At 39.2% G+C, this 72,089-nt stretch overlaps 1 protein-coding gene across 1 annotated transcript; it reads left to right on the top strand.

Moving 5' to 3' along the window:
- The first annotated feature begins 30,633 nt into the window (after positions 1-30,633).
- CDX4 (caudal type homeobox 4) lies at positions 30,634-38,516 on the top strand. Its single transcript, XM_036923939.2, has 3 exons — positions 30,634-31,132; positions 36,993-37,138; positions 38,310-38,516. The coding sequence occupies exons 1-3, from the start codon at positions 30,634-30,636 to the stop codon at positions 38,514-38,516; spliced, it is 852 nt and encodes a 283-aa protein (XP_036779834.2).
- The last annotated feature ends 33,573 nt before the right edge of the window (positions 38,517-72,089 follow it).

Here is a 72,089-nt window from a genome sequence, read left to right on the forward strand (position 1 = left end):
ATATGGTCAAATAATATACAATAAAGAAGCCATGGACATACAATGGGGAAATGACAGCCTCTTCAACAACTGGTGTTGGCAACATTGGACAGCTACATGCAAGAGAATGAAACTGAATTATTGTCTATCCCCATACACAAAAGTAAACTTGAAATGTATCAAAGACCTGAGTGTAAGTCATGAAACCATAAAAATCTTAGAAGACAACATAGGCAAAAATCTCCTGAATATAAACATGAGCAACTTCTTCCTAAACACATCTCCTCGAGCAAGGGAAACAAAAGCAAAACTGAACACATGGGACTACAGCAAACTTAAAATCTTCTGTACGGCAAAGGACACCATCAACAGAACAAAAAGGCTTCCTACAGTATGGAAGAATATATTTGTAAACGATATATCTGACAAGGGGTTAACATCCAAAATATATAAAGAATTCACACACCTCAACAACCAAAAAGCAAATAACTCAATTTAAAAATGGGCAGAGGATATGAACAGGCAATTCTCCAAAGAAGAAATTCAGATGGCCAATGGGTGTATGAAAAGATGCTCCACATCACTAATTATCAGGGAAATGCAAACTGAAACCACCTCACAACAGTTAGGATGGATGGTCAGCATCAAAAAGACTAAGAATAACAAATGCTGGTGAGGATGCAGAGAAAGAGGAACTCTCCTACACTGCTGACGGTAATGTAAACTAGTTCAACCATTGTGGAAAGTAATATGGAGGTTACTCCAAACACTAAAATAGAAGTATCCTTTGACCCAGGAATTTCATCCACTCCAAGAATTTACCCGAAGAAAGCAAGGTCTCAGATTCAAAGAGACATATACACCCTTATGTTTATTGCAGTTCTATTTGCAATAAACAAGATACGGAAGCAACCTAAGTGTCCATCAGTAGATGAGTGGATAAAGAAGAAGTGATACATATACACAATGGAATACTATTCAGCCACAGGAAATAAACAAATCCTAGCATTTGCAACAACAGGGATGGAGGTGGAGGGTATTATGCCCAGTGAAATAAGTCAGGCAGAGAAACACAAATACCAAATGATTTCCCTCATTTATGGAGTATAACAATTAAGCAAAACTGAAGGAACAAAATAGAAGCAGACTCACAGACTCTAAGAAGGGACTAGAGGTTACCAAAGGGGAGGGATGGGGAAGGATGGATGGGGAGGGAGGGGAAGGGGATTGAGGGGTATTATTAGTTCACACAGTGTTGGGGGTTCATGGGGAAGACAGTATACACAGAGAAGGCAAGTAGTGTCTCTATGCCAACTTACTACACTGATGGACAGTGAATGCAATGGGGTATGTTGGAAGACTCGACAATGTGGGTGAATGTAGCAACCAAGTTATGTTTCTTGTGAAACTGTCACAGGAATGTATATCTATGATACCTTAAGTATGAAAAAAAAAGATCATCCTCTATAATCAAGTAGGATTTACTCCAGAGACACAAGGATGGTACAATATTCAAAAATCCATCAACATCATACACCACATCAGCAAAAAGGACAAAAATTACATGATCATCTCAATAGATGCTGAAAAAGCATTCACCAAAATTCATCATCCACTCATGATAAAAACTCAACAAAATAGGTTTAGAGGGCAAGTTCCTAAACGTAATAAAGGCCATATACAACAAACCCATAGCCAACATCATACTTAACAGCAAAAAGCTGAAAGCTTCTCCTCTAAGATTGGAAATAAGATAAGGATGCTCACTCTCACCACTTGTATTCAACACAGTACTGGAGGTCCCAGCCATGGCAATAAGACAGAACAAAGGAATAAAAGGCATACAGATTTGTAAGGATGAGGTTAAACTGTCACTGTTTGCAGATGATATAATGCTGTACATAAAAAACCCTAAAGAATCCACTCCAAAACTACTAGAACTAATAACTTAATTCAGCAAAGTCACAAGATAAAAAATTAATAACAGAAATCTTTGGCATTCCTATATATTCATGGTGAACTAGGAGACAGAGAAATCAGGAAACCAATTCCATTTAGAATTGAATCAAAAAGAATAAAATACCTAGGAATAAACCTAAGCAAGGAGATGAAAGACCTATACCCTGAAAACTAAAAGACATTCATGAGAGAAATTAAAGACACCAATAAAAGAAATGCATCCTGTGCTCATGGATAGGAAGGATTAATATTGTCAAAATGGCCATCCTGCCTAAAGCAATCTACAGATTCAATGCAATCCCTATCAGAATTCCAATAGCATTCTTCAATGAACTAGAGCAAATAGTTCTAAAATTCATATGGAACCTCAAAAGACCCTGAATAGCCAAAGCAATCCTGAGAAAGAAGAATAAAGGTGGGGGGAATACAGTTCCCAATTTCAAGTTCTACTACAAAGCCACAAATACCAAGACAATTTGGGTCTGGCACAAGAACAGACCCATAGACCAATGGAATAGAATAGAGGCCCAGATATAAGCCCACACATATATGGCCAAGTAATATATGATAAAGGAGCCATGGATATATGATGGGGAAATGACAGACTCTTCAACAACTAGTGTTGGCAAAACTGGACAGCTACATGTAAGAGAATGAAACTGGATTATTGTCTAACTCTCTATACAAAAGACAACTCAAAATGGATAAAAGACCTGAATGTAAGTCATGTAACCAAAAAACTCTTAGAAGAAAACCTAGGCAATAATCTCTTGAATATAAACATGAGCAGCTTTTTCCTGAACCCATCTTCTCGAGAAAGGGAAACAAAAGCAAAAATGAACAAATGGGACTACATCAAACTATAAAGCTTCCATACAGCAAAGGACACCATCGGTAGAATAAAACGTTATCCTGCAGTGTGGTAGAGTATAGTTGTAAATGATGTATATGATAAAGATACATATATATATAAAGAATTTTCTCACCTCAACACTCAAAAAAGAAATACCTGATTAAGAAATGGGCAGAGGATTTGAACAGACACCTCACCAAAGAAGAAATTTGAATAGCCAACAGGCACAGGAAAAGATGCTCCACATCACCAATCATCAGGGAAATGTAAATTAAAACCACAGTGAGATATCACCTCACACTAGTTAGGATGGCCAACATCCAGATGACAAGGAACAACAAATGCTGACGAGGATGTAGAGAAAGGGAAACCCTCCTACACTGTTGTTCAGAATGTAAATTAGTTCAACCCTGTGGAAAGCAATATGGAGTTTTCTCCAAAAACTAAAAATAGAAATACCATTTGACCCAGAAATTCCACTCCTAGGAATTAACCCGAAGAAAACATGATCACAGATTCAAAAATACATAAGCACCCCTATGTTTATCACAGCACAGTTTACAATAGCTAAGATATGGAAGGAAAGTAAGTGTCCATCAGTAGATAGATGGATAAAGAAAGGTGGTACATATACACAATGGAATATTATTCACCCATAAGAAGAAAACAAATCTTAACATTTGCAGCTACATGGATGGAGTTAGGGGGTGTTCTGCTCAGTGAAGTAAGCCAGGTGGAGAATTCTAGACATGGACCAAATGATTTCACTTATTTGTGGAGTACAACAGTGAAACAAAACTGAAGGAACAAGAAAACAGCAAACTCACAGACTCCAAGAAGGGACTGGTGGTTACCACAGGGAAGAGGGTGGGAGGCTGTGTGGGGTGGGGGGGAGAAGAGGGTTTAGTGGCATTATGATTAGCACACATAGGGGGGTTACAGGGAAGGCAGTATAGCACAAAGACAAGTAGTGATTCTATAGCATCTTACTGCGTTGATGTACAGTGACTGCAATGGGGTGTGGGGGGACTTGATAATATGAGTGAATGTAATAACTACAATGTTGCTCATGTGAAACCCTTGTAAGATTGTTTATCAATGATACCTTAATAAAAAAATACACCTGAAATATAGCATAAGAACACACACAAAAAAAAAACTGGGCAAGGAAACTTTAGAAACATTTTTCCAAAGACATAAAAATAGCCAGCAAATACATGAAAATATGTTCAGTGTCACTGATTATTAGGGAAATGAAGATCAAAACCACAATGAGCTAACACCTCACACCTGTTAGGAAGGCTATTGTCAAAAAGACAAGAGACCAGTGTTGGAGAAGAGGGAATCCTTGTGCTGTGTTGGTGGAAATGTAAATTGATACAGCCATTATGGAAAATAACATGACAGGTACTCAAATAATTAAAAATAGAACTGCCATATGATACAGAAATTCCATTTTTGTTTTTTTATCCAAGTGAAATGAAATCATGACCTTAAACCAATAGCTGCACCCCATGTTCATTGCAGCATTATTCACAATAGTCAAGACATAGATACAAACTAACTGCCTGTTGACAGAACAATGGATAAAGAAATGTGCACAGTGGAATCTTACACAGCCATAAAAAATAAGGAAATTCTGTCACATGTGAAAACATGGATGGATCTGGTGGATATTTTCCTAAGTGAAATAATACTGTGTGGTATCACTTATGTGTGGAATCTTAATGGACGCAGCAGCAGCAGCAGCTGTCACCAATTTCATAGAAACAGAGAATAGAATGATGGTGGTGGTTGCCAAGGCCTGGGGTGAGGGGAAATGGAGTAATTAAGTCAAAAGGTACAAATTTCAGTTGTATTAAGAATAAATTCTGAGGATGTAACGTATAGCATTTTTACTAGAGTTAATAATATAGTATTGTAACTTGAAAGTTGCTAAGAGTAGATCTTAAGCATTCTCAGCACCCACACAAGAAAAGTTAACTATGTGAGGTTATAGATGTGTAATTATCTTGATCTTAGTAATCATTCTACAATGTATATGGATATGAAATCATCACATTGTACAATTTAAGTGTATGCAATTTTATTTGCCAGTTATTCACTAATAAAATTAATACAAATTAAGTAGGCAGAAGAAAAGAAATGATAAAAATCAGACCATAAATCAAGAAAATTGAAAACAGGAAAACAATAAAGAAAACCGATAAAACCAGAAGCTGGTTCTTTGAAAAGATCTATTAAATTGGTAAGCCTCTACTAAACTTAGGTTAACTAAGGAAAAAAAGAGAACACAAATTAGTAATATAAAAAAGTGAAAGCAGGAAAATAAATATAGAGCCCATGGACATTAAAGGAAAATAATGTAATATTAGGGGCAACTCTATGCCCACAAATTTAATAACCCTGAATGAATAAACCAATTCCTTAAAAAGATAATCTGCCAAAACCCGTAAAAGAAGAAATAGACAATCTGAATAGGCTTACATCTATTAAAGAAATGGAATCAATAATTAATAAGCTTCCAAAACATAAAGCACCTGGACCAGATGCATTCTGTGATGAAGTCTATCAAACACTTAAAGAAAAAATTATCAGTTCTCTACAATCTCTTCCAGAAGATAAAAGCAGATGGAATACTTCCTAACTCATTCTCTGAGGCCAGCATTACCCTAAACCAACACTAGACAAAGACATTACACGAAAACTACAGACTAATGTGTCTCATGAACATAGATGCAAGGATCTTCAACAAAATATTAGCAAATTGAATCCAACCATGTATAAAAAGAATTATAACCACGACCAAGTTGGATTTATTCCAGGTATGCAAGGCTAGTTCAACATTGGAAAATTATTTACTATAATTCATTACATCAACAGGCCAATCACATGATCACATCAATAGATGGAGAAAAAATTTGATTAAATCCAACACCCATGCATGATAAAAACTCTCAGAAAATAAGAATAAAGTGGAACATTTTAAAAATAATTTTAAAAATATACAAAAACTGACAGCTAGTATCATGCTTAATGGTAAGAAACTAAAAGCTTTCCCACAAAGATTAAGAACAAGTCATGGATAACCCCTTTTACAATTGAGTTTCAACATTGGACTGTAAAATCTAGCTAATGCAGAAAGAAATGAAAAAGAAATACAAGGATACAAAATGGGAAGGAAGAAATAATTTTTTCAGATGAAATTACTCTATGTAGGAAATCTGAAAGGATAATAATTTTCAAAAACTCAAACTAATAAATGACTGTGGCAAGACTGCAGGAGACAAGATTAATATACAAAAGTCAATCGTATAGCAACAGTAAACAAGTTGAATTTAAAATTTTTAAATATAATACCATTATCATCCAAAGACATAGATACTTAGGTATAAATCTAACATAATATGTACAAGAATGTAGAAAAAACAAATAATTTTTTTTCAGATGGAATTAACTCCATGGGAAAAAAAAGATGGAAGAGTAGGAAGGCAAGGCAAAAACCTCCCTCAAAAACACATAAAAGGAGAAAATACAGCAAAAAAAAACTAAACTTGAAAACAACCTGAAGAATGCAGAAGAGACCACCTACACGTGCGGAAGAAGAGAAGAACACACAGAAAAGGGTAAAGTGGCAGAGTCAAGCTTTCCCTGAGCCCCAGCCCACAAGTGAGAGAGAAACAGAGCAGGGAGGAGACAGGAGCCCAGGATCTCTGCACACCCAGGCCTGGAATTCTGCTTTGGACCATGAGCCCACTTTACACTGGGTTCTGGGGATTAGTGGGGCTGGACACCAGGGAGAGGTGGATCACTCTGGGAAGCTGAGACTCCACCCACATGTGGAGAAAAGGCAAATTCCACCAGTCTCCTTGAGACAAAAGCAGAGACTGCAGTTTGAAAGAATAGCCAGTAGCGGGAGGAATGCCAGAGGGACAAGGTTTGACAGAGTTTTCTCATTAGGAGAAAGGGCAAGTGGATGATACCTCCACAGCCCTTCATTAGCTGAACAGGTCAGGAACTCTTGGGAACCCCAGACACTCTATCCCCCTTGCTTGAAATACAACCCTGAGCAAAGTCTTGTGCACACTGCCAGCAAGCCAACCCACTTGGCCCAGCAGCAGCAGCTGACTTAGCTGCTTGGCAGGCAGAGGGAGACTCTCCTAGCTTTCTTGGCTCCATTTCAGCCAAACAAGAGAGATGCCCACAGGAACCAGCCTTGAGTTCCTTCCTCCCCATGGGTGTCCAAGTCCAGTGCTGTGTGTCAGGCCCAGGCAGAGCTGCACATCAGTATACTCACCTCATTAACCCTGCAATCCCACCACTGCTGCAGGGCAGGAAGAAGACAACTCTGCCCACAGCAATCCCAGCAGAGACTTCTGCTGAGATCACAAAGATACAGCCAAAGAAAACTGCTGATGTGGTCTTAGACCACTATAGAAAACAGACAGAAAGGCAACCCTGCCCACTATGTGCCAGCAGCTGGGATCCCCACAAAGTAGAACCAGGTACTTGGAAGTAAAGAATCTTGAGCTTCTGAGCACCATAGGATGCCACCTTCATAAAGCTATTACTCTATAGGCCAGGAAGCATAGCAGAGCCTCTAATACAAAGGAAGAATCACAAAAATCCTGAAATAATAAGAAGCCAGAGGATTATATTCCAAACAAAACTACAGGACAAGACACCAAAAACGGCTAAATGAAACACAGATCACAAATCTTCCTGATAAAGATTTCAAAGTAAAAGTAATAAAAATGCTCACAGATTTCCATAAAGTATCTCAGGGAGGACTTCAACAAAGAGATAGAAGATCTGAAAATGAGCCACAAGCTGATGAATACAGTACCTGAAATAAAATATACAATGGAAGGATGTAAGAGTAGGTTACTGAAAATAGAGGAGACAATGAATAAGATGGAAATTAGAAAACAGAAATACAATGAAGCTGAAGAACAGAGAGTTAAAAGGATCTCTAGGAGTGAAAGAATGATAAGGGAGCTGTAGGACCAATACAAATGAAAAAATATTTGCATAATAGGAGTAACAGAAGAGAATAGGAAGACAAAGGGGATAGAAAGTCTCTTTGAGAACCTCAACATAATAAAGGCCATAAACAACAAACCCACAGCCAACATCATACTTAACAGTGAGAAGCTGAAAGCTTTTCCTCTAAGATCAGGAACAAGACAGGGATGCCCACTCTCCCCACTTTTATTCAACATAGTACTGGAGGTCCTAGCCACAGCAATCAGACAACACAGAGAGATAAAAGGCATCCAGATTGATAAAGAAGAGGTTAAATTGTCACTATTTGCATATGACATGATACTATACATAGAAAACCCTAAAAACTACTCCAAAAAACTATTAGAACTAATAACTGAATTCATCAAAGTCACAGAACACAAAATTAATACTCAGAAATCTGTTGCACATATATATTAACAATAAACTAGCAGAAAGAGAAATCAGGAAAACAACCCCATTTACAATTTCATCAAAATTAATAAAATACCTAGGGATAAACCAAACCAAGGAGATGAAAGACTTTACTCTGAAAATTATAAGACACTGATGAGACAAATTAAAGAAGACACCAATAAATGGAAACACATCCCATGCTCATGGATAGGAAGAATTAATATTGTCAAAATGTCCATCCTACCCTAAGCAAGTTACACATTCAATATATCACCTATCAAAATACCAACAGTATTTTTCAATAAACTAGAACAAACAGTTCTAAAATTCATATAGAATCAGAAAAACCCTGAATAACCAAAGCAATTCTGAGAAAGAAGAACCAAGCTGGGGTGGTTATGGTCCCTCACTTCAAGCTCTACTACAAAGCCATATTAAACAAAACAATTTGGTAGTTGGACAAGAACAGACCCATACATCAGTAGAACAGAATAGGAAGCCCCGTAAACCCACACATATATGGTCAATTCATATACAATAAAGGAGCCTTGAACATAGACTGGGGAACAGACAGCATCTTTAACAATTGGTGTTGGGAAAACTGGACAGAAATATGGAAGACAATGAAACTGGATCATTGTATAACTCCATACACAATGGTAAATTCAAAATGGATCAAAAACCTGAATATAACTTATGAAACCGCAAAACTCTTAGAAGAAAACACAGTCAAAAATCTCTTGAACATAAGCATGAGCAATTTTTTTCCTGGAAACATCTATTTGGGCAAGGGAAACAAAAGCAAAAATGAACAAGTGGGACTACTTCAAAATGAAAACTTTTGTACAGCAAAGGACACCATCAGCAGAACAAAAAGGCATCCTATGTCATTGGAGAATATATTCACAAATGACTCATCTGATAAGGGGTTTACATCCAAAATATATAAAGAACTCACACATCTCAACACCCAAAGTAGTACATATACACAATGAAATATTATTCAGCCATAAAAAGAACAGATATTCTACCATTCACAACAACATGGATGTATTTAGAGGGTGTTTATGCTCAGTGAAATAAGCCATGCAGAGGAAGACAAATACCATATGATTTATATTCCACTTATTTGTGGAATATAAAAACAAACAAAGTAAAATAGAAGGAAAAAAGCAGTATACTTAGACACTGAGAAATGACTCTAGTGGTTACCAGGGGGGAGGGGTTGGGGTGGGTGGGGAGTGTGAGGGGGATAAAGGGGCACAATAATTCACAATCACAATATAAGTTGGTCATGGGATGGTAGTACAGGATGGAGAATATAATCAATGATTCTGTAACATCTTTCTACATTGATAGTAGCTGCACTAGAAGGATTGAGGATTTCATAATATGGATAACTCTTGAACCACTGTGTTTTACATTTGAAAATTATAAGATTGTATATCAGTGATACTTTAATTAAGAAAAAAAATAACCACTATGTAGGAAAACTGAAGGAATCATAATTTTTTAACTTCTGGAACTAATAAATGATTGCAGCAAGATTGCAGGATGCAAGATTAATATACAAAAGTCAGTCATATATCAGCAGTAAACAAGCAGAATTTGAAATTTTAAAATGTATTACTATTTACATTATCATCCAAAACACTGGATACTTAGGTATTAGACCCACATAAATATAGTCAGCTGATCTTTGACAAAAGCAAAGACAATACAAGCAGTGCAAAGATAGTCTTTTCAACAAATGGTGCTGGAGCAACTGGGCATTCACATGCACACAAAAAAAGAGAAGAAATTGACCTTAGACACTTCACAGAAATTGCCACAAAATGGATCATAGATCTGAATGTAGAATGCAAAACTCCAGAACTCCTAGAAGATATCATAGAAGGATACCTACATGACCCTGGGTATGGCAATGACTTTTAGATACAACACCAATGGCATGACCTATGAAAGAAAACTTTTGCTTTGCAAAAGACTATGTCAAGATAGTGAGCCAAACCACAAACTGACTGGGGGAAAATACTTGCAAAAAACATGTCTTATAGAGGACTTTTATCTGAAATATACAAAACTTCAACAGTAAGAAATGAAAATCTGATTTTTAAAATGGGCAAGGGATCTGAACAGTTTCCTCAACAAATAAGGTATCCAGATGGCAAGTAAGCATATGAAAAGATGCTCAGCATCATTTATCATTAGGAATTTGCAAATTAAAAAACAAATCATTTGCCACTATATACCTTTCAGAATGGCCAAAATCCAAAGCCAAATGCTGGCAAGGACTTGCAGCAAAATGTAGCAACAGGAACTCTCATTCATTGCTGGTGGGAATGAAAAATGGTACAGCCATTTTGGAAGACAGTTTGGCAGCTTTTTTTGAAACTAAATATGCTCTTATCATATGATCCAGCAGCCATGCTCCTTGGTATTTACCCAAATGAATTGAAAACTTCTATCCACACAAAACCTGTCCATGGATGTTATAGCAGCTTTATTCATAATTTCCAGAACTTGGAAGCAACCAAGATGTCCTTCTTTAGGTGAATGGATAAATAAACCATAGTATATCCAGACAATGGAATATTATTCAGTGCTAAAAAGAAATGAGCAACCAAACCATAAAGGACATGGAGGAACTCTAAATGGATATTAAATTGAAAGAAGGAAATCTAAAAAGGCTGCATACTGTGTGATTTCACTATTTGACCTTCTGGAAAAGGTGAAACTGCAGAGACAGTAAAAACATCAGTGGTTGCCAGACAGTAGCAGCAGGGAGAGATGAATGGGCACAGCACATAGGATATTTAGGGAAGTGAAAATATTCTGTGTGATACTACAATAATGGATATATGTCAGTATACACTTGTCAAAAACCCATAAAATATACAGACACTAAGAGTGATCCTTAATGTAAACTATGGACTTAAGTGATAATAATGTATCAAATTAGGTTCATTGATTGTAACAAATTTAACACTGTGGCAGTGGTTGTTAATAGTGGATGGAGAAGGTTGTGGGTATGTGGGGACAGGAGTATACAGGAATTCTCTATAATATGAATTTTTTCTGTGAACCTAAAACTCTAAAATAAATTTATTAATAAAAAATATATTTGTGTGTATATATACACAAATATATGTTTGTTAAATCATGCCATACAAAAATAATTGGAGGACTGGATTTGGCCCAAGGGCCACAGTTCATCAGTCCCTAAACTAAAGCCTCAATGATGTTGTTCTTTGCTCTTGTTTAGGTAAAAGATAATGAATTTGAGATGTTTGGGAGAGTATAAAAATTCAGTGGAGAAATTTTCCAATGAGGAAACAAACAAAAAATAGTAAGGAGAGATTATGTGAGAGGTATTTTTGAGTAGGAGAGAATAAAGAAAATGAGTTGAAGCAAAGTAAAAGTAAAAGCAAACCTTTCAGATTGAAAATGTTCACCACAAAATCAAATGTCAAACACAAAATGTTTTGGCTTCAAAATCAAACTGTTCTGAAACAATCGCTCACAGAGTTCCACCCAGACTTCTAATAAAGGTCACTCATTTCTTTCATCAACCTGTTCACTCACCCCAGTGCTTCCTGGCCCTCATAATGGGCATGTTCTTCTTCAGAACTAATGTAAATCTCTCCCTAGTTAGTTTATGCCAATTTTCCCTTTTATCTTGTGTTTAGAGAATATGAGCATAACAACTGGGCCATTATTTTCCAAGTCCTGATTCCCATAATTTATTGGTTGTTCCTTACTGGATGTTTGGCCTTGGGTCATTTACTAAACCTCACTAAGCTTCCAATTCTCCCCCCTAACCCACACCACTATAAAATGAATCTGATACCATCTATCCCTTTTGATTGTAGTGAGCTTAATGGGAGTTCACACCAGAACGGAACAAGCACTGGTTCTTCCCTGGAATACATGATCTGTGAACTGGGTTTGTGATTCTATTTCCCAAAGAAGATGGCTGGGACTTGCATTTCTCTATTTCCTTCAGAGATTCAAACTATCCTCTCCTCTCAGACTCACTCTGAGACTTCCCTTAGGCTAGGGTATTGGGTTTGCAGTAGCGACATTCTTGATTGGCTTCTCTGCCTTCTTCCACCCTCTCTCTTCTGTAAAATCCCTCCCCGACCCATCCTTCCTAAGTGTAGAATCATGGCATTAGGCCCTGGCCCCTACTTCCTTTTATTTCTCTAGCTTGCTTTATTGTAAGAATACAATATATAATACATATAAAATATGAAATATGTTTTAATTGACTTTTTGTTAGCTGTAGGACTTTGGTCCACAATAGGCTATCAGTAGTTAAGTATTTGGGGAGTCAAAAGTTATATGCAGGGATTCTGGGAAAAAGACAGTGGAGTAAGAAGGGAAGGCAGAAACCTTCTCCCAAAAACACTTAAAACAAGAAAATAAAGCAAATACAACTAAACCTGAAAAAGACCTGAAGACTGAGAACTGACCGCCTACACTTGGGGAAGAAGAGCAAACCTCACAGAAAAGGGTAAAGTGGCAAAGCTGAGAGCCAGCAGGACCCAAGCTCTCCCCCCACCCCAGCCCACTGGCAAGAAGAAGAGGAACAGAGTGGGTATGGAGTAGGAGCCCAGGACCACTGAACACTTGGCCCTAGAGATCTGCTCCAGGAACATGAACCCACATTAGATGGTGCTCTGGTAATTAGTGGGGCTGGACAACAAAGACAGGTGGAACACTTGGTGAGGCTGAGATTCCAGCTGCTTGTGGAGAATGGGTATGCTCTACTGGCCTCCTGAGACAAAAGCAAAGTGGGCAGTTTTGAAAGACTTCCCAGCAGTGGGAGGGATGCCAGAGGGCAACTGTTATATGGAGCTCTCTGCTCAAGAGACAGGGCAGGTAGACAGTACCTCCCTAGCCCACCCTCAGCCCAATAGGTTAGGAACTCTCAGGAGTCCCAGAGCTCCATCCCCCTCACTGTCAATGCAGCCCTGAGACTCCTCCCTGACAAATGTGGCTTGTGGACAGCCAGCAGTGGAGTCAGACTTTGCTGGCAGGTAGGCAGAGGAACTAGTGGTTACCAAAGGGGAAGGGGGTGAGTGGGTGAGGAAGAAGAGGATTAAGGGACACAAAATTTCTCAATCACAATATAGGTAGGTCATAGGGATGTAGTACAGCAATTAATGACTCCATAACATCTTACTACATTGATAGACAGTGACTGTAATGGAGGGGGTGAGGACTTGATAATATGGGTGAAAGTTGACCACTGTGTTGTATATTCGAAACCATGATAAGGTTGTATATCAGTGATACTTTGAAAAGTTATATGCAGAGCTTTTTGTTTTTTTAACTGAAGTATCATTGATAAACAATCTTATATTGGTTTCAAATATACAGCACAGTGGTTCAACAGTTACCCATATTATTAAATCCTCACCTCAATGAGTGTGGTTCCTATCTGTCAACATTGAAAGATGTTATGCTATCATTGGTCATATTCTCTATGCCATACTGCTATCCCCATGACCAACTTATATGACTGAGAATTTTTGTGTCCCTTTATCCCCCTCACTTTCTCCACCCACTCACCCCAAACCCTCCCTCATGGTAACCACCAGTCACTTCTCAGCATCTATGAGCCTACTGCTATTTTCTCATTTCATTCGGTATTTGTCTTTCTCTGCCTGGCTTATTTCACTGAGCATAATACCCTCTTGATCCATCCATATTGTTGCAAATGGCAGGATTTATTTTCTTTTTTTGGCTGAATAATACTCCATTTTGTATTGAACCACCTCTTCATTATTCATTCATCTACTGATGGACACCTAGATTGCTTCCATATCTTGGTTATTGCAAATAGTGCAGTGATAAATACAGGGGTGCATATGTCTTTTCAAATCATGGATTTTGTTTTCTTCAGGTAAATTCCAAGAAGTGCAGTTACTGGGTTGAATGACATTTCTCTTATTAGTTTTTTGGAAAACCTCCATACTGCTTTCCATAATGGCATCACCAATTTACACTACCACCAACAGTGCAGGAAGGTTCCCTTTTCTGCACATCCTTGCCAGCACTTGTTATTTCTTGTCTTTTGGATAGTGGCCATTCTAACTGGTGTGAGGTAATATCTCATTGTGGTTTTGATTTGCATTTCCCTGATAATTAGTGATGTGGAGCATCTTTTCATGTGCCTGTTGGCCGTCTGTATTTCTTCTCTGGAGAAATGTCTGTTCAGGTCCTCTGCCCATTTTTTAATTGGGTTTTTTTTTCTATTGAGACATATGAGTTCTTTATATATTTTATTGGAGAAATTATTTACAAATATATTCTCCTATACTGTAGGTGGCCATTTTGTTCCACTGATGGTGTCCTTTGCTGTACAGAAGCTTTTTAGTTTGATGTAGTCCCACTTGTTTGTTTTTCCTTTTGTTTCCCTTGCCTGAGGAGATGTATCCAGGAAAACCTCATGTGCTCATGCTCATGTTCAAGAGTTGTTTGCCTATTTTCTTCTAAGAGTTTTATGGTTTCATGTTTTACATTCAGGTCTTTGAGCCATTTCGATTTGACTTTTGCATATGGAGTTAGACAGTAATCCAGTTTCATTCTCTTACATGTAGCTGTCCAGTTTTGCCAACACCAGCTGTTGAAGAGGCTGTCATTTCCCCATTGTATGTCCATGGCTCCTTTATCATATATTAGTTGACCATATATGCTTGGGTTTATATCTGGATTCTCTATTCTGTTCCATTGATCTATGTGTCTGTTCTTGCAGGCACTGGTCCCAACTTCCTGTTTAAACACACTTCCTAGCTCTGTCAAAATCAAGTATGCCCTTGGATGTCCAAGAAGTCTGTTTCTTTACTATGTATTTTGGCTGCCATATCCTAGGACCTTCCTCATTCCTCTCATTCTCCTAACCCAGAAACAGTCAGCCAGTCCTGGTGGCAAGGTGGGCACAGAGGCCTGGCCCTCCACCACCCCAATGGGTACTTGCCCTAACTACTCACATTCCTAAAAAAGAACCTTAATCATTCTCCAAAATATACCTTGGTTGTGCCCCTACCACGATTCTTTGGGACAGCCCTGGAGCATAGCAGTGCTCATTCTCCAGGGTGTCTGGCCCTGGACGTACAAAGCCCATCACAATGATGAAGTTCTGGCATCACTAAGACTGTAAGGAATTCAGAGGATTATATGGGGATGAGTGGGTGGAGGAAGGCTGTTTTTGGAGCCCATGATACAAAGGTTGAGTAGAGAGGCTACAGGAAGTGATGGCCAAACTTCTCTGGGTCTTCTCAGTAATCTCTCAGTGATATCTATGCATGTATGTGGGCTAGTGGAGGCACAGTAGGCCTGACCCTTGTGGAAGTTCCAGCCACTCTGGGGATGACAATAATAATGAACATTTGTTGAGCACACCACTGGTGCACTGAATTCTCCTAAGATCTGTATAGAGTGATTTCTATTGTTAAGCCGCACTTTTCCTGTTGGAAACTGAGGCTAAGAAGGGCAGAGTACCTTGTACAGTTCCTCAGTTATGCTTGGATTTAATCCAAGTTCCACTGGTCATTTACTACTGTGTACCTTGTGTAAGTCCCTGTCTTCTCTCAGCCTCAGTTACCATGTCAGTAATAAGGACTTAATCGGCAGTCCTCATCTCCCTCCCAGTAGCAGTAAGCACCCAACCAGTGACTACCAAAAACAGGCTCCATAGCAAAAAATAATATTTCCCTTCTCATTGTCTCTCTGCAGAGGCTGAACCAAGCTAAAATCTGGGCCAGGGAGGCAGAGGGGGGGTTAGAGGGAGTGAATAGTAGCCCTGGCCTACTCTGAGAGCCCTGAGAGGCCAGACCAGGCTTAGAAAAATATTTATCAGAGAGCCTTCCAAAATAAGCCTCCTAAAGAAAAGGCTTACCCAGACCCCCATTGTCCATCACAGGTGAACTGTGTTGTTTACAAAGCAATTTCCCATTCATTATCTCCTTTAAATCTTAAAATTAACCTGGTCTATAAGGGTCAGCCTAGATCTGGGCAGTGTCAGGGAGTCTAACAGAGGCCCCATTTGACTAAAGTTTCTCTAAGTCTCAGAAAAACTAAGATGACTCCATAGGGGCACTAAGTAACCTTTGCATGTCCTGAGCCTTGATCTTCAGCCTGTGGGATTTGACTTCTGCTGCTGGCCACTCTGCTTCCTACAGTAAGGCCTCTTCTCTGGTTAATCTCCAGGTGAAGAAGGAAATCAAAATATCCACTCAAGGGGGTGGGGCGGAAGATGGCGGCGTGAGTAGAGCAGCGGAAATCTCCTCCCAAAACAGCATATATCTATGAAAATATAACAAAGACAACCCTTCCTAGAATAAAGACCAGAGGACACAGGACAATATCCAGACCACATCCACACCTGAGAGAACCCAGCGCCTCGCGAAGGGGGTAAGATACAAGCCCCGGCCCCGCGGGAGCCGAGCGCCCCTCCCCCCAGCTCCCGGCGGGAGAAGAGCAGGCAGAGCGGGAGGGAGACGGAGCCCAGGGCTGCCGAACACCCAGCCCCAGCCATCCGGGCCAGAGTGCAGGGCCCTCGATACTGGGAAAACAGGGCAGCAAGAACAGTGAGCAGGCACTGGAGGCTGGGCGACAGAGGACATAAGAAAAGCGCGCGACCATTTTTTTTTTTTTTGCTTTTTTGCTGCTTTGTTTTGGCGAGCGCTTTTTGGAAGTCTTAAAGGGACAGGGACCCCAATATTAGGGAAACAGGGCAGAAAGACCGGTGAGCAGAGGCCTGAGGCTGGCACCGGAGAATAAAGAAAAACGAACGACAACCTTTTTTTTTTTAATTAAAAAAATTTTTTTTTTTTTTTAATTAAAAAAATTTTTTTTCTTGTTTTTTTTGTGGTCGTTGTTTTGTTTTGGCGGGTGCTTTTTGGAAGTCTTAAAGGGGCAGGGCGGGCCACTTAATCCAGAGGTAGGGAATCCGGGATCTCTGGGCACCCTAACCCCTGGGCTGCAGGGAGCAGGGAGGCCCCTTACGGAGATAAATAGCCTCCCAGCAGCTCCTGCTCCAACGCGACTCCACCATTTTGGAGTAGCTGCCGGAGCCAGGCCACGCCCACAGCAACAGCGGAGATTAACTCCATAGCAGCCGGGCAGGAAGCAGAAACCCTGTCTGCGCGCAGCTGCGCAGCACAAGCCACTAGAGGCCGCTGTTCTCCCAGGAGAGGAGGGCCACAAACCAACAAGAAAGGAAGTCCTTCCAGCCGTCACTCGTCCCAGTTCTGCAGACTATTCCTATCACCATGAAAAGGCAAAGCTACAGGCAGACAAAGATCACAGAGACAACACCAGAGAAGGAGACAGACCTAACCAGTCTTCCCAAAAAAGAATTCAAAATAGAATTCAAAATAAGAATCATAAACATGCTGACAGAGATGCAGAGAAATACGGAAGAGAAATGGGATGAAGTCCGGAGGGAGATCACAGATGCCAGAAAGGAGATCGCAGAAATGAAACAAACTCTGGAAGGGTTTATAAGCAGAATGGATAGAATGCAAGAGGCCATTGATGGAATTGAAATCAGAGAACAGGAACGCATAGAAGCTGACATAGAGAGAGACAAAAGGATCTCCAGGAATGAAACAATATTAAGAGAACTGTGTGACCAATCTAAAAGGAGCAATATCCGTATTATAGGGGTCCCAGAAGAAGAAGAGAGAGGCAAAGAGATGGAAAGTATCTTAGAAGAAATAATTGCTGAAAACTTCCCCACACTGGGGGAGGAAGTAATCAAACAGACCACGGAAATACACAGAACCCCCAACAGAAAGGATCCAAGAAGGGCAACACCAAGACACATAATAATTAAAATGGCAAAGATCAAGGACAAGGAAAGAATGTTAAAGGCAGCTAGAGAGAAAAAGGTCACCTATAAAGGGAAACCCATCAGGCTAACGTCAGATTTCTCAACAGAAACCCTACAGGCCAGAAGAGAATGGCATGATATATTTAATACAATGAAACAGAAGGGCCTTGAACCAAGGATACTGTATCCAGCACGACTATCATTCAAATATGACGGTGGGATTAAACAATTCCCAGACAAACAAAAGCTGAGGGAATTTGCTTTCCACAAACCACCTCTACAGAACATCTTACAGGGACTGCTCTAGATGGGAGCACTCCTAGAAACAGCACAGCACAAAACACCCAACATATGAAGAATCGAGGAGGAGGAACAAGAAGGGAGAGAAGAAAAGAATCTCCAGACAGTGTATATAACAGCTCAATAAGCGAGCTAAGTTAGGCAGTAAGATACTAAAGAGGCTAACCTTGAACCTTTGGTAACCACGAATTTAAAGCCTGCAATGGCAATAAGTACATATCTTTCAATAGTCACCCTAAATGTTAATGGGTTGAATGCACCAATCAAAAGACACAGAGTAACAGAATGGATAAAAAAGCAAGACCCATCTATATGCTGCTTACAAGAAACTCACCTCAAACCCAAAGACATGTACAGACTAAAAGTCAAGGGATGGAAAAACATATTTCAAGCAAACAACAGTGAGAAGAAAGCAGGGGTTGCAGTACTAATATCAGACAAAATAGACTTCAAAACAAAGAAAGTAACAAGAGATAAAGAAGGACACTACATAATGATAAAGGGCTCAGTCAAACAAGAGGATATAACCATTCTAAATATATATGCACCCAACACAGGAGCACCAGCATATGTGAAACAAATACTAACAGAACTAAAGGGGGATATAGACTGCAATGCATTCATTCTAGGAGACTTCAACACACCACTCACCCCAAAGGATAGATCCACTGGGCAGAAAATAAGTAAGGACACGGAAGCACTGAACAACACAGTAGAGCAGATGGACCTAATAGACATCTATAGAACTCTACATCCAAAAGCAGCGGGATATACATTCTTCTCAAGTGCACATGGAACATTCTCCAGAATAGACCACATACTAGGCCACAAAAAGAGCCTCAGAAAATTCCAAAAGATTGAAATCCTACCAACCAACTTTTCAGACCACAAAGGCATAAAACTAGAAATAAACTGTACAAAGAAAGCAAAGAGGCTCACGAACACATGGAGGCTTAACAACACGCTCCTAAATAATCAATGGATCAATGACCAAATCAAAATGGAGATCCAGCAATATATGGAAACAAATGACAACAACAACACTAAGCCCCAACTTCTGTGGGACGCAGCAAAAGCAGTCTTAAGAGGAAAGTATATAGCAATCCAAGCATATTTAAAAAAGGAAGAGCAATCCCAAATGAATGGTCTAATGTCACAATTATCGAAATTGGAAAAAGAAGAACAGATGATGCCTAAGGTCAGCAGAAGGAGGGACATAATAAAGATTAGAGAAGAAATAAATAAAATTGAGAAGAATAAAACAATAGCAAAAATCAATGAAACCAAGAGCTGCTTCTTCGAGAAAATAAACAAAATAGATAAGCCTCTAGCCAGACTTATTAAGAAGAAAAGAGAGTCAACACAAATCAACAGTATCAGAAACGAGAAAGGAAAAATCACGACGGACCCCACGGAAATGCAAAGAATTATTGGAGAATACTATGAAAACCTATATGCTAACAAGCTGGGAAACCTAGGAGAAATGGACAACTTCCTAGAAAAATATAACCTTCCAAGATTGACCCAGGAAGAAACAGAAAATCTAAACAGACCAATTACCAGCAACGAAATTGAAGAGGTAATCAAAAAACTACCAAAGAACAAAACCCCCGGGCCAGATGGATTTACCTCGGAATTTTATCAGACATACAGGGAAGACATAATACCCATTCTCCTTAAAGTTTTCCAAGAAATAGAAGAGGAGGGGATACTCCCAAACTCATTCTATGAAGCTAACATCACCCTAATACCAAAACCAGGCAAAGACCCCACCAAAAAAGAAAACTACAGACCAATATCCCTGATGAACGTAGATGCAAAAATACTCAACAAAATATTAGCAAACCGAATTCAAAAATACATCAAAAGGATCATACACCATGACCAAGTGGGATTCATTCCAGGGATGCAAGGATGGTACAACATTCGAAAGTCCATCAACATCATCCACCACATCAACAAAAAGAAAGACAAAAACCACATGATCATCTCCATAGATGCTGAAAAAGCATTTGACAAAGTTCAACATCCATTCATGTTAAAAACTCTCAGCAAAATGGGAATAGAGGGCAAGTACCTCAACATAATAAAGGCCATCTATGATAAACCCACAGCCAACATTATATTGAACAGCGAGAGGCTGAAAGCATTTCCTCTGAGATCGGGAACTAGACAGGGATGCCCACTCTCTCCACTGTTATTTAACATAGTACTGGAGGTCCTAGCCACGGCAATCAGACAAAATAAAGAAATACAAGGAATCCAGATTGGTAAAGAAGAAGTTAAACTGTCACTATTTGCAGATGACATGATACTGTACATAAAAAACCCTAAAGACTCCACCCCAAAACTACTGGAACTGATATCGGAATACAGCAAAGTTGCAGGATACAAAATCAACACACAGAAATCTGTGGCTTTCCTATATACTAACAATGAACCAACAGAAAAAGAAATCAGGAAAACAACTCCATTCACAATTGCATCAAAAAAAATAAAATACCTAGGAATAAACCTAACCAAAGAAGTGAAAGACTTATACTCTGAAAACAACAAGTCACTCTTAAGAGAAATTAAAGGGGACACTAACAGATGGAAACTCATCCCATGCTCGTGGCTAGGAAGAATTAATATCGTTAAAATGGCCATCCTGCCCAAAGCAATATACAGATTTGATGCAATCCCTATGAAACTACCAGCAACATTCTTCAATGAACTAGAACAAATAATTCAAAAATTCATATGGAAACACCAAAGACCCCGAATAGCCAAAGCAATCCTGAGAAAGAAGAATAAAGTAGGGGGGATCTCACTCCCCAACTTCAAGCTCTACTATAAAGCCATAGTAATCAAGACAATTTGGTACTGGCACAAGAGCAGAGCCACAGACCAATGGAACAGACTAGAGAATCCAGACATTAACCCAGACATATATGGTCAATTAATATTTGATAAAGGAGCCATGGACATACAATGGCGAAATGACAGTCTCTTCAACAGGTGGTGCTGGCAAAACTGGACAGCTACATGTAGGAGAATGAAACTGGACCATTGTCTAACCCCATATACAAAAGTAAACTCAAAATGGATCAAAGACCTGAATGTAAGCCATGAAACCATTAAACTCTTGGAAGAAAACATAGGCGAAAACCTCTTAGACATAAACATGAGTGACCTCTTCTTGAACATATCTCCCCGGGCAAGGAAAACAACAGCAAAAATGAGTAAGTGGGACTATATTAAGCTGAAAAGCTTCTGTACAGCAAAAGACACCATCAATAGAACAAGAAGGATCCCTACAGTATGGGAGAATATATTTGAAAATGACACATCCGATAAAGGCTTGACGTCCAGAATATATAAGGAGCTCTCACGCCTCAACAAACAAAAAACAAATAACCCAATTAAAAAATGGGCAGAGGAACTGAACAGACAGCTCTCCAAAAAAGAAATACAGATGGCCAACAGACACATGAAAAGATGCTCCACATCGCTAATTATCAGAGAAATGCAAATTAAAACTACAATGAGGTATCACCTCACACCAGTAAGGATGGCTGCCATCCAAAAGACAAACAACAACAAATGTTGGCGAGGCTGTGGAGAAAGGGGAACCCTCCTACACTGCTGGTGGGAATGTAAGTTAGTTCAACTATTGTGGAAAGCAGTATGGAGGTACATCAAAATGCTCAAAACAGACTTACCATTTGACCCAGGAATTGCACTCCTAGGAATTTACCCTAAGAATGCAGCAATCAAGTTTGAGAAAGACAGATGCACCCCTATGTTTATTGCAGCACTATTTACAATAGCCAAGAATTGGAAGCAACCTAAATGTCCATCAATAGATGAATGGATAAAGAAGATGTGGTACATATACACAATGGAATACTACTCAGCTATAAGAAAAGGGCAAATCCAATCATTTGCAGCAACATGGATGGAGCTGGAGGGTATTATGCTCAGTGAAACAAGCCAAGCGGAGAAAGAGAAATACCAAATGATTTCACTTATCTGTGGAATATAAGAACAAAGGAAAAACTGAAGGAACAAAGCAGCAGAATCACAGCACTCAAGAATGGACTAACAGGTCCCAAAGGGAAAGGGACTGGGGAGGATGGGTGGGTAGGGAGGGATAAGGGGGGGAGAAGTAGGGGGGTATTAAGATTAACATGCATGGGGGGGTAGGAGAAAAGGGAGGGCTGTACAACACAGAGAAGGCAAGTAGTGATTCTACAACATTTTGCTATGCTGATGGACAGTGACTGTAAAGGGGTTTATAGGGGAGACCTGGTATAGGGGAGAGCCTAGTAAACATAATATTCGTCATGTAAGTGTAGATTAGTGATAGCAAAAAAAAAAAAAAAAAAAAAAGGGCAGTTCCTGTGTGGTAACCTCCAACGAGTTCTACACAAGGGTATAAAGGGCATATAAAAGTGTAGGCAAAGGGTCTGTTTGTGTTTATACAGAGGATCAAAGCCTAATTGGGCTACCCCGAAAATGAACTAAGATACGATATGAAAAAGAACTTCCAACATCTGCACCCTCTGGAAGACTCATGCCAGAAGATGATCATCAAAAAACCCCAACAAAGATCCACGCACTGCTACAGCTGTAGATGCACTCATCCCACCAGTTCCTGGACCTGCCATGGGAATGAGGAAGGAGATATCTAAGCTGGCCTGTGCATACAGTAAAACAACAAAATTGGACTGGATCTATACTGTTGGAACTCAACCAAGAATTTGGAGAAGTGCAAATTGTAGCGCTCCAAAGTCTTACAACTACAAACTATTTATTGTTAAAAGAACATATGGCATGTGAACAGTCCCCAGGAATGGGTTGTTTTAATTTGTCTGATTTCTCTCAGACTGTTCAAGTTCATTTGGACAATATCCACCATATCATAGATAAGTTTTCACAAATGCCTAAGGTGCCTAACTGGTTTTCTTGGTTTCACTGCAGATGGCTGGTAATTACAGATATGCTTTGGTTATGTAACTATACTCCTATTATGTTAATGTGTGTGTGCAATTTAAGTAGTAGCTTAAAACCTATACATGCTGAAGTTACTCTACAAGAAGATATATCAAAGAAATAATCAATCTTCCCATGTTTTCTTCCGCCTGCTACTTCTATAGCTTTTCTTCTTCCTTCCTAATTACAACCCTTAAATAGAATTCGTGCGTCATATCAAATTTACCGAGTATCATAATTCTTCCAAGTGGTAAAGATACCTCAAGACAAATGCTGGGCATAGAAGCCACAGGGCATAAATATGCAAAGAAGTAAAAAGTTAACTTTTTCAAACAATAAGGCTTCTCTCTCACTTACCAACTTCACATTTCCCTGTATGGCCCCGGAAGATGACTGGTTAGCCAGAGACGGGTAAGATTCCTCAAGGGAGGAACAACCTAAGACAGGCACAGTCGCAGGGCGGCCATCAGGTGAGAAATTGGGGATCAACAGAGGTGAGGCTTAGAACCTCACCCCCCCGTTCTGAGAGAAATCTTCAGCATACGTGGATGTTTTATTGCCCTGGTCTAGCTTGGATTAACACATAGTCTACAGGCACACACCTGATCATCTACATTTGCTCTCTTACAACACTAAACTGTTTTCTACCTTTATCTTGTATCTACCTACCACTTCAGCATTTTATTAAAAATAATAATAATAAAGAGAGAAATGTGGTATCCACATATAAATCAAGTATGAAAACCAAATGAGTATTCATATTTGAACTGACTGTTTATAGTTCATAATGCATGAGCAAAACCGAAAGTTTCTGTGATGACTGCCCTTGTACTGTTCACTATGTAACTTATTCATTATGTAAGAATTTGTTCTACATGTAAAAACTTGTTTGTTATGCCTCAGAAGATTGGAGACTGACAAAAATTAGGCTTGGGGTGGAATAATGATTGTGCATTGAGCATTGACTCCCCTATACAGAATTTTATTGTCGTTAACAACCATTTGATCAATAAATATGAGAGATGCCCTCACAAAAAAAAAAAAAAAAAAAAAAAAGGACAGACTTCCAATGGTAAAATAAATTAGTAACCGGGATGTAAGGTATAGCATAAGGAATATAGTCAAGATATTGTAACAGCCTGGTAGGGTGATAGCTGGAACCTAGAATTATGTATATAAATGTTCTACCACTGTGTTGTACACTTGAAACTCATGTAATGTAATAGTGTGTGTCAACTACCCTTCAATAAAAAATAATTATTAATAAAAAAAAAAAATCCACTCAAATAAACTAGAGGAATTTCCCTACCTGTCTGCCTCCTCCTCCCACCTCCCTTGTCCCCATCTCACTCTTAGTCCCCTGGAAACAAGCAAACAAAAACACAAAACCATAGTAATCCTAAAGCCAAGCCATGCCAACCACTGCACAATGTTCTTACTGACTTCTCTTCCAAACATCCTGGGACTGGGTCAAAATGCTGATTTCCAATCTGTAGTTCCAAAGTCATTTATTGATTTAGCACACAAATATTTCCTGAGAACCATCCATGTGCATAACTCTGCTGGGCTCAAATGTGCCTCCTCAAACATCTTCAAGATACTCAAATTCCAAAAGATTCAGATAAGACCCCAAATAATTCTAAGATGGAAAAGAATAGTATTAGTGGTGGAGGGGAGTTGATGACGGCATACACACAAGAGGAATTCTCAGATTCACCCAAGCGCTTTCTCAGATGAGCATTATCACTTAGGACTTTAGAAAGGAGGGGGCATTTGAGCTGAACCTTGAAGAATAGGGAGAATTTGAACAATTCTTATAGAGAAAAATGGTCTAGACAAATGGAAATGCATAAGCAAAGATATACTTTTTAGTGGAAAGAGTGTTGATATGGGAGTCAACAGACCTGAGTTTGATCTCAGTTCTCTTACTCAGTTCCTTAAAGAATACTTCACCAGTAGAAGAGGAGGGAATACTTCCAAACTCATTCTATTAGGCAAGAATCACTCTAATACCAAAACCAGAAAAAGACACTACAAAAAAAGAAAATTATAAACCAATATCCACGATAAACATAGATGCAAAAATCTTCAACAAACATTAGCAAACCAAATTCAAAAATATGTCAAAAGGATCATCCATCACAAACAAGTGGGATTTATTCCAGGGATGCAAGGATGGCACTATATTAGTAAATGAACCAATGTCATACACCACATTAAGAAAAGGAAGGATAAAAGCCATATGATCATCTCAAAGGATGCTGAAATAGCATTTGCCAAAGTTCAACATCCCTTCATGATAAAAACTCTCAAAAATGTGTATAAAGGGAACATGCCTCAACATAATAAAGGCCGTATATGACAAACCCACAGCTAACATAATTCTCAAAGGTGAAAAGCTAAAAGTCTTTCCTCTAAAATCAGGAGCAAGACAAGGATGCCCACTCTCACCACTTTTATTCAACATAGTACTGGAGGTCCTAGCTACGGCAATCAGACAACACAAAGAGATAAAAGTCATCTAAATTGGTAAGGAAGAAGTTAAACTGTCACTACTTGCAGATGACATGATACTATATATAGAAAACCCTAAAGACTCCACTGAAAAACTATTAGAACTAATAACTGGATTCAGCAAAATAACAGGATACTAAATCAATATACAGAAATCTGTTGCATTCCTATATACTAACAGCAAACTAGCAGAAAGAGAAATCAGGAAAACTATTCCATTTACAATTGCATCCAAAACAATTAAATATCTAGGAATAAACCTAACCAATGAGGTGAAAGACATCTACTCTGAAAATTAAAGACACTCATGAGAGAAATTTAAGAAGACACCAATAAATGGAACTCTATCTTGTGCTCATGGATAGGAAGAACTAATAATGTCAAAAAAGCCATCATGCCCAAAGCAATTTACAGATTCAATGTAATTCCTATCAAAATACCAATAGAATTCTTCAATGAACTAGAAAAATAGTTGTAAAATTCATATAGAACCACAAAAGACCCCAAGTAGCCAAAGCAATCTTGAAAAAGAACAAAGTTGGGGGTATCACAATACCTGATTTCAAGCTATACTACAAAGCTCCAGTATGGTGCTGGCACCAGAATAGACTCAGATCAGTGAAAGAGAATAGAGCCCAGAAATAAACCCACATATGCATGGTCTGTTAATATCTGACAAAGGAGCCAAGAATATACAATCGGGAAAAGACAGCTTTTTCAATAAATGGAGTTAGAAAAAATGGACAGCTACATGCAGGAGAATGAAACTGGATTACTCCCTCACATTATGCACAAAACTAGACTGAAAATTGATTAATGGCCTAAATATAAGACATGAAACCATAAATCTCTTAGAAGAAAATATAAGCAAAAATCTCTTGAACATAATCATGAGCAATATTTTTCTGGACACATCTCCTAAGGCAAGGGAAACAGTATCAAAAATTAAAAGTGGAACTACATCAAACTGAAAAGCTTCTGTACAGCAAAGGACACCATCAACAAGAGAAAAAGGAAGGCAACCTACATTACTAGAGAATATATTCATAATTGATATATCCAATAAGGGGTTAACACCCAAAATATATAAAGAACTTATATGCCTCAGCACCAAAAAACAAATAATCTGATTTAAAAAATGGACAAAGTACCTGAATAGACGTTTTTCCAAAGACAAAGACAGCCAACAGGTGCATAAAATGATGCTCCATATCATTAATCATCAGGGAAACACAAATCAAAACCACAATGAGATACCATCTCACACCAGTCAGAATGGCCACTATCCAAAAGACAAGAAACAACAAGTGTTGGCAAGGATGTGGAGAAAAGGGAAGTCTCCTACATTATTGGTGGGATTGTAAATTGGTGCAGCCACTATGGAAAATTGTATGGAAGTTCCCCAAAAAAATAAAAATAGAAATACCATATGACCCAGTAACTCCACTTCTAGGAATTTACCTGAAGAAAACAAAGTCTCTGATTGAAAAAACTATATGCACCCCTATGTTTATTGCTGCATTATTTACAATTTACAATTATCAATATGTGGAAGCAACCTAAGTGTCCATCAATAGATGAAATGAATAAAGATGATGTTGTATATATATACAATGGAATATTATTCAGCCATAAAAAAGAAAGAAATCTTGCCATTTGCCACAACATGGATGGACCTAGAGGGTACTATGCTCAGTGAAATAAGCCAGGCAGAGAAAGACAAATACCATATTATTTCACTTATATGTAGAATCTAAAAACAAAACAAAACCTAATGAACAAAGACAACAGAGAAGTGACTTGTGGTTACCGTGGGGGAGGGGTTAGGGTGGGAGTGTGAAGTAGGTGAAGGGATAAAGAGGCACAAAATCTCAATCATAATATAAATTTGTCATAGGGATGAAAGTACAGCATAGAGAATATAGTCAATATAGTCAATAATTCTGTAACATCTTTCTGTGTTGACAGTAACTACACTAGCTGGGGTGAGGATTTAATAATGTACATAACTGTTGAATTTACTATGTTGTATACTTGAAATCAACGTAATATTGTATATGAACTATACTTCAGTTAAAAAATCGATATAAATAAAAGAATACCTTCCCCTCTCAGGCCCTCAGTTTCCTTATAGGTGAAAGGATAATATTGGGTTAGCTAACTTTTAAAGATCCTTCATGTCCTTCCATCTGGACATAATTTTTCAAGCATGAAGTAGACCACTTTACTTCAGGATAGAATTGGTGAAAGAGAATAATGCAAAGGTGATTAGATCTGTGTTATGAAGAGTATTGAATGCCAGACTTGGAAGCCTGAGCAGAGAAAGGAAATAGAAGCCCAGCACCAGGTTTAATCACTGAGGTTGCACATTTAGCCTGGTTCCAATTTAAGAACATGAACTTTGCAGTCAAGGAAACCTAGGATGGGACTCTAGCTTTACCACACAGCAGTGGTTTATTTAGATAGTTATGCCACCTCTTTCTAAGCCTCACTTTCTTCATCTTAAAAACAGGAATGATAATATATAAGTCATGGGACTGCTGTGAAGATTACATGAGACCATGTGTACAAAGTGTCTATAGGCATGTTACTTTCCTACTCCTTAGCCCCTCACTCCAGTGCCAGGCTTTAATTAGTCTTTGCTAAACAATTACTTCTATTCCTTCTCCTTCTCCAAAGAAGGCTTCAAAATATATCCAGAATTCAACTTCTCTCCATCCTCAACACCATTCACCTGAATTATTGCAGTAACCCCTTAATTAATTAACCTGATCTATTTTGCCCACTTACATTCTGTTCTTAATCCAACTGCTAGAATGATCCTTTCAAAACTTAAATCATGTCATTCCTCTGCTCAAACCCCTACAATGTCTCCCTACCTCACTTAGAGCAAAGACTAGAATCTTTACAATGTCTTACACCCCCTTAACTGTTGGACCTCCTCTACTCTTTAGCCACATTGTCTTCCTTTAGAAGACATTTTCTTTTCACTTGTTCTCCCTATCTGGATCCTTTCCTCATAGCTCACACCATTACCTCTTCTTTATTTTATTTAAATGTCATTTCTAAGTAAGGTCCTCTCAGATCACCACATTTAAAGTTGGAACACCTCCTTGCATTTCCTATCCTCTTTCCTGCTTTCTTTTCCTTCACAGCATTAATACCATCTGACTTACCACAAAATTTAATTACTTTTTAGTGTCTCTACCATTAGAATATAAGCTTAATAAGGTCAAGGGCTTTGTTCACTATTGATGTCTCCACACATAGTACAGCACCTATCACTCAATAAATATTTGTTGAGGGAATTAATGAATACAATGGTCCCATACTGTGTACCAAGTTAAGGAGTTTGCATACATTCTTAGTAAATCCTGTCTAGTAATGCACTCGTAGGAACCTTATTTTACATAGTGAAAAACCTTGAAACTCCCAGAGATGAAGTGACATTCCCAAAGCCAAAGAGGGATCAGTTAATATGGGTGCCAAGTCAGGTTGGACTTTATAAAGGAGCACATTCCCTGAGTAGGAGCACAGCCTTGGCTAAAGGTTGTGGTAGGTTTGTAGGTTTGGGGAGAGGAAGAAGAGGTGGGAGAGGGTGGAGCTGGGAAGGAACACTGGGTCACAGATTAATTTTGTGGTCAGGAGGTAATCTTAACCCAAAATCTTGAGTTGTTTGGCATCCACTGGCAAGCCCATGTCTTTTTCAACAATTAGAACTCTACAAAGGAAATCTCAAGTATGAAAGAAAGTTGGAAACTGCAGCTGCCCTGGATTTAAAATTGCAGGAAATTGGCACCTTTGAGCACTGGCTTTTTGAGGCAGAAGCCATACCTAGCAGAAAGAGACACCAGCAATCAGTGAACTGAAATGAAAATAAGAAAGCCCACTACCCACATAGTTATCTTCTCTCTTTCCTCTCCTCTTTCATAACCTACTCTCTTTATTTCTCTTTAATTTGTGCATATTTGTAAAACATCGATTTAATCCAGCCTGTCACCTACTAGAATATAACCTTAGGAAGGCAGAGCAGGAATGTTTGTCTCTTGTTCACTGCTCTATACCCAGTGCCTACAACAGTGCCTGACACACAGTGAGCATACAATGTATAGTTGTAAAATGAATATCCTTAGAAACAAAGCCCTCCTCCTGGGGAAAGGGGCAATGAGGAGAAGGTAAAGCACTTTTCGGTGGTATCATGGACCAGTGCCATGTGGAGTACCCCTGCCAGAGAATGTGGGAAGAGAGGATGCCAGGGATTCAGGCAAGGCAAGATCAGCCAAAAGAGAAAAGGCCCCAGAGTAAGGACTGAATCCCAAAGAGCAGGACTTGGCCCTGCTTCTGCATGTCTCCGTCTCACTTTGGAGGGAGCTGGTCAGAAACCCCTGGAGCTTCCTGCCTTCAAAGGCATAAGACTAGCGCTATGTGGACCAGATGGACAAAAGTGAGAAAGATGAGACAGACAGACCCGGGAGCTCTGGTAGAGGGAGCGTAGAGTGAACAAGTCCCTGTGAAAGTGAAATGGCCCTTCATTTGAATGCAAATGTTATGTAAAAGCCTGAAGCTCCTTGACGTCAGCCCAGCCATTGGTGGCCCCTCTATACCGGGCTACCAGTCACCTGGAAACCGTCAGGGTAGGAAACGCTGGATGTAGTCTGAGGGGCACGGGAGAGCGTGCAGTACAACTCTAGAGTGACTGATTCCCGGCTGCTTCTCAAAGTCGGATTGGGGTGTTGCAGGGACTTCAGAATGGCTTAGGGAGCACCTTCCTCATACCCAAGCCACCATGTACAGAAGCTGCCTTTTGGAAAAAGATCCGGGCATGTACCCGGGCACTCTAAGGAGCCCCATGGGAGGCGGCACCGCTGGGACTGGCAGCTCTGGGGACGGTGGGAATCCCCCAGCCTCCAACTTCTCAGTGGCCCCCGCCTACACTCACTACATGGGGTATCCCCATATGCCCAGCATGGATCTTCACGGGCCATCGCTGGGGGCCTGGGGCTCACACTACAGTGCCCCTCGGGAAGACTGGAGTGTGTACCCTGGGCCTTCCAGTACAATGGGCGCGGTGCCCATGAACGACGTGACTTCGAGCCCTACCGCTTTTGGCTCACCGGAATACAGTAACCTGGGTCCCGCGGGCGGTGGAAGCAGCGGTGGCAGCCTGCCAGCCCCAGCCGGCGGGTCACTGTTCCCCATAGACGCCGGCGCAGCTGAAGCCAGTTCGCCCAGCAGAAGCCGCCACAGCCCCTATGCATGGATGCGCAAGACAGTGCAGGTGACGGGTGAGTAATCGATTCCAATGCCCTCACACCTTTCCTTCTTTCACTTCTCTACTTTTCTTGGCCCACCCGCCCTCCTACTTCTCAAGGCCTCTCCCGGGGACAGCTTAGCTGAAGAGACTGCGTGGCTGACTGCCAGGGTCCCCGCCCATTAGTGGCCTCCCTCGAATGTGCCTCTGCTCAAAGCTCGCAGAGTGTGGCGTAGGGAATTAAATCCACTCTAGGGGTGATTTTCACCATTCACTGGATCAGTCGAAGGAGCCAGCTGTGTACAATGGGCATGTTGAACTACAAGGATCAGGATCCAACCCTGCGGTTGGGAAAATAGATGTATGGGAAAGACAGATGAGTGAATGAGTCAAGAAGATAGATACAAGTGTCCCGATGCTCACTCAGTCACAGCCGCTTGCCATTTGATTTCAAACCTTTTCCCCATCTGGGCGGGTCGGCTTCCCCAAAAAACTTGTGATGCTCTATTTAAGTTCACGGTGGTTGGCTGGCAACGGACCCTTCCAGGTTAGCCCCAGTGGCAAAGTGGCCTCATCACCTGGCCTCTCAAGGAAGCTCCAGCTTCCTTCACTCAAGCTGGCATAAGCCAGCTGGACTAGAACCCTTTGCCTTCTTCCAATGTCCTTTCCTCCAATGGAAGGGTTCAGGCAGGTGAGAAGGCTACAGCACGCCCCTGGGACATTATAATCTATTCAGCCCTAAAATCCGCTGAGCTCTTAGAAGTATCAGCCCCAGCACTAGTTAAGTGGTTAAAGCCCTTATGACTGCGCAAGCAGGCGTCCCGAGGCGCAGTGGCTAGATGCAGGTCTGTGACGGCGCGGAAAGGCCCGGGGATCTCAGCCTAATGCTCACCCACGCTCATACCAGCAAGCCAGTGGGCGACTACTGGGAGCCAGGGCGGGAGAAGTGGGCACTCCGCTTTAATCTTAGACTGGGGGAGGCGGGGAGATGTTTGTTTTCAGCTGTAGTTGTTCTTTTATCACATTCTTATTATTCCAATCCGTCGCTCCCTGTCATTAGAGAAAATTAGTAAAATTCAACTCTATCACTTTCATCCCTCTGGGGAGGAAATGACATTTCAATAGCGTTTGTCCACAATGATTATGTTTCTTTCAGAGTTCCACACTTTTTCTCGCCTCCAAAAATCAAAGGAAGCAGCGTGGGAAGGGACCAGTTTTTACCAGCAGGACTCTTAACCAGGAGGCAGTTCCAGTTGATTAGGACATTACTAGGGTAGCAATCCCAGATTTAAAATGGAGTTTAGATACTTGGCTTTAAAGCTTTTGGAAGTAAAACTGCATTTTTCTTTTTTTTTTTTGAAATATGGGTGAGTCAGCTGGCTCAATAGAACTAGAATATGAGATTGGCACTCCCAGGGCTGTTATTACATCTAATCTTCAGGTTGTAATTAACATCAATTCACTAAACCCTAACTATAAGCAAAAGATACAATAGCCGGAAAAGTCACTGCTCACAGTCCAGGATTATGTTTTGAAACACTTTAGAAGAGGAAAATCACTAGTATGTTGTTCAGAAGAGAAAATAATAGTGCGGGAGTGGGGAGGGTGGGGGATAGACAAGATAAAAGAAATTTTCCTGAGTCATGAATTTTTGTTTATAAGAAAAAAATATGACAGGTTTCTCTGCTTAAATGTCTTCTATCTGCAGTTGCTTTATGAACCAGAGTCTCTTTCTTGGATAATCCCCATGCCAGGAGAAGTTTAGAAAGGGTCTCCTTAGTTTGTAGCATCCTCATCATTAGCTGGGGCTTCAAACCTGGCTGTACAGTGCCACTTTCACAAAATTTTTCTCTCCAACTTCTATGAGAAATTTAAAATGAGTGATTTTGGAAACCTTTGACTCCTGGTGGCCTATCCTATAGATGAGGTTTTATTAAATTCAGTCTTTGTTTCATTTTAATGTCTTATAAATTAAAATTACATCTTTGCTATATTCTTGTAGCCCAAGGTACATATTTTAGCAACAACTTAAGAATATGATGAAAAGGATGGACCCTCTACCCAGGAAAAATGGACAAAAATCCACCTACATGCACATACACACACACACACACACACACACACACACACACACACAAGACATGCCCTTAAAAAATAAAAATTGTGGGAGATTCATAAACCCACTGAAGCCCTTCCATGGATCTCAGGTTATGAACGCCACAAAAAAGTTAAGCTGATCACCTCACTGGACCACTGCAAATGAAAATGCATCCATTTGTATGCTTAGTTCATAATGAGTATTAGACAAATATTTATTTATTAATTGAATGAATGAGTCAGAGCCTCCTAAATTTTCTTCACTCTGTAGTATTGTGGGACAACATTTGGCTTATGTCTGAGAAGAAAATAGATGAACTACAACATTGAAGTAACCTCTCCCTGATTAAGCTTTTTCCGTTACTGAAGAATGTTTTAAATAAAGGAAGAAAAATACACATATTAGATGACTATCAGAAAACATTTCATAGTGATTATTATCGCATTTGATTTTCTAATGAGAGAAAGGGGACCGACATATGGAGGAAATGACTGTCCCCTAGGTGAATTGATTAAAAAGATTTTTATTTCCATTTCATTCCCTAAATGGTCTGTTCCAATACACATCAAGTGAGATATTCAACTTAAAGATTATATGAAAGGGAACCTAACAGGAAAGTTGTGAAAAGTTAAGTATTTTCATATTTTAAACATTGTCAGTGCATTACAGCTGAGAATTATTTTTTTCATCTTTTCTTTAACCAAAGTTGTAGCCCTGGAAGAGTATTGGCAAGGTGGTAACCTAAGCAATATTGGAGAGAGGCTTTATTGTTAGAGGTGGGAAAGAGGGAAAGAAGTGACTTTGAGTAATTCTGATTAAGCCACTGGACAAAACACAGAAATTTATACTTAGAAGGTTTTATTCAATTAGGACACTTCAAAAAAATGAGTTGCTTAATAATTCTTGAAGCTTATCATTGTCTTCTTAGCTTTGATCATTTCATCGGATAATTTTTATAAATGAATTTGGATGCAATCTTTAACTAAAAGCAGCAAAGGATTACCATAAAATGGAAAGGCATCATGATGAGGTCAACTGCACTGTACTCCCCATAGAAGGAAATTGGTTTCCATCTTTACCCTTACTGTCGTCATTTTCATAACCCCTAGGTTTGGAGAGTGCTTTTCTACCTAACAACACTTTCACAGCCAGTCTCTCAAATGAGAACACTTAGAGTGATAAAAGTCATCATATATGATAACATTGGCTTACAGACTCTATGGGAAAACTACCTCCTGGGTAATGAGAAGGAGTCCATCTGTCCTGAACTACAGAGGTTTGTCTGAGTCTTAGCTGGGGGATGAGGGGGCTGCGGAGTGGTGAGGTAAGGCAATGAAATACCCACTATGGAAGAATAGAAGCAGCCTTTTAATACATGTTCATCTTTGTTACTGTGCTAAATTAGTCCAGAATAGCACCAGAGAAGAAAATTCCTCACCCTCAGAAATGTTGTAGTCTCTAGGAAAAGAGAACAGTTTCAACAATAAAAGCCAGTGTTGTTAGTGCTTTGTTGGTGTTTTGGTGTGTGAATATGGACATTATGCTCTATTAGAAAATGTCCAAATTCCATTTAATCGAATATCATCATTTAAGGGAGAGAGGCAATGAGACTGGAGTGCGGGTTGGGATGGAGAGAAAATAGCTTAGGGGGAAGGACACAAGAGGAGCACCAGGAAATGGGAATTCATTTCTCTTTGTAAACTGTGTAGTCAATATTTTCCCCTAAGCTACATCTTCTTGAGGTTTAAGGTCTTATCTGTCAGATTGGGGCAACAGACCGTTTTTAACACTTCTTATGGCTTTGATATGCAGCCGGGCTCTCCCTCATCCCTCCTTTCTTCAGGGGTTATATTGCCGGAAAGGGTGAGGATTTTCATGGCAAATAAAGAGGCCTGGTCTTGACTTTATTGTCCTCAGAAGAAACTGCAAGAGGGGAATTTATGACCAACGGGGGAGGGGAAGGACTGCATCCTTCCAGAGTTCTTGAAGTCTGGTTATATTTACTGATTACCAAACAGCGGAAAACACAGACACACACTAGTTGAATTTTAACTTCTGCCTCAAGTTAGAATCCAAACGCTCAGCCACTTTGGGATTAGGAAGGGTTTTAGGAAACATTTCTTAAAGATATATTCTGACCCTAAGATTTGAGGTTCTGGAAATAAACTAAACCTCCGAGTTTTCATTGTGACCTCAAATATTATATTCGGCCTTTGTTAACATACCAAATGCAGACTCCTGGTTTCCTGGGTTTCTGTTTGGGTTCATAAAACCAGCTCAAAGTTTGGGCCTTTGAGATAGGTTAACTGACTGGGGCTCATCATTTTCCATTTTCAAGGTGGAATGTTTTGTTAGTTTGTTAGTCTATGAGTTACTCAGCTATATAGTTTAATCCTAAACTATACCTCGCATCTAAAATTTGTTTCTACATTCACGTACCCCCCTCCCAACTTTTTTTTTCTTTCTTGGAGATGAAAGGGTGTCTGACATTTGTTTAGGACTTGTAAATTCCAGGCCAATTGGCTGGTGTTCCTGAATGTAAAGAGGGTTCAGGATGGGATCTTATGCTATGTAGCTCCTTTGTTAAGCTTGTGCTGCATCTTAACACCTCAATGGAGTTTAGGGAACTACTTTAAAGAAACCTTTGTCCTACAGATCGCTCCCCAAAACCTTACATCAAAAACAACCAAGGAAGATCAGAAGGAGCTTGCCAAAAGCCATAGGGAAAAGGAGGTAGATCCTAGAGGGGGTTGGAAAAATTGAAAAGAAGGGGAAACTTCCAAATCACCTTTGGAAAATTTGAAAGAGGAATAAAACTCTATTTGAAGGAGAGCATGAAAAATTAGTTAAATGTTGTAACACAAAGCAAATGTTTGTATATCCTTTCAAAGGACACTAGAATACTTATTTTATTCTTCTAAGTCAATACCTCATCCTTCCCCCATTCATTATCTACTTTGGAATAAAAATTGGTTTAAGATCCCATGAAAAAAACTACACTATTCTTTTCCAATAATTGAGCTATCCTGGAACTGAATCTAAGTGACAATAAATGTTTTCTTTTTAAATTACTATCCAAATGAAATTCTTTCTGAAATGTATATACAACTAGAATACATATAACTAAAAATGTTAGGATCACAGGTAGTTTGCCACAGTTGGGCCATTCTTATACTTCCCAATATGTTTAAACTGGGAATGACAGCACACGGGACTGGGAGTCAAAGGTATGTGTTTGGGTCCCCCACTTCTCAGGTTACTAGCACAAGGCCATTTACTTACACTAAGCCTCAGATTCCTTATATGTAAGTGGGGAAAAGACATGTTCTGCATAATTTGAAAGGGTAGGTGAGAGGTTCAATATGAAACAGTATGAATGAACTGCATAAAATATAAAGGGAAGTGCATGTGTAATGGATGTTGCTACTATGTGAGTGAGGAAGAAATGAAAATGATGGGTTAAGTGTTTGTTTTAAAATAATTTGATGTTAAATAAAATAAAATAAAATAAACTTTGGTGTTACAGGAGGTCACTGGTGGTGTGATAGGTGAGTTGGATATATATACATGTGTGTGTGTGTGTGTGTGTGTGTGTGTGTGTGTGTGTGTAATAGCCACGGATAACAAAGTATTTAATGGACAAATAGACTTATGGAATATTTGGTTCAAAAAATGTACTTGTTTCATATTTGAAAGTAATAGATGAGGATGGGAACTGTGGCTATGATTCCTTCATCCAAAACAATCTCCAAATAAGCAAAATACTATCTGAATGTACTGCTTTCTCCCCTAATAGGGAAAACCAGGACAAAAGAGAAGTATCGTGTGGTTTACACAGATCATCAAAGATTGGAGCTGGAGAAGGAATTCCACTGCAATAGATACATCACAATTCGAAGAAAATCAGAGCTGGCAGTCAACTTGGGCCTTTCTGAAAGACAGGTACACCAGAAGTTCATCCAATATGTCTCATACAGTCATCTCAATAGGCTGAGGTTTTAGGGAAGTCTGTAAGTAAGAATGGAAGGTAAACAGAAGACCAAGGTATTTTCCAAGCTCTCCTGAAGCCCACATTCATCCTACTAGACCTCCTACTTTAGTTTCATTGGCTGGTGGGTTTATTAATAATTGAATATGGTGGGCACTGTGTAGTGTGGAAGCAAAGGGGTGGGTACATAGGAGGCACAGGCGGATTAAAAACTCCTGTAGGATTGATCAGTCAAGTCAAACCTTGATCTGGTTCCCTCAAGTAATCACAACCAATGTGTGAAGTGGAGATTGGCAATTACGGCAATTATCTGGTTCCTATCAGTCAAATTACAGCAGAAAGTGAACATCAATGTTGCTAAGTGAACCAAGTTTTTATTATTACTCTGGGCAGCAAAATTTAATTTTCTATCGTCTGCAGAGTACTACAATGCCTGCCTGAAATTAAGCTGACTGGGTATTCAATGAAGATTAAATCATGGCAAGGATCATTGGTTTCCATTCACCTGATCTTTGACTTTACATAGCTACCTGATATTTTTTCACTTAAGTCTAGGAGTAACCCTAGAATCATAGAATTCTAGAATTGTAAAGCCTATTAATGTATTGCCTTATCCCATGCAGCTTGTATTTCAACCATGTATGAAGGCAAATCACTATCACAGCAAGAGATTAAATAGTTCATCAACTTGTTCACCCAGTTCTGTTTCTCTAACCTTACTATTAGGAAGTTTCTTTTAATGACAGATCGTAATCACCTTTGTTATTTAAATCCCTCCCTCTTTATCACTACACCTCAGCATCTGTCATTCTATTATTATTTATTTCTACCTGTGCAACAGAGATAGTGGGTGAGGTGTAATACAAAGAGTGCTGCATTCAGAATCAGCAGCCCTGGACATGATCTCAGTTTAGTCTCATACAAGATACTTTCCCTCTCTTAATCTCAGCATTTTTTTAGCCTGTTAAATGAGCGTACCTTACAACATCATCGTGAGGCTCAAATGAAGTGATGTATGTGAAAACGCTTTGTAAATGCTTTAAGTCCCTGAACAATATCAGCAGTAACTTAGAAAATTGAATTCAGTATGTTGCCTCATTAAATCCAAAGCATTTTGTGTTTCAGGTGAAAATCTGGTTTCAGAATCGCAGAGCAAAGGAGAGAAAAATGATCAAAAAGAAAATCTCCCAGTTTGAGAACAGTGGAAGCTCAGTGCAAAGTGACTCTGGCTCCATCAGCCCTGGGGAACTACCTAACACTTTTTTCACCACCTCTTCTGCTGTCCATGGATTTCAGCCTATTGAGATACAACAGGTCATAGTATCTGAATGAAAGAAAGGCAAAGAGAAATGGAAAGTGTCCTTCCTTTAGCTTTGTCTTTTTGGTCTCTAAGACAATAGCAGAGGAGTTGGGACAGGATGTAATTCCTTGTAAGGCAATACTTAGAACAAGTGGATGCGCAGTTGAAGATAAGTCAGGAGTCACTTACTGTTAGAAATCGTCCCCAGAAAATTCTTGTTATGTGCTGAACTATATGTCAGTCATTCAGGAAGCTTGGTGATAAGCTATATAATTAAAAGCTAAAATCAGAGGCCCTTGCAACTCTAGTCACAATTTCAGAAACTTTCTTGTGAACAAACTACAAAAAATAGTTCTGCCAGGAGGCACATTTGTGTAGGTGTACTTGTGTTTGTTATTTGATGCTGGGTGTGTTCTTTTATACTGTCTTTGGGGAATGGGAAAAAGGTAAGAAATTTATCCATTTCTAGCTACCCTTTCAGGTGTTGAATTCAACAGCTAGCAACATTTTCATAATGAAGACAGTTGTTTAAAAATAAGCAGGAGATGATTCTGAATCCATTGTCACTGGCTAATAAAAATTATAAATAAAAAAGACCATTTTTGTCTCTTGATCATACTTGTCTGGCATCAATGATCTTATCTTAGAACTTCCAGCCTGCAGTGTCTATTTCAAATCTTGCCCAAAGAATGAAATCAGACCAGAACAATACAGGTCATCTTAGTGGAGTCATTAGAAAGACAGATCTCCAACATACAGAGTAAATTCTTCCCCATTTCTGTCCTTTCATTCCATTTGCTGCTATAGTTCAATGGCGGTCAGACTTAACATGAGCACAAGGATAGTGTACTACTAGTCTATAGGTTCTCCTTGCCATCACCTTTAACCTGCTCAATTTTACCTACATTAGGTCATGTCAATGCAGTGCGGCCCAATGAGCTGCAATCTGCAGGTTACAAACCCACAACTTGGACTGCAATGAGCAGAGTTGTCTGGAGTTCTGACTGTTGGTCCAGTGTACTGTTTGCATATCAAAGTGCCTAAAAAGCTGAACTCTGAATCATTTTAAATTGAAATGGTTTAAAAGAAAGTTTTACTAAAATAGGAAAGCAATCAGAGTACAACTTTCCTTTCCTTTTCAAGATACATCTTCATATTTTTAAAATTAGAATCTTGAGCATAATTACCTACCTGCCTTTGGGTTGGGAATAAAAAATTTATCCTCCCTTTCCTTGTGAAAATCTCAGAAAGAGGGTTTACTTTATATGGCTGTTCCTGAGGGTACACAATTTAGTCTTCAAAAGATTTTAGGGAAAAACCCTTTTAACTTTGATCCAGCCTCTTGAAATTATATTCTGCCTTTCCTTCATGCATCTTCACAACACTTTTGTGAGAAAGATATCAACTGTCCCATTTTGCTGATAGGGAATTGGAGATGTAAGCAATCAGATTATTTTCCAGAGACACACAGGGAGCAACCATTGATGCTGATGAGAACCCCTAGTTACATAAGAATGATTATCCTCCGTCTCTAGTGATAGATCCAAACTGAAAGCACCTCTCTCTATTCTACTTGATATCTGATTAGTCATTGAAGTTGCACACAGCTCCCTAAACACCAACCAGTAAGTAATTACTAGCTAAGAACGCAGCCTTAACCCTTTGTTTTCCAGCTAACCTACCTTCCTCATCAGTGAATGTGGGCCTTTTACCAATAATCTTAACAATACCTTACATGTGTACAATACTTTATATTTTTCAATGCACTTTCACACCTGTTATATTATTTGACCTAATACCCTCATATATAAGGAAAAGTTGTTATCTCCACTTTGTAGCTTAAGAAACTAGAGACTAGAGGGGCTTTAGCATCTTTAATTAACCAGTTCCTTTCTCTTAGCCTAAGTCTATACATTGGGGGATGGTGATAAGTATAGATCAATTTAAGCTCTCTTTCTCTTCAAAAGTTACCAACTTTTCAGTAAGTTAATAGAAAAATTTAGGACTAGAACCCAGGTCTACCTGAATCCTTATTGAGTGCCTACTCTGTGCCAGGCACTGTGCTAGGGTTTGTTGACTCCCAACACTGTACACATTTTATTACACCTCACTGCCTCCAATAAATATGGGATGGATACCCTTTTCAGCATTCCCCAATATATAGACCTAGTCTAAGAAAAAGGAATTGGTTAATTAAAGATACTTAAGCCCTTCTATAGTTTCTTAAGCTGCAAAGTGGAGACAGCAAGTGTTGCTTATATCATGAGAGTATTAGGTCAAATAATACAACAGGTGTGAAAAGGCACTGAAAAACATAAAGTATTACACAACACACATGTAAGACATTTTAAGATTGTTGGTAGAAGGCCCACATTCACTGATGTGGAGGGTAGGTGAGCTGGAAAACAAAGGGTTGAGGCTGTGTTCCTAGCTAGTAATTACTCACTGGTTGGTGTTAAGGGAACTGTGTGCAACTTCAAAAGTTAATCAGATATCAACATGCTAATTGGCCAGCAGACTGTCCACCTAGAGTGACTATCTAGAGTGCCAGAGTGCAAAACATAGAAAATCAGCACTAAAATGAGTCCTTCCAATCTAGTGAGGGTAATGTGGGGATTTTAGGAATGAGGAAGCTAACTCGAGTGTACATAGACAAGTACAAGCTTCCTTATCCCTAACACCTACCACAATACACACACACAAATGTATACCTTTGGCTAAGCCATTGGGTTTTCCCAGGGATTGTTCTTTTCTGCTGTAAACCTTTGCTCCACAGAGAAGAAACATTTCTCTATTTTTATAGGTTCAAATTCTCTAGAACCTGCTAACAGAACCACAGTATGAAGCTTTTGTTCTTAACATGTTATAGCTACTTGCTCTAAGAAGACATGTTAAGATTGTATATCAATGATATTTTAATAAATAAATAAATAAAACTAAAATAAAAAAAGGAAGACGTTGATTCTCTGGGGCCTGAGAAAAATATACACCCCATGTTTTCATTGCTATATTATGGTGGTGCGTGCTGGAGGTATGTAGAGAAAAGGTTAAACACCAAAATTCAAAGTTGTATTCAAAGTAAGTTTTAATAAAGTAATTCATTTTTCTGATGAGAGAGGAGGCAGAAGGAAAATATGCAAAATAACTGACAGTGTTCAGATAGGGTAATGGGATTTTCTTTTATTCACCACTTTCCAAATTCATGCTGTTCTATAAAAGAAAAAAATATTTCCTTAAGAAAGTAATCCCCACCTGGGGATTACTGAATGTACTGAGGAGAAACACTAATAATGAAAACATGTTTTCACCCAAAATCTATACTTAGTTTATCCTCAAGTACGTTCCCACTTTAAAATCCTCCTTGCAACTTATAGAAGTGTTCCAATCTTCCAGTTCCTTTCTTAAGGCCCTTGGTGTAGTCTGGGAATTGTTCTTGTACAGCTACAAAGAAAGGTCCTTGGGAAGATCTGGCTTCTTTTCAAAGGAGGAAGCAAACCAGGCTCAAGGGAAGCTTTCTGTTCTTGGCTCAGATGCAAAGAGTCTGGCTGTCTTTTTGGGTTGGAACATTTTAATACTACCAAACCAAGTCAAGAAGAGCAGGAGGAGCCAGCAAGGGGGGAGAAGGATAGAAGGAGGAATATATTACAACAGGATATGAGGAAATTTGAGGGGTGGTGAATATGTTTCTTATCTTAATTCTGGTGATGGTTTCATATCCAGAGTGTATATATATGTCAAAAATCAATTTTTATACTTCAAATAATGCAGTTCCTTGTATGTCAATTACACCTAAAGAAAGCTGCAAACAAATACAGCAGAGTGTTTGCAACTCTGATAACAATACAGAAGGGAGGAACTCACTAGAGGATATAGTCTATGGAGATAGTTACTTCAGATAATTTAGGTTTGGCATCCCCAGATGGGGATTACTTTCCTGTGTATTCATGTTCTGAATGTGCCACTGAGGAGAAACACCAATAATTGATAATCAGTGGGTCTTTTATACCATGGGAATGGGTTTGGAGGGTAAAGGGAAACCAGGTATATGTGAGCATTGAATCAATCTTCAAGTATGAGTACCAATGCAAAGCAAAGAGATACTCTACTATGTGCTTTCAGGACCAATATAGTGAGTTGGTAATAAAAGTAGATATTCACATAGTATGGAAAAAGAAGCACTGAACTGGAAAATAAGATCTGACATTATACTTTTACCTAATTCTACAACTAAATAGCTGTGTAATCTTTGGTTAAGTTACTTTACCAATAAGGTTCTCTGCAATTTCATTCGTACAATCTAGGGGTTTGACTTGGCTTTAGGGGTTTATTCCAGCTCTAATTTCCACATGACATCTCGGAAAGACCCCATATACTTGTCCCCTTCCCCACTACTTGCACAAAATAACACACACACACACACACACACACACACACACACACACAATCTGTCAGGGGTTAAAGTATCACTAATACAGTATTCAGTCTTTTTGCTCTCAAAGACTTTTACTGTCTTCAAGAATTTACCTTACCCTTTACTTACTCTTTCAGAGTCCTCATGTCTCCACCCATAAATTATAGATTTTGAGCTTAATCTCACCAATCTCTGAAATTCAAGGGTGTGAATATCTAATTAAAATTCAAATGTTGCTGTAAGAGGGGAGGCATTTAAGCTGCTATCAGTCATTGCTCTAAACCCTTTCCAACCAGAAAAGCCTTAGAAAGGCTGGCTCAAAATAGATCACTTAGAAATGATCCCCTAAACCAGAATAAATCCCCTAAGACAGGAGAAGGAAGCCACAAAATAATAAACAGACATTACTTTGACTTTATAAATTTGTCTTTAGTTGGCCTTGTGCACACATTTCTGATTTGCCTCTATGGATGAGGTTAGTAGCAAGTCAGATGCCTCCAGGAATAAAGTGGAAAATATTTCCCCTCTCTCTTCATCCAGCATAACTTCTGGTTCTCTACTAGCCTTGAAGAAAGAAAAGCAGCAAAAAAATGCCCTTACAGAAGGTATGTTCACTTTTTAATCCCTAAATTTTTGGAATAATAATACCTTATATGGCAAAAGAATGAATAAACTCTTATATGACAAAAAATGCAATACGATAAAGGAACTTCATAGGAAGATCTTACCCTGGATTATCTGTGTAGACCCTAAGTGCAATCACATGTTCCCATATAAGAGGAAGAGGGAGATTTCAAATATATCTTAGTCTGTTCAGGCTGCTATTAAAAAAAATACCACAGACTGTGTGGCTTCTAAATAACAAAAATTTATTTCTCACAATTTTTGAAACTGTAAATCCAAAATTAAGTTGTCAGCGTGGTTCATTTCTGTTGAAGGTCCTCTTCGGGGTTGCAGACTCCTGACTTTTTGCTATGTCTTCACATGATGGAAGGGGTAGAGGAGCTTTCTCAGTATCATTTTCTTTGGTATCATTAATCTACAATTACATGAGGAACATTATGTTTACTAGACTCCCCCCATCACCAAGTGCCCCCTATATACTGCATTACAGTCTCTGTCCATCAGCGTAGTAAGATGCTATAGAGTCACTACTTGCCTTCTCTGTGTTGTGCAGCCCTCCACGTGCCCCCACTCATTATACATGCTAACCATAATGTCTTCCCCCACCCTTTTCCCTCCCTTCCCATGCATTCTCCCCAGTCCCTTTCTCTTTGGTAATTTTTAGTACATTCCTGGGTTCTGTGAGTCGGCTGCTGTTTTGATCCTTCAGTTTTTTCTATTTTCTTATACTCCACAGATGAGTGAAATAATTTGATACTTGTCTTTCTCCGCCTGGCTTATTTCACTGAGCATAACACCCTCTAGCTCCATCCATGTTGTTGCAAATGGTAGGATTTGTTTTCTTCTTATGGCTGAATAATATTCCACTGTGTATATGTACCACGTCTTCTTTATCCATTCATCTACTGATGGGCACATGGGTTGCCTCCATTCCTTGGCTATTGTAAATAGTGCTGTGATAAACATAGGGGTGCATATGTCTTTTTCAAACTGGGCTGCTGCATTCTTAGGGTAAATTCCTAGGAGTGGAATTCCTGGGTCAAATGGTATTTCTATTTTGAGCTTTTTGAGGAACCTCCATACTGCTTTCCACAATGGTTGAACTAACTTACGTTACCACCAGCAGTGTAGGAGGGTTCCCCTTTCTCCACATCTTCTCCAACATTTGCTGTTGTTTGTCTTTTGGATGGTGGCCACCCTTACTGGTGTGAGGTATATCTCATTGTGATTATAATTTGCATTCTCTGATGATTAGCGATGTGGAGCATCTTTTCATGTATCTGTTGGCCATCTGAATTTCTTCATTGGAGAAGTGTCTGTTCAGATCTGCTGCCCATTTTTTAATTGGATTATGTGCTTTTTGTTTGTTGAGGTGTGAGAGCTCTGTATATATTTTGGATGTCAACCCTTTATTGGACCTGTCATTTATGAATATATTCTCCCACACTGTAGGATGCCTTTCTATTATTAGGTCTCTGTGTCCTTTGCTGTACAGAAGTTTTTCCACTTGATATAGTCCCATTTGTTCATTTTTGCTTTTGTTTCCCTTGCCTGGGGAGATACGTTCATAAAGAAGTTGCAGGTGTTTATGTCCAGGAGATTTTTGCCTATGTTATTTTCTAGGAGATTTATGGTTTCATAACTTACTTTCAGGTCTTTGATCATTTCGAGTTTACTTTTGGTATGCACTTAGACAATGATCCAGTTTCATTCTCTACATGTAGCTGTCCAGTTTTGTCAACACCAGTTATTGAAGAGGCTGTCATTTCCCCATTGTATATCTATGGCTCCTTTATCATATATTAATTGACCATATATATTTGGGTTAATATCTGGACTCTCTATTATGTTCCACTGGCCTGTGGGTCTGTTCTTGTGCCAGTACCAAATTGTCTTGATTACTGTGGCTTTGTAATATAGCTGGAAGTTGGGAAGCGAGATTTCCCCTGCTTTATTCTTCATTCTCAGGACTGCTTTGGCTATTCGGGGTATTTTGTGGATCCATATGAATTTTAAAACTATTTGTTCCAGTTTGTTGAAGAATGTTGTTGGTATGTTGATAGGAATTGCATTGAATCTGCAGATTGCTTTAGGCAGGATGGCCATTTTGACAGTATTAATTCTTCCTACCCAACAGCATGTGATAAATTACCATTTGTTAGTGTCCTCTTAAATTTCTCTTAAGAGTGTCTTGTAGTTTTCAGGGTATAGGTCTTTCCCTTTCTTGGCTAGGTTTATTGCTAGGTATTATATTCTTTTTGATGCAATTGTAAATGGAATTGTTTTCCTGATTTCTCTTTCTACTAGTTCATTGTTAGTGTATAGAAATGCATCTGATTCCGGTGTATTAATTTAGTATACTGCCACTTTGCTGAATTCAGATATTAGTTCTAGTAGTTTTGGAGTGGATTTATTAGGGGTTTTATGTACAATATGATGTCATATGCAAACAGGGACAGTTTGACTTCTTCCTTACCCATTTGGATGCCTTGTATTTCTGTTTTGTCTGATTGCCATGGCTAGGACATCCAGTACTATGTTGAATAAAAGTGTGGAGAGTGGGCATCTCTGTTTTGTTCCCAATCTTAGTTGAAAAATTTTCAGCTTCTTGCTGTTAAGTATAATGTTGGTTGTGGGTTTGTCATATATGGCCTTTATTATGTTGAGGTGCTTGCCCTCTATACACATTTTGTTGAGAGTTTTTATCATGAATGGATGTTGAATTTTTGTTGGATGTTTTTTCAGCATCTATGGAGATGATCATGTGGTTTTTGTCCTTCTTTTTGATGTGGTGGATGATGTTGATGGATTTTCGAATGGTGTACCATCCTTGCATCCCTGAGATGCATCCCACTTGATCACAGTGTGTGATCCTCTTGATGTATTTTTGAATTTGATTTCCTAAAATTTTGTTGTGTATCTTTGCATCTATGTTCATCAGGGATATTGGTCTGAATTTTCTTTTTTTGTGGGGTCTTTGCTTGGTTTTGGTATTAGAGTGATGCTGGCTTCATAGAGTGAGTTTGGAACTGTTCCCTCCACTTCTATTTTTTGGAAAACTTTAAGGAGAATTTGTATTATGTCTTCTCTATGTGTCTGATAAAGTTCAGTGGTGAATCCTTTTGGCCTGGGGATTGTGTTCTTGAGTAGGTTTTTGATTATCAATTCAATTTCATTGCTGGTAATTGGTCTGTGTAGATTTTCTGTTTCTTCCTTGGTCAGTCTTGGAAGTTGTATTTTCCTAGAAAGTTGTCCATTCCTTCTAGGTTATCCACTTTGTTAGCACGTAAATTTTCATTGTATTCTCTAATAATTCTTTTTGTTTCTGTGGTGTCCATCGTGATTTTTCCTTTCTCATTTCTGATTCTGTTTATGTGTATAGGTACTCTTTTTCTCTTAATAAGTCTGGCTAGGGGTTTATCTATTTTATTTATTTTCTCAAGTACCAGCTCTTGGTTTCACTGATCTTTTTCTAATGTTTTATTCTTCTCAATTTTATTTATTTCTTCTCTGATATTTATTATGTCCCTCCTTCTGCTGACTTTGGGCATCATTTATTCTACTTTTTCCACTTTCAATAATTGTGACTTTAGACTATTCATTTGGGATTGTTCTTCCTTCTTAAAAAAGGCCTGGATTGCTGTATACTTTCCTCTTAGAACTGCCTTCACTGTGTCCCACAGAAGCTGGGGCTTTATGTTGTCAGTGTCATTTGTCTCCATATATTGCTTAATCTCTGTTTTGATTTGTCCATTGATCCATTGATGGTTTAGGAGCATGTTGTTAAGCTTCCACTTGTTTGTGAGCCTTCTTTTTTTCTTTCTACAATTTATTTCTAGTTTTAAACCTTTGTGATCTGAGAAGTTGGTTGGTAGAATTTCAATCTTTTTTAATTTGCTGAGGCTCTTTTGGTGGCCTAGTATGTGGTCTGTTCTGGAAAATGTTCCATGTGCACTTGAGAAGCATGTGTATCCTGCTGCTTTTGGGTATAGAGTTCTGTAGATGTCTGTTAGGTCCATCTGTTCTAGTGTGTTGTTCAGTACCTCTGTGTCCTTACTTATTTTCTGTCTGGTTGACCAGTCCTTTGGAGTGAATGGCGTGTTGAAGTCTCCTAAAATGAATGCATTGTACTATATTTCCTCCTTTAATTCTGTTAGTATTTGTTTCACATATGTCAGTGCCCCTGTGTTGAGTGCATAGATATTTATAATGGTTATATCCTTTTGTTTGACTGTCCCATTTATCATTATGTAATGCCCTTCTTTATCTCTTGTTACTGTCTTTGTTTTGAAGTCTATTTTGTCTGATACAAGTACTGCAACATCTGCTTTTTTCTCCCTATTGTTTGCATGAATCATCTTTTTCCATCCCTTCACTTTTAGTCTGTGCACATCTTTGGGTTTCAGGTGTGTCTCTTGTATGCAGCATATAGATGGGTCTTGATTTTTTATCCATTGTACTACTCTGTGTCTTTTGATTGGTGCATTCAGTCCATTTACATTTAGGGTGATTATCAATAGATATGTACTTATTGAAATTGTAGGCTTTGGATTCATGGTTACCAAAGGTTCAAGGGTAGCTTCTTTACTATCTAACCATCTAAATTTAACTCACTTATTACACTATTATAAATACAGTCTGATGATTCTTTACTTCTGTCCCTTCTTATTCTTCCTCCTCCACTCTTTATATGTTAGGTGTTTTATTCTGTACTCTTTTGTGTTTCCCTTGAGTGCTTTTGTGGATAGCTGATTTTATTTTTTGCCTTTAGTTAGTATTTGGTTGGTCTGCATTCTTTGCTGTCATTTTATTTTCTCTGGTGACATCTATTTAGCCTTAGGTGTACTTCCATCTAGAGCAGTCCCTTTAAAACTCACTGTAGAGATGGTTTGTGGGAGGTAAATTCCATCAACTTTTGTTTATCTGGGAATTGTTTAATCCCTCCTTCCTTCAAATCCCTCCTTATTCTTGGTTCAAGGCCCTTCTGTTTCATTGCATTAAATATATCATGCCATTCTCTTTTGGCCTGTAAGGTTTCTGTTGAGAAGTCTGATGATAGCCTGATGGGTTTTCCTTTGTAGGTGATCTTTTTTCTCTCTCTGGCTGCTTTTAATATCCTGTCCTTTTCTTTGATCTTTTCCATTTTAATTATTATATGTCTTACTATTGTCCTCCTTGGGTCCCTTGTGTTGGGAGATCTGTGGGCTTCCATGGTCTGAGAGACTATTTCCTTCTGCAGCTTGGGGAAGTTTTCTGCAATTATTTCTTCATAGACAATTTCTATGCCTTTTTCTCTCTGTTCTTCTTCTGGTAGCCCTATAATGTAAATATTGTTCTGTTTGGATTGGTAAGACAGTTCTCTTAATATTCTTTCATTTCTGGAGATTCTTTTATCTCTCTGTGCCTCAGCTTCTCTGTATTCCTGTTCTCTGATTTCTATTCCAGTAGCAGTCTCTTGCACCTCTTCTAGTCTGCTCTTAAATCCTTCCATTGTTTCTTTCATTTCTGTTATCTCCCTCCGGACTTCATCCATTAGCTCTTACATATTTCTCTGCATGTCCATCAGCATGATTTTGACTTTTATTTTCAATTCTATCTCAGGAAGATTGATTATATCATCTCACCAGGCCCTCTCTCTGGTGTTTGTGTGATTTTTAACTGGAGCAGGTTCTTCTGCCTTTTCATGGTGATAGAAGTGATCGCTGGCAAGTGGCGAATGTGTCAGCTTGGAGAACAAAGTCCCTTCCTGCTTGCTGGTCTCCTTGCCCTTCTCCGCTACCTGTGCCAGTTAACTGCACACAAGGAGCAGTCTCTGGGTTAATCCCCTGAGGTGCCATGGGGGAGGTGGTCCTTGGGATAGCCTTGGTCCCTGGCAGGGGTCGCAGATGAGTGGCATGTGTTCTCCTGTGAGAACGGCTCCCCTTCTTGCCTTCTGGATTTTGCACCAGCTTCCTCTGCCTGTGCCAGGCAGCTGTGTGCTGGGGGCAGCCTCTGGGTCTGGCCGGTTAGCTGCATGCTGGGAGAAAACTCTATGTGGTTGCTGTGGGTGGGCTGCTCCCCAGCTCCTCTGCAGCAATAGCAGGTTAGCCAGTTTGCTTACAGTGCTGGTGGGGGATAATGAATGGCAGGCTGCTTATCACCATGAGGGGCTTCAGAGCTGCATTGCCACCCAGGGGGTTAGGGCACCTGAAGTTCCTTAAAATTCCCAACCTGCTGGGTTGAGTGTGCCAGGGTGATTTTGTCCACCTGTTAAACCTTTGTCCCTTTAAGACTTTTAAAGCACCCGCTTTTCTTTTGTCCAGGGGAGCCAACTGTAGGGACCTGCTTGCAGTCTCAGTCTTGGATTTTACTTTTACTTTTCTCTAATATCCAGTACACCATGCAATGTGTGTCTGTGCTCCCAGTGAAGATTCATAGATTTCAAATATGTCTTCTTTTCCTTTTCTCTTTTATCTCCTTCTAGCATATGTTATACCTTTTGTAGTCTGACAGTACAGTCATATCTTGGAAATATTGTGGGTTCAGTTCCAGAGCACCACAATAACATAAATACCACAATAGTGAATCAAATAAATTTTTTGGTTTCCTTCTGCATATAAAAGTTATGTTTACAACACACTGTAGTGTACTGTGTGCAACAGCATAATGTCTAAAAAGACAGTATATATACCTTAATTTAAAAATACTTTATTGCTGAAAAGTTGTAACCATCATGTGAACTTTCAGTGTGTCTTAATCACTAATCACAGATCACAATAACAAATATAATAAAAAGATTGAATTATTTCAAGAATTACCAAAATGTGACACAGATGCACGAAGTGAGCCAATGCTATTGGAAAAGTGGCACCAATAGACTCTGATGGAGGGTTGCCACAAACTTTCAAATTGTTGAAATGAAAATGCAATATCTTCAAAGCACAGTAAAGTGAAGTGCAATAAAATGAGGTATGTCTGTACTTGGATATTCTGTACTGGTTTCCAGTCTTTGTTCTCTTTGCTTTTTGATTTTCAGTGATCCTGTTGATATACCCTCTAGCTCAGAGACTGTTTCCTTAGCTGTGTTCCATCTGTTAATGAGCCCATCAATGGCATTCTTTATATCTGTGTTTTTTACCTCTCACATTTTTTTTTGATACTTTGTTGGATATCCACCTCTCTGCTTACCATGCCAATGTTCTTCAGTGCTGTCTATCCATCAGAGCCCTTAGCATATTAATCAAAGTTGTAAATAATTCCTGGTCTGATAATTCAAACATTCCTGCCATGTTTGGTTCTGATGCTTGCTCTGTTTCTTCAAAATATGTGGTTTTGCTTTTGGTATGCCTTACAATTTTTTTCCTGATAGCTAGACATGATGTACTGAGTGAAAGGAATTGCTGCAAATAGACTTTTTGTAATGTGTTGGTCAGGTGAGGGGGAAGTGGAAGTGTTCTACAGTCCTATTATTAGGTCTCATTCCTTAGTGACTCTGTGCCTCTGGACCATGAACTTCCCAAGTGTTTCTCAGTCTTGTTCTTCCCCCTTAGATAGGACAGGATGGTCACAGTGGGCTATAGTTGGGTATTTCTCTTCCCCAGGTCAGTTGGGTTCTGATAATACCCCAACAGGTTAGGATCTGGTTAACTAGTTTCTCCTGAGGGCAGGAGTTGTTAAGAACATCATTGTTGTGTATTTCAACATGGTTCCTCCAAACCCCTCCCAACAGACGCAGGAGGGAGTTTTTCTCTGAAATTTACTACTACATGGTTCCTCCAAACCCCCTCCCAACAGAAGCAGGAGGCAATTTTTCTCTGAAATTTACTGTAGGAATCTGGTTTAGCTCTTGGAGATAAATCTTGCAATATTGTGGGCCTCTCCCATGACTGGGTCCCTTGGAGTTCTTAGCTCTTATATTTGTCTATACTGAGACTAGCAATTCACCAATTATAGTTGTTTTCCCTACCCCAGTACTGGCCCTGTGGTGGTTGCTATTCATGAGTCTCTACTTCTGTAAGCTGTGATTCATGCATTCACCTGTCTCTCAAAACTTTGAGGCAGCAGTTTTTCCTGTGTCCTCCTCTCTCTTACAGATCCAGGAAGAGTTGTTGATTTTTCTGCTCTGTTTAGTTTTTCAGTTGATTTTAGGACAGATGGCAATTTTCAAGATCCTTACATGCAGAGTGGGAAACTGCTACCTTTGTTTTTTCCTTGTTTGTTTTATTTGACTGTTTTACTTGTAAGAACAGTTATGAGACCTGCCCTCTTAAAATTTTAAGTGTACAATACAGTATTGTTAACTGTAAGTACTATGTTGCACGGCAGATCACAAGAACTTGCTCATCTTACATAATTAAAACTTTCTATTAATTGAACATAACTCCCCACTTCTCCTTCCTCCACCCCTGCCACCCACCACCATCCTATTCTCTGCCTTTATGAGTTTGACTATTTCAGAAATATCATATAAGTGAAATCTTGCAATTTTTGTCCTCCTGTGACTGGTTTCTTTAACTTAGCTTAAGAGTGAGGCAAAATGGCAGCAGAGAAATAGCCTGAACTCACCTCCTCCCATGTACACACAGAATAAATACCTGCATAGAGAGCAATTTCTCCTGAAGAAGAACTGAGAGCTGAATGAACAGTTTCTATACAACAAAGTATACAGAGACCACACAGAAAATGATAAGAGAGATCGAGATAAGGTAACAATGGGAACCCCACCCTTAACACAGTGACCTGCAATAGGGATGAATATCACTGATGGACCTGCAAGCAGCATAGCCCAGTGGTTCCTGGGGCACTCAGCACTAGTTTGTCCCTAGCAGAACTGCCAGATATCACTCAGATGCCTATGGCACCAGTGGTGCAGGTGCCTTGGGGGATTTCTGGAGCTGGTTTGGGCTAGGGATGTGGAGCTTGCTAAGGTAGAGGGGAAACATAAACAATGGCACTTACCACCACCTCTGATTCCACAGAGTTCCAGCAATTTCCATGCCATTTGTCAGAGGTTAGAGATAGTGAGCTGGCTTCCTTCACTTATAGTCTAATTGACTTTTAAATCATCATTTTTTTCTGTGATCTTGCCCTTGACCATGATCACTCAGACTTTAGCTCCCCATACATGGCAACACCAGGGCAAGCACCCCAGCACCCCACCAGTCCCCAACCATCTGGCATCATCAAAGATGAAACCAGGCTGAAGTCCCAGGCCTGTGCTAGCTCAGCCACCAGCACTCACCGATGAGGAGGCCCCCCGTATGCAACAACCAAGACACCCCTTACAGCCTGCATTTTCTTAGCCTCTGGTCCCCTGCCTGAGTGCATCCTGCATGAGGAGCCACAGGAACCCCCAGTACATGTCCACTTGGACCCCAGTGAGCCATCCAAAGCTGCACACTCTACCCAGGTGACCTTTCTACACAAGTCCACTATTTCAAGACCAGAAAGATAGCTGTCTTTCCTAATTCATAGAAACAAACACAGAAAGTCAAACAAAATGAGGAGGCAAAGGAATATGTTCCAAACAAAAGAACAAGACAAAACTCCAGATAAAGAACTAAATAAAAGGGATTAAGCAATCTACCTGATAAACAGCTCAAAGTAATAGTTATAAAGATACACACTGGACTTGAGAAAAGAGTGGGCAAACTCAGAGAAAACTTCAACAATGGTAAAAGAGAAAGAAATTACAGTTGAAGAATACAATATATGAATGAAAAATACAATAGAGGTCATTAACAAGCTTAGAGGATTCAGAAAAATGAATCAGTGATCTAATCTGGAGGACAGGGTAGGCGAAAGACTCAAGCTGAACAGCAAAAAGAAAATAATTTTAAAAATGAGGATACATAAACTTAATAACATCAAACATAATAACATTTGCATTATAGGAGTCCCAGGAGAAGAGAGAGAGAGAGAAAGGGGTGGAACATTTATTTGAGGATATTATAGCTGAAAACTTCCCTCACCTGGGATAGAAAATAGACATCCAGGTCCAGGAAGCTAAGGGATTACAAAATACGATGAATCCAAGGAAGTCCACACCAAAACACATGATTAAAATGTCAAAAATTAAAGATAAAGAGAGAACCTTAAAAGCAGCAAGAGAAAAGCATGAATAATGTACAAAGGAAACTCCCATAAGGCTATCAGCTGATTTTTCTCACCAGAAATTGTACAGACCAGAAAGGAGTAACATGATATATTCAAAGGGCTGGAAGGAAAAAAAAAAAAAACCTACAACCAAGAATACTCTACCTGGCAAGGTTATGATTCAGAATTGATGGAGAGATAAAGAGTTTCCAAGAAAAACAAAAAGGAAAGTAGTTCACCACAACTAAATTGGCCTTCCAAGAAATGTTACATGACCTCTTTAATTGGAAAAGAGAAGTCCATAGCTAGAAGTAAGCAAATTATGAAAGGAAAAAAATTACCTGGTAAAACCAAATCTAGTGTAAAGGTAAATCAATCACTTCAATGCTAATACAAAGGTTAAAAGACAAAAGTAGTAAAGTCAATTACATCTAAAAATTAGTTAATGGAATCAAAATAAAAAGGTATAAAACATGATACCATACACATACAAAGTGGAAGATGGGAAGTAAAAATGTACTGCTGTTCAAATGTGCTCAAACTTAACCAACCATCCACTTAATATAGTCTGTTATATACTTAGGATGTTAAATATAAACCTCATGGTAACCAGAAACCAAAAATCTATAATAGATACATAAAAAAATAAAGAGAAAGGGATCTAAGCATAATCTTAAGAAAGTCATGATTCACAAGGGAAGACAGCAAAAGAACAAAGAGAAAACTATAAGAACAACCACAAAACACTTAACAAAATGACAAGAATTATGTACGTGTCACTAATTACTCTGAATGTAAATAGTCTAAATGCTCCAACCAAAAGACATAGGGTGACTGAATGTATCAAAAAAAGCTCCCATCTGTAACTCCAGGGGGAAAATCTTTCTTCCAGTCCAGGGCAAATTACCTTTGAAACTGAAATCAATCAAAGGGAGAAATAAAGTCAGAGAAATCCGTTTACTGCTCACAGTCATCCACTTCTGCTCACCCGTGTCTCTCACCACCAGGCTGCAAAAAGGGACCCCACCAAACTTCTCCAGTCGTTATACCCTCGCTCCCTCGAGCCTTGTAATGTGGAGATGGACTACTCTCCTCCAATGGAAACACCTACTGATCTGGAGATGCACAAGGTCAGTTGACAGATTCTTGAAATATTGCAATTTTACCCACAGCGCCCTCCTCCAGAAATCTCATCTGACAATCTACTCACTCTCCATCTTCCACAATGGCCCCTGTGATAGAAAGCTGGAGCACTGTAAAAAGAATAATAACATATAGTAACAGCAGCAATAAAACCAAGATAATCCTCAAAATGGAGGATTCAGCTATATTCAAAGTCCTATGCAGAATAATTCCATAGCTCGCCCATTCCACAGGTAGTCAGTAGCTGAATGGGTAGGGAGTTCAGAGAAATTATCAAATGGCAGCGGCAGCAGGGGTTGGGTCCAGGCCATGGGGACTGTAGAGAAAAATAACCTCAAGGGCAATAAGATACATGTTTTAATGACACCAGCATAGGCAAATCATGTCCATCAGGTAGGATGCATGCAAGAGAGTGGTCCTGTGATAGGACAGTAGCAGGAATGGGATCTCGTCTTGGTGTAGTATAAGAAACTTTCACCCAACCTTCCTGTGGGAGTTACAGATGGGTCAATATATAGGGCTACAGGAGGTACATGCACTGGCCATAAAGACAAAACAAAACTTCCCTGTAAGATGCTCTTCCCTCCCAGATGTTTTGGGTGTACTACAGTGATCTTTGGGGACAATTCTGCTGTTACTCCAGGAACACACAGGAGGCCAGCTTCCACGACTTGCCCCAAGGCATCAGAAGGGCCAGCTATTACTGGTGTGTGTGTTGAAATGTCCAGGGATATGTCCACTCAACAGAGTCTCCAGGGTTGAGCACAGTTGGTCCTAGCAGCAGGATGTTGATCTGCAGGCCAAATTCCAGCTTCAATAATTCCTCCTTGGTTTGCATGTGCAGTTGTATAAGAGAGGTAGCATTGTGTGTTAACATGTCCACAGGGCTTAGTGCCACCCTCTGGCACTTCTTATTCAAATGCTGTAACACTGTCCACAAGCAGACTGACTAGCCCCATAGGCTATTGGTGCCTGACCTCAGGTCAGATTTTAACAAACCATTGTACCTCTCTATCATGCCTATCCTGGTAGGGCTATATGGTGCATGAAACTTCCACTTTAACCCTAATTGTTGTACCCATTCCTGTAATGCATGTCCAGTAAAGTGGGTACCTTGATCGCCCTCAATTACCTGCAGCCAGCCATAGGCTGCAAAGAGATGCTCTAGGCCCCTTTTGGTGGTTTGCTGATCTGCATGACATGCAGAAAAAGCAATCAACTATCCAGTAGCTGTGTCCACAACAGTCATGGCATAACGATGCCCTTCTGATATGGACAGAGGCCCGATATAGCCTATGTTCCACCTGACAAGGGATAACAGCCCCTTAACTATTATCGCATGTTGCTGTGCAACTAAGTATTAAGTCCCTCTTACAGCACAAAAGGCACTCCTGCCAGGATCTGCTGACTTCTTCAAAGGTAAACAGGAAGCCCCACCAATGGGATACATCCCACATTGTCTTTACCCCACATGCAACAAATGCTGATGTAACCACTGGGTTTCATCAGAGGCAGGCTTCCCTTCTAGCCAATGTACCTGGGCCAATGTGTCTGCTTCATCATTCCTAGGGGATACCAAAGGCAAATGGCCAGTCACATGATATATGGTAGCTATTTTAGTCTGACCTGAGTTCCATAGGTCTTGCCAGAACTCTTGCCCCCAAAGGGGATGGAGATCAACTATCCAGCTGGCATGGTAACATTTCAGTAGCCACAGAGTCAAGCTTTGATAGATGGCCTGGCTGTCAGTGAAGATAACTATACGGGAGGGCTCCTGGGTGATCACAAGCCATACTGTCCACAACTCAGCCCATTGACTGCACTTCCTCTCTCTATCCCCCATCCATATTGTCTTAGTCTTAGGATGGAAAACCACCACATTCCACTTTGGGAGCTACCCATGACCGGAGCTGTCTGTATGCCAAGCATCCTCAGGTATAGGAGTTTTTCCCTCCTGATAATGCCTCTTGGCTACCAATGGCTCAAAAGCAAGTTCTTCCTGCTTTCCACTGGTATATGTCACTGGCCACAATAAGTGTTGGGGTTTTCCACTTAAGGGGGTATTGGAGACGGTGCTATGCTGCTGTAAGTATGTACCCCATTTGATCAGTGTAGGCGTCTTTGCTACACCACTCAACAGACTTTGGGTCCACTCTCGCACCCACCCTGTGATGGGATAAGTGGGTATTACCTTGGTTGGAGCTATTCTGGTGATGGGTTCCACAGCCAGTAAGGTATGGTACACAGCAGCCATTTGCTTCTCTATCAAGTTGTACTGGACCTCTGCTCCTTTCCAGAGTTGTGACTAGAATCCAATAGGTTGGTGCGTCCATTCAAACCATTGCCAAAAGCCCCATCCATAACCATCTTCAGTTACATGAACATCTAATTCCCAGGGTCTTGATGATTCCATTACACTCAAGGCCTCTATGACCTTGACTGCTCACTTAGCAGCAGTAAAAGCAGCTGCACATGTTTCATCCAAGTCCCACTTGATGCCCTTTCATACCAAACAGTATAAGGGCTTCAGAATTTGTGCCAAATGCAGAATAAACACTCTCCAATAGCCCAAAAGTCCTAAAAACTTTTTTTGTAATACTGCCTCAGTGGTAGGGATAGGGAAATCCAGGACCTTGTCTATGACAGCTTCAGGAATAACTAGTTTTACCTGATCAGACAACCCCCAAGAAGTTTACTGACAAACCAGATCCATGAACCCTGGTGCTGTTCACAGCCCATTCTTTCTTCTGTAGATGTTGCAGCAGTCTAGGAACTGCCCCTTATAAATCTGCAAGAGAATCAGGCATGAGCATATTATCATCAATGTAGTGATACAGCCACACCATTTGTGGTTTCTTCATGTGGCCAAGTCCTGGGCTACAAGTCTGTGACAAATGGTGGGACTGTGGAGGTATCCCTGTGGAAAGACAGTGAATGTCCACTGCTGGCCTTCCCATGTGAAGGCAAACTGTTCCTGACTTTCCTGTGCTATGTCAATAGAGAAGAAAGCATTAGCAAGGTTCACAACATCATGACTGAGGGTGTCCATAAAAGCTACTACAGAGGGGACTGCAGCATGCAAAGGGGGTGTGACTGTATCAATTCCCTGTAATCCAGTCATAAACCAGAAGCCATCTGGCTTTTTCACTGGCCACACCGGGAAATTAAAAGGACTATGAGTGGGCTTTATGATGCCCACCTTCTCCAACTTCTATAGTGTTTCTCCAATTTCCTTGTGCCCTGCACGCAATTTATATGGCTTAGTAATTTGTCAGCCACCAAGGTACAGGCAGAGCTACAGGTGGGTGTTTCACATGTCCCCTCAGAACTGCCTTTACCACACATACCCTTAGTCTGAACTAACCGCCAGTGGTCTGTTCAGACTATATTTTGCAGGGTATCTACCCCCAAAATATATTCAGGGATGGGAGAACTGTACACAGTATATTCCTATGGGGGTAAATGCCCTATCTCCAGTGGTATTCGGGCTTTCTTCACTCTAATTGCCTTACCCCCAAAGCCACCTATCACAGCAGGGGTCCCCAGAAAATGCTCAGTGTTGCCATAAATCAGAGAACATTAAGCTTCTATGTGCACCAGTACCAGGATATGTACATTCACAGGGGACCAATGAACTGCGAATTCTTCATGTGGCCTCCAGTCCCCAACATGTCCCCCAAGGTGGGGGCCTTGACCCCCTCCTCAGTCAAACCACAAAACTCAATCATCCTCCTGTGGGGTTGAGGGCCCCAGTGGAGACTGAGTAGTGACCCCAGGAAGTCCTGCAGGGACACAGGTTGGACATGGGACTTCGCCTCCAGCTTCCATATCCTGGATCTCAGTAGCTGGAACTTCTGCTCTGCCTTTAATTGGTGCCACAGTTCTAACAAGATCCTATTGTGCTGCTGTATCTCTGGTGAGGGGGGTGGTAATCTTTCTCCCAGCCTGGGCCAATTTACCTTTGAAATCAAAATCAGTCAAAGGGAGAAATTAAGTGGAAGAAACCCGTTTATTGCCTACAAGCATCATCCACTTTTGCTCACGCATGTCTCTCACCACCTGGCTGCAAAAAAGGGACCCCACTAAACTTGTCTGGTTCAGTTATATCCTTGCTCCCCCACCCTTGTAATCACCTATTAATATGAAGATGCACTAAGGCCAGGTGAGAGATCTGGAAATTGCAATTTCACCCACAGCAGACCATCAATTTTTTCTTTCACTACCTGCCTTTATCAAATCAGCCCACATCTGGGTCCTTAAGACCTTCACAGGCCCTTTGTACCTCTCTTTTCAGTCATAGCCCATACTTCCTTCAGTGGTCTTATTGTTTCAACCTCCCCTAGATCTGCTAAAGTACAAGTAGCCTCACTAATGTGTTGCCCTATGTGGGGGGCAAGAATAGTCACTAGGGACCTAAAGAGAGATGGGGGAGCTATATGGTGCATGAGATTTATCATTCCTATGGTGAACAACTTGTCAGAGCCCTGGGGGCCATATTATAGATGAAATTTTTCATGCCCAACTCTCATAACACCTGCTGGAGCTCTGCATACCATTTTCCAGATAGTGAGCACATATGGTAAATCACTCTGATTAGGCCAAACTGCCTGATGGCTGATGTCAGCCAATCCAGAAGAGCCTGATTTCCTGGGGTGTGACAGGCACTTTGCAACTGCTGCTAGAGGGAAGGGTGAGACATCAGGGAAGCCACTCTACCCATTTAAGAATCCAACATAAAAAATGTTTTCTACCTCTGTATCTCAAAGATGCAAAAGCCATGTAAGCAGAGGTTCTGATGGCTTCTGCCAAAACTGGATGCTCATGTCCACCATCTTATCCTGGTTATAGGAGCAGAGCATGGAGTGCCCCACAACCTGGGGAGGGGGTGGCTCCTCCCTTTGAGAAGCCCACTGTTGTTACATTTTTATTTTCTTAATTACAACTAGGCAGGCCTTTCATACAGGAGAGGCTGGTACCTCAGGCAGTGGTCTTGGCAACAGTTCTGCCCTCAGCTTCATCCGCTCATCCTCCCCCAACTTCTCCTCCACCATATCTGGGGCAGAAGGCACCACTCTTTCCTCCCTCTCCCCAATGGCCTCCTGCAGTGTAGATTCTCCTCCTGCCTCCTCTCTCGCTGCTAATTATTCTTCCAGGAGCATGACCATCTTCTCAATAACTGTCTTCTTAAAGGCATCCCATAGGTCATTAAGAGGCTCTTTCTGGTGACTCTGAAGGGTTTCTCTCTTGCCAAAGTGTATCTTTCTCCTCAACAACCCTTTCTACTATCTTGACAAACAGACATACCAGAATCCTGGCTGCTACTCGGTCACTTTGGGCCCCTAAGAAGTCTTCGATCTCACAGAGGGCTAATTCCACAGCTTCTGGTGTCTCCACCATTCCCCAATTCTGGGGAAGGCCCCACCCTCTAGGAGGGGGTTTACTCTAGACCAATTTCCCCCTACGGGCTCCCCAAGATAAAACCCCACAGATAGGGTGCTACCAGGTAAAGCTGCATCATCCATGGCTGCAGCCACTGGCGCCTCCCCACAATCCACAGAGGCAGCTGCCCAAGTGTAGCACCAATGAAGACAGATTTCAGGTTCAGAGGTCCTGCTGACTACTTCCAGGTGTATCTCTGGGGGGAAAACCTTTCTCCCAGCCTGGGGAAAATTACCCTTCAAACCAATAGCAGCAAAAGGGAGAAATAAAGTGGGAGAAATCTGTTTAACACTTATAAATAGTCATCCAGTTCTGCTCACCCATGTCTCTCACTACCAGGCTGCAAAAGGGACCCCACAAAACTTCTCAGGCCCATTTATACCCTTGCTTCACCCACCCTTGTAATCATCTGTTAATATAGAGATGGACTACTTCTTTCCAACCTTAGAAACACCTATTGAAATGGAGAAACACAAGGCCAGGTGAGAGATTCTGGAAATATTCCAATTTTACCCACACCATCTATATGCTGCCTGTAAGAGACTCACATTAGACCTAAAGACACACACAGACCGAAAGTAAAGGGATGGAAGAAGATATTCCATGCAAAGACATATGAAAAGGAAGCTGAATAGTAATATTTACAAAAGGCAAAATAGACTTTACAACAAAGACTTTAACAATAGACAAAGGACATTACATAGTGATAAAAGGTTTAATCCAGCAAGAAGATATGGCAATTATAAATATCAATGTACCCAAAATAGGAGCATCTAAATATATAAAGCAAATTTTAACAGACACAAAGGAAGAAACTGACATTAATACAATAATCATAGGGGACTTTAACGCCCTCCATTTACATCAATGTGTAGGTTATCCAGACAAAAAATCAATAAGGAAACCATAATTTTGAGTGATACATTAGACCAGATAAACTTAACAGATACATACAGCACATTTCATCCTAAAACAGCAGAATACACCTTCTTTTTCAAGCGCACATGAAACATTGTCCAGGGCAGAGCACATATTAGACCAAAGAATAAGTCTCAATAAATTTAAGAACATTGAACTTAGCATAATGTCTTCTGGTTTCATTCACATTATGACAAATGGCAGGATTCCTTCCTTTTTAAAGCTGAATAAGATTCCATTGTATTATATACCATATTTCCCCTATCCATTCATACATCGATTAACTTTGAGATGGTTTCAACACTAAACCATCACTACAGGATCTCTTAAAGGAACTGTTCTAGATGGAATTACTCCTACGGCTAAATAGCTGTCACCAGAGAAAATAAACCCAAAGTAAATGTAGTAGATCAAGTGACTACTAAGCAAATAAGAAATTAAATCAACTACTCACAAAGTTAGTCAAAGGATACACAAAGAGTGTGGAATATGACACCTAATATATAAAGAGTGGAGGAGGAAGAAGAAAAGAAGAGGAAGGGGAGGGAAAAAAAAGAAACTTTAGATTGTGTTTGAAATAGAGTAATAAGTGATATAAGATAGACTGTTAGATAGTAAGGAAGCTATCCTTGAAATGTTGGTGACCACAAATCTAAAGCCTACAATGGCAGTAAGTACATTTCTATCGATAATCACCCTAAATGTAAATGGACTGAATGCACCAATCAAAAAACACAGAGTAGCAGAATGGACAAAAAAACAAGATCTATCTATATGCTATCACAGAAGACTCACTTCAAAACCAAAGACATACACACAGACTAAAGGGAAGGAAGGGAAAAAGATATCTCATGCAAACAATAGGGAGAGAAAAGTAGGAGTAGCAGTACTTATATCAGACAAAATAGACTTAAAACAAAGAAATCAACAAGAGACAAAGAAGGACATTACATAATGATAATGGGGTCAGATCAACAAGAGGATATAACCATTATAAATATCTATACATCCAACATAGGAGTACCTAAATATGTGAAACAAATACTAACAGACTTAAAGGGAGAAATAGAATGCAACTTATTCATTTTAGGAGACTTTAACACACCACTCACACCAAAAGACAGATCAACCAGACAGAAAATAAGTAAGGACACAGAAGCACTGAACAACACACTACAACAGATGAACCTAACAGACATCTACAGAACACTCCACCCCAAAGCAGCAGGATACACACTCTTCTCAAGTACACATGGAACATTTTCCAGAATAAATCACATACTAGGCAATAAAAGAACCTCAATAAATTGAAAAAGATTGAAATTGTACCAACCAGCGTCTTAGACCACAAAGGTATAAAAGTAGAAATAAATTATGCAAAGAAAACAAAAATGCCCAGAAACACATGGAGGCTTAACAATATGCTGCTAAATAACCAATGGATCAATGAAAAAATTAAAACAGAGATCAAGCACTATATGGAAACAAATGAAAAAAACAACCCAACACCCAAAAACCTGTGGGATTCAGCTGAGACAGGGATAAGAGGAAAGAAAGTATATTGCAATACAGGCTTACCTCAAGAAAGAAGAACAATCCCAGATGAACATTCTAAACTCACAATTAAAGAAACTAGGAAAAGAACAAATGAGGCCCAAAGTCAGTAGAAAGATGGACATAATAAAGATCAGAGCAGAAATAAATAACACTGAGAAGAAAAAAACAATAAAAAAATAAATGAAACCAGGAGCTGGTGCTTTGAGAAAATATACAATATAGATAAACCCCCGGCCAGAGTTATCAAGAAAAAATGAGAGTGTAAAAACATAAACAGAATCAGAAATGAAGAAGGAAAAATCACAACGTATACCACACAAATACAAAGAATTATTAGAGAATACTATGAAAAATTATATGCCAACAAGTTGGACAACCTAGAAGACATGGACAACTTTCTAGAAAAATACGACCTTCCAAAATTGACCTAGGAAGAAATAGAAAATCTGAGCAGATCAATTACCAGCAATGAAATCGAACTGGTAATCAAAAAAATTCCTAAGAACAAAACACCTGGGCCAAATTACTTCACAGCTGAATTTTATCAAAGATTTAAAGACAAGCTAATACCCATCCTTTTTTAACTATTCCAAAAGGTAGAAGAGGAGGGAATATTTCCAAATTCATACTATGAGGCCAGCATCACTCTAATACCAAAACTGGACAAAGACACCACAAAAAAAGAAAATTACCAACCAATATCCCTGATGAATATTGATTCAAAAATCCTCAACAAAATATTAGCAATCTGAATTCAAAACTATATCAAAATCTTCATCCATCATGACAAAATGGGATTTATTCCAGAGATGCAAGGATGGTATATCATTTGAAAATCAATCAATATCATACATCACATCAACAAAAAGGACAAAAATCACATGATCATATCAATAGATGCTGAAAAAGCATTTGACAGAAGTCAACATACATTCATGATAAAAACTCCCAAAAAATGGGTATAAAGGTTCTGTAGCTCAACAAAATAAAGGCCATATAAGACAAATCCATGGCCAACATCATACTTAACAATGAAAAGCTGACAGCTTTTCCTCTAAGATTGGGAACAAGACAAAGATGTCCACTCTCACCACTTTTATTCAACATAGTACTGGAGGTCCTAACCACAGCAATCAGACAACATGAAGAAATAAAGGTATCCAGACTGGTAAGGAACAAGTTAAACTGCCACTGTTTGTAGATGGCATGATATTTTTTTTTCTTTGTGAGCCCTCCATATCTTTCTTTTTTTATGTCATTGGGGATCTTGCATGTATGTGCACCAAGGATCCAGATTCTCAGCTTTTGTTTCTTGTGAGCACCTCATGCGGTTCTGGTATCCAGGTGAGGTTGGCCTCATAGGACACTGAGACCTGTTCCCTCCTCATCCACTTTCTCTAAGAGTTGTGTAGAAGTGGTAAAATCCTCCTCTAATGTTTGCTAGAATTTCTTTCAATAGATATATGGCTATTCCATTTGTGTTCTCGTGTGAACTTTAGTAGTTGGTGTCTTTTGAGGAATTTGCCCATTTCATCTAAATTGTTGGACTTTTGGGCATAAAATTGCAATATTTCCTTAATATCCTTTTAATGTTTACAGGGTCTGTAGTGATATTCCCTTTTTCTTTCTTTTTTTTTGTATTATTAATCTACAATTACATGAGGAACATTATGTTAGTAGGTTCCCCCTTCACTAAGTGCCCCCCACAAACCCCATTACAGTCACTGTCCATCAGTGTAGTAAGATGCTAGAGAGTCACTACTTTTCTTCTCTGTGTTGCACATCCCTCCCTGTGCCCCCCCCACACATCATACATGCTAATCATAATACCCCCTTTCTTTTCCCCCTGCTTATCCCTCCCTTCCCACCCATCCTCACCAGTCCCTTTCCCTTTGGTAACTGTTAGTCCATTCTTGGGTTCTGTGATTCTGCTGCTGTTTTGTTCCTTCAGTTTTTTCTTTGTTCTTATACTCCACATATGAGTGAAATCATTTGGTACTTGTCTTTCTCCACCTGGCTGATTGCACTGAGCATAATACCCTCTAGCTCCATCCATGTTGTTGCAAATGGTAGGATTTGTTTTCTTCTTATGGCTGAATAATATTCCATTGTGTATATGTACCACTTCTTCTTTATCCATTCATCTACTGATGGACACTTAGGTTGCTTCCATTTCTTGGCTATTGTAAACAGTGCTGCGATACACATAGGGGTGCATCTGTCTTTTTTAAACTGGGCTGCTGTATTCTTAGGGTAAATTCCTAGGAGTGGAATTCCTGGGTCAAATCGTATTTCTATTTTGAAATTTTTAAGGAACCTCAATACTGCTTTCCACAGTGGTCAAACTAATTTACATTCCCACCAGCAGTATAGGAGGGTTCCCCTTTCTCCACAACCTCACCAACATTTGTTGTTGTTTGTCTTTTGGATGGTAGCCATCCTTACTGGTATGAGATGATATCTCATTGTGGTTTTAATTTGCATTTCTCTTATGACTAGCGATGTGGAGCACCATTTCATGTGTCTGTTGGCCTAGACGGCATGATATTGTACATTAAAAAACCCTAAAGAATTCACCACAAAACAACAAGAACTAATAATCGAATTAAGTAAAGTTGCAGAACACAAAATTAATACACAGAAATCTGTTGCATTCCTATATACTAACAACAAATTAGCAGAAAGGGAAATCAGGATAATAACTCCATTTACAATTGCATCAAAATGAATAAAATACCTAGGAATAACCCTAACCAAGGAGGTGAAAGACCTATGCTCTGAAAACTACAAGACACTCATAAGATAAATTAAAGCAGACACTCATAAATGGAAACCTATCCTGTACTCTTGGATAGGATGAATTAATATTGTCAAAATAGCCATCCTGCCTAAAGCAACCTACAGATTCAATGCAATCCCTATCAAAATACCAACAGCATTCTTCAATGAATTAGAACAAATAGTTCTAAAATTCATATGCAACCACAAAAGACACTGAATAACCAAAGCAATCCTGAGAAGGAAGAACAAAGCTGTGGAGATTATGCTCCCTCACTTTGAGCTGTACTACAATGTGACAGTAATCAAAACAATTCGGTACTGCACAGGAACAGATCCATAGATCAATGGAACAGAAGAGAGAGCCCAGACATAAACCCACACACATATATGGTCAATTAATATACAATAAAGGAGTCATGAATATACAGTGGGGAAAAGACAACTCTTCAACAACTGATATTGGGAAAACTGGACAACTACATTTAAGAGAATGAAACTGTATTATTGTCTAACTACATAAAGTAAGGTAAACTCAAAATGGATCAAAGACCTGAATGTAAGTCATGAAAGTAAAAAACTCTTAGTAAAGAACGTAGGCAAAAATCTTTTGTATATAAACATGAGCAACTATTTCCTGGGCATATCTTCTTGGGCAAGGGAAACAAAATAAAAAATGAACAAGTGGGACTACATCAAACTAAAAAGCTTCTATGCAGGAAAGACACCATCAGCAGAACAAAAAGGCATCCTACAGTATGGGAGAATATGTTTGTAAATGATGTGTCTGATAAGGGGTTAACATCCAAAATATATAAAGAATTCACATGCCTCAGCACCCACGAAACAAATAACCTGATTAAAAAATGGGTGGAGGTACTGAACAGACACTTCTGCAGAGAAGAAATTCGGAAGGCCAACAGGCACTTGAGAAGATGCTCCACATTGCTAATCATCAGGGAAATTCAAATTAAAACCACAATGAGATATCACATCAAACCAGTTAGGATGGCTACTATCGAAAAGACATGAAATAACAAGTTCTGGCAAGGATTTGCAGAAATGGGAACCCTCCTACTCTGTTGATGGGAATGTGAATTGGTGCAACTGTTGTGGAAAACAATATGGAGGTTCCTCAAAAAACTAAAAATAAAAATGCCATTTTACCCATGAATTCCACTCCTAGGAATTTACCCAAATAAAACAAGATTTCTGATTTGAAAATACATATGCACCGCTATGTTTATAGCTGCACTATTTGCAATAGCCAATAAATGGAAGCAACCTAAGTGTCCATCAATAGATAAATGGATAAAGAAGAAATGTTACATATACACAATGGAGTATTATTCGGCCATAGAAAGAAAAGAAATCCTACCATTTGCAACCACATGGATGGAGCTAAAGGGTATTATGCTCAGTGAAATAAGGTAGGCAGAGAAAGACAAGTACCAAATGACTTCTCTCATTTGTGGAGTATAAAAACGAAGAAAAACTGAAGGAACAAAATAGCAGCAGACTCACAGACTCCTAGAAGGGACTAGTGTTTACCCAAGGGGAGGGGTTGGTGAGGGTGTGTTAGGTAGGGAGAAGGGGATTAAGGGGCATTATAATTCACAATCACAATATAGGTGGGTCACAGGGAATGCAGTATAGCGCAGAGAAGACAAGTAATGACTTTGTGGCATCTTACTGAGCTCATGGACAGTGACTGCAATGGGGGATTCAGGACTTGTTATTGTGGGTGAATGTTGAAACCACAATGTTGCTCATGTGAAACCTTCCTAAGATTGTATATCATTGATACTTTAATTAAAATAGAGAGACACAATAAATCTGTTGGGCATTTGTATGTCTTTTTGGTGAAATATCTATTAAAGTACTTTGTCCATTTTTAATTGGGTTACCAGTATGTTTGCTATTCAGTTGTAGGAGTTTCTTATATATTTTGGATGCTAGGCTGTTATAAAACCTATAGTTTGCACATTTTTTCCCCATTCCTGGGGTTGCCTTTTTACTTTGATATATTTCTGTTTTTATTGCCTGTGTTTTCAGTGTCACATCCAAGAAATTATTGCCAAGTGCAATGTCATGAAGTTTTCCTGTTTTTTTAAATTTTATAATTTCAGAACTTACATTTAAGTTATCAATCCATTTCACATTGATTTTATGTGTGGTATAAAATAGGTATAGAATTGCTTGTATACCTTTGTATGTGGATATACAATTTTCCCCATACCATTTGTTGAAGAAACTATCATTTCCTATTGAACATTCTTAGAATCCTTGTTAAAGATCATTTGACCATGAACATGTGAGCTAATTTCTGGGAACTTTATTCTGTTCTATTGGTCTACAAGTCTTTTTATGCCAGTGACATACCATTTTAATTACCACAGCTAATTTATTTTGAAATCAGGAAATGTGATGCCTTCAAGTTTGTTCTTTCACAAAATTAACTTGGCTATCCTGGGATTTTTGTGCTTGCATAAGAATGTTAAGATTGTTTTTCTATATCTGTAACAAAATGCCATTTGAGTTCTGATTGAGATAGCATTAAATCTTCAAATCACTCTGGGTAGTGTGGACATTTTTACTAATATTGATGATTTCAGTCCATGAACACATACATTTTCATTATTTGAGTCTTCTTTGACTTCTTTCATCAGTGTTTTGTAGTTTACAGTATAAAAACCTTCAATCTCCTAGGTTATGTTTATCCCAAAGTATTTTATTCTTTTTGTTGCTATTTTAACTCAGATTGTTTTCCTAAATTCCATTTTGTGCAGCTCATTGATAATGTATCTGAATTTTGCAAGTTGACTTTATATCCTGCAACTTTACTGAATTCATTTACGAATACTAACTGTTTTTTGTGGAGTCTTAAGGGTTTTCTACATATAAGATGATGACATCTGTGAAGAGAAATCATTTTAGTTTCCTTGTGATTTTGATACATCTATTTATTTTTCTTGGCTAATTTATCTGGCTAGGACTTTCACTACTATGTTGAATAGAAGTGATGTGAACGTGCATCCTTGTCTTGTACCTGACCTTAGGAGACTCTTACAATTTATCACCATTTGAGTGTGATATTAGCTGTGGGATTTCCATATTTTGGCCTTATTATGATGAGGTATATTACTTCTATACCTAATTTCTTGAACATTTTTATTGTGGGTGTTTAATTTTCTCAAGTGCTTTTTTTCCTGTATCTATTGACATGATCATGTGAATTTATCCTTCATTTTGTTAATGTGGTGATTATATTGATTAATTTGTGTATGTTGAACCATCCTTACATCCCAGGAATAAATCCCTCTTGGTTATAGTGTATGATTCATTTAATATGCTGTTGAATTCAGTTTGTTAGTATTTGGTTGAGGAGATTTTATCTATGCTCATCAGGAATATTGGCCTATAGTTTTCTTTTCTTACAGTGTCTGTCTGGTTGCGGTATCAGTGGGATGTTAGCTTTGTAAAATGAGCTTCAGAGTATTCCTTCCTCTTCAATTTGTTTGAAAAGATTGAAAAGGATTGGCACTAATTCTTTTTAAGTGTTTGGTAGATTTTATCAGTGAAGTCATCCGGTCCTAGGATTTTCTTTTTTGTATGTTTTTGATAGCTGATTAAATCTCGTTATTCATTATTTGTTCAGATTTTCTATTTATTTTCATGATTTGATATTGGTAGGTTTTATTTTTCTAGAAATTTATCCAGTTCTAGATTATCCAGTTTCTGAGGATATAATTATTCATAGTAATCTCTTATGACCCTTTCTATTTCTGTTACAACACTTGTAATGTATCATATTTTATTTCTAATTTTATTTATTTGAATATTCTACACGTTTTCTTAGAAAAAAAGCTAAAAGTTTGTAAATGTCCTTTATATTTTAAAGAAACAACTCAATTTATTTGATTTTTCTATTGTCCTCTTACCCTGTGTAGCATTGATTATTGCTCTAGTCTCATTATTTCCTTCCAATTTGGGGCTTCAGTTGTCTTTTGCTAATTCCTTGATGTGTAAGGTTTTTTGAGATCTTTCTTCTTTTTAAATTTAGGCATTTACCACTTGAAATATTCTTCTTAATACTATTTTTGAATCCCATAAATTTTGTGATGTTGTGTTCAAATTTTCATGTCTATGAAGCTATTTTCTAACTTTTCTTCCTTTTTTTGTGACCCATTAGTTGGGCAGGAGTGTGTTGTTCATCTCTGACACATGTGTAAATTTTCCAATTTTCCTTCTGTTACTAATTTCTGGTTTCATTTCATTGTTTTCAGAAAAGATATTTAGTATGACCTCATTCTTCTTAAATTTGTTGGACTTGTTTTGTTGCCAAAGATATGACCTGTCCTGGAGAATGTTCTCTGTGTGTTTGAGAATACTGCCTACTCTGCTGCCATTAGGTGGAACATTCTGTATATATCATCTGGGTACATTTTGTCTGTAGTGTTACTCAAATCCACTGTTTCATTACTGATTTTTTTCTCTGAATATCCCATTATTGAAAGTTGGGTATTGAGGTCTCTGACTAGTATTCTATTGTTCTGTGGCAGACTTGAAAATGGAAGATTGTGTTACCAGTGTGGTACCCTTGTCTTTGGTTCTGGGGGGAGCAGAAGAGTCTTGATTTCCAAAGAATTGTGCTTGTCCTAACTTGGCTGGAGTCTTCCTGAAAGATTAATAGAAGACAATTTTGTTTATTTTGCCTAACATATAACTCACTCAGGGTGGAAAAGTTATGGACACTCCTCAAAACCATTACAAGGTGAATAAACCACAACTAGCTGGTAAAAAAAGATTATGGTTGAAGTATACAATAGAATGCCAAGGCCTAGAAGGGATAATTGTGGAGAGAATTTATTTGGGATATTAGGGCATTCGAAATTGCCTATGTATAGTGTGGGATTCAGAAAGTGATGCAAATTCCCAGGTAAAAATACATGTTCAAAAAATACCTGTCCAGAGACTAAACTTTCACTTCTGGGTGATTGCTAGGCTCAATAAAAAAAGAAAGTGAAGGCTAACTCAAAGTTCCTACAGTCTCTCTTCAATACCAAGCAGATCTCACTCAGCTCTGGTTTTAAAGCACTGAGCTGAAATGGGAAAAAGTCAGTAAGAATGTTCTATATATCTTGATCTGGTAATGGCTACATGAATGTATATACATGTCAAGATTCATTGACCTATACACTAAGATTCATGTATCTTATTGTGTGTACTTCAGTGAAAAAAATTACTTTCTTTACACACATAGGGTTGCTGAAAGAATAAAAAAGCGAGACCCACCTATATGCCTACAGGAGACTCAATTCAGACATAAAGACACATACAGATGAAAGTGAAGGGAAAGAGAAAGATATTCCATGAAAACTGAGGCCAAAAGATAGTGGTGGTAGCAGTACCTTAACCAAACAAAAGAGACGTTAAAACAAGGACTAAAACAAGAGACAAAGAAAGGCATTCCATAACTAACAAAGGGACATACTAGGTGTACATATCTATGTGCACAATATAGGAGTACCTAAATATATAAAGGAAATGTTAATACACATAATGGGAAAATTTTGCAGTAGTACAATAATAGTACAGAAATTTAACTTCCCACATATATCAGTGGATAGATCATCCAGACAAAAAATGACACATTAGACCAGATGACCTTAATAGATACATATACAGAACAGGGACTCCAAGGAAAGCAAAATACACATTCTTTCAATGCACATGGAACATTCTTCAGGATAGATCACATGACAGAAAATTAAAAAGTCTTAATAAATTTAAGATTTACATGTCAATCATCCTGTATGAATACAATAGTATGAAGCTGAAAATCAATAACAAGAGAAAAAGTGGAACAAATAAAAACACATAGAGGTTGAACAACATCCTACTAAAAAACCAATGGGTCAATGAAGATATCAAAAAAGAAATTTAAAAAATACCTTAAGACAAATGATAATGGAAACACAATGTTATGAAAACTATGGGAGACAGCAAAAGCAGTTTTAAGAGAGAAGTTTGTACTGATAAAGGACTCTTATAGAAAGCAAGAAAAACATGATTTAAAAAATCTATCCCTCAAGTCCCAGGAAAAAATATGACAAAGTAGGAAGGCGAGGCAGAAACCTCCTCCCACACACCACCAAGGAAGCAACAACAGCAAATACAAATAACCCTGAAAATAATCTGAAGACTGCAAAACAGACCATGCACACCTGATGAAGAGACGACCACATAGAGAATGGTAAAGTGTCAGAGCCACAAATAAGTGAGACCTAAGCCCTTCCATCATCCCAGCCTACCAGTTGGAGGGAAAGGAACAGAACAGGGAGGGGATAAGTGTTCAGGAACTCTGCACACCTGGCCCTAGAGATATGCTCTAGTAACATGAACCTACACTGTATTCAGCTTGGGGATTAATGGAGCTGGACACCAGGGAGAGTTGGAGTACTCTGAGAGACTGAGACATCTGACATTTGTGGAAAATGGGCATGCTCCATCAATCCCACTGAGTCCCAACACAGAGATGATGGTTTTATAGATTTACCACCAGCAGGAGGGGTGACAGAGAGGGGAGGGGTGGACAGAGCTCTCTCTGAAGTAAAGAACAGGTGGATGAAAATTCCACAGCCCTCCCTTTGCCCATTGC

This window comes from Manis pentadactyla, chromosome X, assembly GCF_030020395.1.
Source record: "Manis pentadactyla isolate mManPen7 chromosome X, mManPen7.hap1, whole genome shotgun sequence".
Taxonomy (NCBI): Eukaryota; Metazoa; Chordata; class Mammalia; order Pholidota; family Manidae; genus Manis; species Manis pentadactyla.

What these genes read in the sequence shown, in the direction of transcription:
- CDX4 (XM_036923939.2), top strand. Translation starts at nt 30,634, where the DNA reads ATGTACAGAAGCTGCCTTTTGGAAAAAGATCCGGGCATGTACCCGGGC. An exon ending in CAAGACAGTGCAGGTGACGG is followed by an intron (nt 31,133 to 36,992) that starts GTGAGTAATCGA and finishes CTCCCCTAATAG; the next exon opens with GGAAAACCAGGACAAAAGAG. An exon ending in TGGGCCTTTCTGAAAGACAG is followed by an intron (nt 37,139 to 38,309) that starts GTACACCAGAAG and finishes TTTGTGTTTCAG; the next exon opens with GTGAAAATCTGGTTTCAGAA.